The sequence below is a fragment of the Calypte anna genome, chromosome Z (genome assembly GCF_003957555.1).
Source record: "Calypte anna isolate BGI_N300 chromosome Z, bCalAnn1_v1.p, whole genome shotgun sequence".
Taxonomy (NCBI): domain Eukaryota; kingdom Metazoa; phylum Chordata; class Aves; order Apodiformes; family Trochilidae; genus Calypte; species Calypte anna.
In genome coordinates, this window is record NC_044274.1 from 58,417,113 (window position 1) to 58,489,201 (window position 72,089).

A 72,089-nucleotide genomic window follows, 5' to 3' on the forward strand; every position below is an offset into this window, starting at 1 on the left:
TTTTAAGTTCTGCTTTTTATTTGAGATGAGTGGAATATAGCTCCATGGTAGCAAAATTACATGGGCATCATACAGCACCAAACTGTGAATTTTCTCTTTGATGCAAACATAAGATAATAAGAGGAGAAAGGTGGCCACTGTTAATGATTGAATAAATGAAACAAGGTATTTGGAATGAAAAGTAAAGGCAAATAACAGCTGCAAATAAAGAACTGGACACACAGTAAACCAGTTATTTTCTATTTAGACTAAAATGGGGTGCACACAGGAGGCAGTATATTTGGCTTGACTTTAATCTGCACTTTTTCTTCCTAAAAAGAGCCCCTAGAGCAAGTGTAAAAATAATGTTTATTATAGTTCCATTGAGAACCACCTTACAGTACTCATGCCAAGTGCAGGAGCCTACATGTAAATCAGGATTAATGGGAATTGTTTTGAATGTTTGCGACAAGTCTTCAAATAGACTTGCATGTCTTTGACTGCACAGTTTCTCTTCTGATGTTTGTAGGATATCACCACATCCTTGTCTCCAAAAAAATGCAGTAGTGATGTTAATGGGTTAAACTGGGAGGTTTGATATTCTGCTGTGAATGTCAGCACTAGTGCAGAGCATGGCATGAAGTAAATGATGCCCTGGAGGATGCAGAAATGCACAGGGTCTTCTGGCAGTTCTATGACAGCTGCCATCTTGGGTGCCACAAGGGCACAGGCCCCCAGCAATGTGCCAGCAGAATGTGAAAAACATATCAGTAGCACCTTTTCCAGTATAGATGTAAATTAATTAGTGTTTGTGCTGTTCAAGGATTATGCTGATTTAAACCAAGGGACAGCGTATCACTGTGCTGCTATAACAGTGCAGAGTTTGGCTGAGTCACTGTATCCAAGCTCATCTGAGCAGGAAATCAACCATGAAACAAGTTTCTTGTTGCATCATTGTAGCTTGTCAGGTGTGCTAGTGAATGCAGAAAAGCCTGTTTTTCTGTCTCTGCAAGAATTGGAGGTTTATATCCATTTGACATAAAAGACAGTTCTAAATTCAGAAGTTTTTCAGAAACAGAAACAGATGACAGAGAAAGGACTTGGTTTTTAGGGTTCCAGCCAAGGCTTTAGCACATCATCTTACAGATATAGTCACAAAGCAAATCTGCCCCACTCATGTTATACTACACAGAAGGAAACAATTTAGAACTAACTACTACAGATGCTATCAGAGGAGATATTTTTCCTAGTGATATCTAATATCCCAGCAAACTTGCTAATCATGCGGGCAGTGAGAGCTATTTCAGAAGTGAAAAGGAATACAGGGTAACTGTTATTACCACAGATTTGTTTTTACCAGCTGCATGTGTTATTTAAAGTTAGATGGTGTGTGAAGAACTGGGTGTGAAAGGGTATTACAAACAAAACTCGATTATATGTCAGACCTTTAAATAAAATAAGTTCCACTCAGCTGAAATGTGTGCATGTGAATTAGTCATTTGGTATTTAAGTTTAATAACGTAGTAATCAATTTAAAGGCTCCAGACATTTGAGAATTTATTTATCCATTTATTTCCTACTGCCCATCTGGTGTGCATGCCAGAAATGGTAATGTTCTACAAGCCAAATGAGAAAAGTAAAAAAACCCCTGCCAGTCTCTATAAGGTTTGCTCTGTAAGATCTCCCCTCAAGTACTCCTTAGATGGAATTTGAGCCCATGGATTCTTTTTTTAAGTATGATGGGCATAAAAAATTTAGTATATAAGATTATTTAAGAAACATTGGAAGATTATGGAGATTATTCCCTTTAAGTGCTTGTAGAGTTCTTGTTTGCTTACCATAACATTTCAGCTTCATGTATTAATTTTATATAAATAACTACAGAAACATAGAATATGCTTAGTTGGAAGGGACCTATCATGGTCATCAAGTCCAACTCCTGTTCCTGTGTAGGACACTCTCAGAATCACACCATGTACCTGAGACCATCATCTGAACACTTCTTGAACTTAGGCAAGCTCAGTGCTGTGGCCACTGCCCTGGGGAGTTTGCTCCATTACTTCCTGCCCTCTGAATGAAAAAACTTTTCCTGATATCCAACCTAAACCTCCCCTTGATTTCACTCCCTATCATTTCCCTGAGTCCTGTCTTCAGTTACAGGAGTGAAGAAATCAGTGACAGTCCCAGGAATTCCCCTCGTGAGGAATCCATAGACTGCAATGAGGTCACCCCTCAGCCTGCTTTTCTCCAAACTCAGCAATCCAAGTGACCTCAGCCACTCCTCATAAGTCATCCATTCCAGACCGTTTGCCATCCTGGTAGATCTCCTTTGGATGCTCTCCAATAGGTTGATGTCTTCTCTATACTGTGATGCCCAAAACTTCACACAGTACTCAAGGTGAGGCTGTACACTTGTGGAGTAGAATGGGACAGTCACCTCCCTTGACTGGCTGGTGATGCTGTGCTTGAGATACCCCAGGACATGGTTGGCGCTCCTGGCTGCCAGGGCATACTACTGGCTCATGTTTTCCATCAACTAGGACCCCCAGATCACTTTCTGACATGATGTTTTCCAGACACTTGTTCCCCAGTCTGTAGTTGTCACCAAGAATTTCTCTGTCCCAGGTGCAGAATTTGTCACTTGTCCTTGTTAAACTTCATGTGGCTGGTAATTACGCATGTACATAACATGTTGAGGTCTTTCTGCAGGGCCTGCCTGCCCTTGGGGAAGTTGACCACTCCTCCATATTTTACATCATGCAAGTCCTGTGTCATTGATGAAGATGTTGAAGAGGACTGAGCCAAGGATGGGGCCTGCAGGACACCACCAGTGACCGGTCATGAACCTGCTCTTACCCCATTCACTGTTACTCTTAATGCTCAGCCTGTGAGCCAGTTGCTCACCCATTGTAAAGCATTATTGTCCAGCTGTATGCTGGACATTTTGTCCAGAAGACTACTGTGATAGAATATCAAAAGCTTTCCTGAAATCCAGTGCTTTCTCTTGATCAAGTAGGTGGGTTATCTTGTCATAAGAGGAAATCAAGTTGGACAAGCAGATGATCAATGGAGATAAATACAGCTGGTGGCAGGTCACAAGTGGCGTTCCTTGGGGCTCAGTGTTGAGACCATTTCTGCTTAATATCTCTATTGATCTTGATAAGGACATAGCATGTACCATGAGTAAGTTCACAGGCAACACCAAGGTTAGGTGGCAATGCTGATCTGCATGAGGATAGAGTTTTTACAGAGAGACTTAGGCCCACTGCTTGATGGGCCAGCATCAACAGTATGAGCTTCCACAAGGATATCGAGGTCCTGGAGCAGGTCCAGAGGAGGGCAACCAGCCTGGTGAAGGGACTCGAGCACAGGCCCTGTGAGGAGAGGCGGAGGGAGCTGGGGCTGTTCAGCCTGAAGAAGAGGCAGCTCAGGGGAGACCTCATCACTCTCTACAACTCCCTGAAAGGGGGTTGTAGCCAGGGGGGAGGTTGGTCTCTTTTCCCAGATGACTTTCAACAAGACAAGAGGGCATGGTCTTAAATTGTGCCAGGGGAAGTTTAGGTTAGATATTAGAAAGAATTTCTTTAGGGAGAGAGTGATCAGGCATTGGAATGGGCTGCCCAGTGAAGTAGTGGATTCTCCATCCCTGGAGATACTTAAAAAGAGACTGGATGTGGCACTTAGTGCCATAGTCTAGCAACCGCAATGGTGGTTCAAGGGTTGGACTTGATGATCTCTGAGGTCCCTTCCAGCCCAGCCAATTCTATGATTCCATGATTCTAAGGCCAAGTGCCAGGTCCTGCACTTACACAACAACAATCCTAAGCAACACTACAGGCTCATATCTGAATAGGAGCTAGCAGTGTGCCCAGGTGGCTAAGAAAACCAATGGCATCTTGTATTGTAATAGAAACAGTGTGGCCAGCATAAGTAGGGAGGTTATAGGCACCCTGTAGCCAACACTGATGTGGAAACAGATTGAGAATTGTGTCCAGTTTTGGGCACAGTATAAGAGAGATATTGAGGTGCCAAAGCAATTGCGGCAGAGGGCAATGAAGCTGGTGAAGGACCTGGAGAATAAATGTTACAAAAAGTGATTGAAGGAACCTAGACTATTTAGTTTGAGGAAGTGAAGGCTGAGGGGAGACCTTCCTGCTCTCTATAACTACATGAAAGGACACTGTAAAGAGGTTGGTGCTGGTCTTTTCTCACACATGATTAGCAATAGAACAAGAGGGAATGAATTCAAGCTGCAACAGGGTAGGCTTAGACTGGATATTAGGGAAAAATTTTCACAGAGAGAGTGGTCAGACACTGTAATAGGCTGCCCAGGGAGGTGGTTGAGTCACCATCCCTGGATGTGTTTAAGGGTTGTTTGGATGTGGTGCTGGGGGATATGATTTAGGGGAGAACTTTGTAGAGTAGAGATGATGGTTGGACTTGATCCCAAGGGCCTTCTCAACCTGAAAGATTCTATTATCCTATGACTTTCCCCTGATGAATCTGGGGTGGCTGTGGTCAATGATTGCATTGTCCTCTGGGTATTTTTCAATACCTCTCAGAATAATTTTTTCCATAATTTTACCAGGCAGTGAAGTTAGACTGACTGGACTGTAGTTTCCAGGGTCCTCCTTCTTGTCTTTCTTGAACATTGGAACAATATTAGCCAGCTTCTAGTCAGCTGAGATCTCTCCATATTGCCAAGACCCCCAAAAATAATTGAGAGAGGCCTAGTCATGACATCAGTCATCTCTTTGAGGATTCTTGTATAAATACCATTCAGCCCCTTAGATTTGTAGGGACCTAACTGTAGCAGCAGATACCATACAGGTCAGCTAAGGGCTGATGACTATTGCAGTCATGATGCTCCAGTTCTGGGTGTTGAGGTGCCCTTGACGCACCATCAGTGTCGAAGACAGAGACAAAAAATGCATTAGATACCTCTGGTTTGTATATATTTGCCTTCTACTGCATCTGCTTGATTTCTGACATTTTGGGGTTGCCTGTTCCTGTGCCCTCAAGAGGTTACATTTAAAGAGTGACCAATAATCATGAATCCCACCACCTGCAAAAATATTTGCCAGGGGACTTGACTCAGAAGCTCCCTGAATAGCCTGCTCTCTAACTCTGAGACAGATCTGTTCTTAGTGAAAGTCCATGGCTCTTATTCTGGTCAGTAAAATTAAAGAAGGCCAGCATTTTGCATGATTCTCCTCTCTTCTTCTAAAATTGGTTATTGAGACTTGAAAACCACCAAGAAAGATGTGAATCCAGTGACCACTACCTAAAAAATCCCAAAGCAAATGAATAGATAAATATCACAGACAGAGGAGTAAATAGCGTTCCACTTTTACAGCAGCTCAATATCTGAAGCACTTGGCCAACACTCATCTTGGGGGCTGTCTATATTTTGCATTAACCGGTAATGTAAAATCCTGAGTCAACCCTCAGAACCAGGTTTGGAAGATATGTGACACCACTGCCAGCTGAATGCCAAGGGAACCAAATTCTCTTGTTCAATCAGCATATGTTTAACATTGTATTTCTTCCCCCCAAAATAGTACTGCTTTTTTTCTGGAGTGAAAACAGTTGGGAATCATGTCTGAAAGCTGTGCAGTTACAATGAAGGGGGGGGGGAACACTGTGTGAGGAACTGACCCTAAACCCTCACTGCCCATCCCCTGTACCCTGAGGAGGATACAGCAGTGAAGTGACCCGGGCCCTGGAAGAAGGGAGGGAAAGGTATGGAGGAAGATGTTAAGATCTGTCCATGTTTTCTTGTTCTCCTTGTAGATTAAATGAGGGTTTTTTTCCTTCCAAAGTTGAACCTGCCTTTTTTTTGCCTGTTATTGTGATTGGGCAAAGGAAGTCTTCATGTCCTTGTCTCAACTAAGCCTTTGGATGGATTTTCTCCTCTCTGTCCTACAGTGGGGCGAGGGGTGAGCGAGTGGTTGATACCAGCAGTACCTACACTGAGACAACAAATCCTTGTCTCCTTTATGCTTTATATTTTTGCAGTTCCATTCTCCTTTTCTTGAATATGTTACTCTCAGAGGCACATCCATCTTTTCATATATGCTTGGCCTTGGGTAGAGATGGGGCAGGAGCTTTCCAGTAGCTTCTCACAGGAGCCACCCCTGTGTGCTCCCCACTTCTTAATGAATCTGGCTTACGCCTTTTTGAAGCTGTTTTACACATTTAGGCTCTATGCAGTTATTTTGGTTTTGTATGAAGAAGTCCATCACTGAGGGACTAGGGGAAGTAAATTGTTTGCTATAATGAAGTCATTAGGCCATGAATATCATTAAAAGTTTAGTTCCATGTCTGTATCTCAGCCATTGGTCCTAGATCTGAATGCAACAACAAAAAAATATGTAGCCCTACACTTAAAATACTTCTGTCTTCTAAGTATTAGGAACATTTTAAATTCCATCAAACCTGAAAATATCAAAGGTAATTTAAACATTCTGAAGTAAATTGCCAGTACCAAATTAATCCCTGGTGTTACTCCGTTGAAATTAGTGGAGTGACATGAGGGATGAATTTGAGCCAAGAATTTTTAAAATACTATGCAACACAAATTAGTTGTACACCAAAGACTTTTAAACCATGTTAGATAAGCTACACAGCCAAAACTAATCTTATAATAGTGACATGGCAACATTAGAACTACTTTACAGAGAATTTAGCTCTGCTCCTATGTGCCTCATTTAGGTGCCCATTATCTTCATTTTCTGCCCAATAGGAATGCAGTTGAAGCTAGAAACACACCCACTTACATCTGCCACTTCAATTTTATCTTGATTTTGAGTACAATTTTATCGTAGTCAAAAAAGAAACACAAACCATAAAAACCAGGTGAGTTGTATCCTCAATGCACCTCTGCCTTTTCAGCCATCCCCATCTTCCCACCCCCCAAATTGTGAAGTGAAGAAGATATGGAGAGAACAGTTAATTGAAAGAAGAGTTAAAAAATCTCAAATTTGGAGACAATTTAAAAATAATCAAGGAAAAAGTTACAGCTTAATAATTTTATAGATTTGAAAATTAAAAGAAAACAGTAGGGAAAGAAAAGAGAATATTTTTTTTGAGATAAAATGATGATGGGATCAGTAATGAAGGAGGAAAGTGTAACTTGGTAATAGAAGTGCCCATAGCAACACCATCAATTCCATATTGTTAGGGCAGCAATAAGGTAGAAAGGTATGTAGTCAAAGTAAAGGACATATATTATATTTGCTTTTGATATTAAATTCACTTACTGTTCTGTTGTTTGTCTCTAGCATTGTTAGACCATGCTGAATTGCTTCTTCAAAGGTCATCCTCTACTCAAGGTATTTGAAAAAAATGCAAAGAAACGAGACAGAAGAACAAGGATGTAGTAAATTGGAAGAAAATTAAAGGTAGATGTGGTTAAAAAATTGATATTTTTTGGTGATGCATTTACAGGAAGTGTGTCAAAATACTGATCATTAAAGGAGTTGCTGTATTGTTTTAATAATGCTAAAATTGTATCCTCTTCACAGTTAGAAGGAATTCCACTATTTACCTCATTGTTCTGGGTGCAGAGGAACCTCGTGTCAGGATCTCATCCTAAATTGCTCTTCATATACATCCTATTTTCTGCATGACTAATGAAGGATTGTCTGATATTTAGGTATTTATTTTTTGGGGACTTTTTTTGTTTTGCTGGTATAGTTTGTTTAATTGGTATGTGGTTTTTTTGTTTTAAAAGTGAAATTATTGAAAGGGAATAGGAAAGACTAATAGATAAAGAAGGTTCCTTTGAATCAATACATAGAAAATGCTGCTGCCGATGATCTGGAAGTCAAGTACCAGTTTTTCTTCTGGAAAGGTAGAAGGCAATCACCAAGCTATATTTTTATCTAGTCTATCTATCTCTGACAAATCAGGTATGTATTTTTTTGTTCTAAAGAGCACATAAAATGAAAAGGTGATGAAAAAGTGTATATGGACAGGATTAACAAGATTCACTGTAGAGATCACTCACTGTCTATTGTCCTACAGATACTGTAAAAGAAAAACAGTTGAGAGAATAACTTCTATGCAGATCTGTATCTAACTGTGGCACCTGGCATAATGATAATTTTTATGCTGACCTCCAGGTATTACCATTCACTTTTTTTATAAGTGATGTATGAAATTCTACAAATGTAGAATGAGAGATAAAAACATCCTTTTTATCAGAAAAAAGATTATTCTTATAAAGTAATTATGCTTATTAGCATTTGTTCTGCCCTTCTTTTATGGGTTTTTTTGTTTGTTGGTTTATGGGTTGGTCCTCTTTTAAAAATTATTATTTATGCAATGTGATACTTTTAAAGATATAGCTGATTACAAAGATATAGTTGAGTTATGGGAGACAAGTCATCTGGTTTCAAGAAATGCATCACACAATAAGTATGATGATGGCTTGTGGGATCTGAAATGTGTATTGTTTCCACAGAGAAGAACTCAGCCGCAAGATTAAAGTGAATGGCACACTTTTCACATCTTTTCTAACATTCCTGTTAGGGTTACAATACTGGGCCTTTCATGTACAAAAATAAAATCTTGCAGTAGCAGATCATAGGGTCAGGGGTTATTCAAGAGCAAAGGGAGTTCAGGACATGCCTGGTCAGAGGAGTTGCACCCAGCAGGGTAAGATGGGGAATCAGATCAGGCTGCTTGGTGCTTTTACCTGTAGGAGTCTAAGGCCCTTTTGGGAACGGAGTGAATCTGCATATCCCCTGGGACCCTGTGTCTCCACTTGCTTATCCTCACCAATTCATGATCATAGCTCAAGAATTACTGCATGGAACAATAGAAGGAGTTGTAAGTGTTAGTTTTTTCTTTGTATTACTTGGGTCTGTTGGCTGCAAATAATTAAATTTCAAACATAACTGAAAGTATAAAATCCATTTATACCTTTATTCTGATTCTTCACTAACACTTCCATAGATGATGCTCTTCAGCTTGTTTATACTGGGTGCTTGATGGCACAATGTTCTGGCTGGATATACTTTATCCTAGCCCCAGGGAGGCTGCAGAATTCCCTATTAAATTGGTTCAATCTGCACATTGGGTCCCCTGTACCCTTCAAGAGGGAGGCACCCACAATAATGACCCTTCATTTTTTCTTTCCGTAATATATTATCATCATTGATTTAGGCTGAGATGGCCATTTTCTCTTGCAAGGCCCCATAATGATTGTGGTGTGGTTACCGTGTTCCATGTCCATCCCCAAAAGAATAAATGCAGGTTTCACAGTGTGTATAGTATACTGTTTACACAGCAAATTTACAAGTCAACTATAGAAATTTGCAGTCCTGCCTTCATTAAACAGCAAAAATAACTTCATGATGCTGCAGTCTTGACTCAAAACATATAGCCAAATAATAAAACAACAAAACACTACTTTAAAAAAGCTTAATATACTATCTGTGCTGTGTAGAATACCTTATAAAGTTTTAAGTGAACAATAACAATTTTGTAGTTATTCTGGTCTTCAAGAGAATTTCTGACTCAAGGCTAGCTGTAACTGTGTTACAGCAGGCATCCTACAATAGAGGTCTGTTTTGAAACTGAAATCTAGCTTGTGGTTTTGACTACAATATTAAAAAGGGTTTTATTAAAAAAAAATCCCATAATCTAAAGTGGTAACATGGAAATATATTCTGTAAATGTAATATTCCAAGAATGTACTAAACAAGTGAAATATGTAGAGGTAACTGTTTTTGTAGATGCAGATCTCCCAAATAACTGCTGTGACATTTTAAGCCAGATACTTGTAATGAGTGCTATAAAAAAGCAAAGCTAGACCAGTCTTGTTTTGTGTATATTGGCAAACCAAGCCTATGGTAAATATCTGTGGGCTTTAACTGCAATTTCACTTTGCAGTTCTGACAATACCTTGTGGAAAAAAAAAAAAAAAAAAAAAGGGTTTGTAGCAAAATGACATTCAAAGGTTATTTAATCTACTTCCCTGGGCATTATAGCAAATATTGTGCATGCAGAGGTATCTGGAGATTGTTGAAAACTAGGAGACGTGGATTCAGTGATGCCCAGACTGAAACCTGAATGACATTCTGGATCCGTTCTGAACTATCAATTATGCAAATCCCACAAGAGAGTCCAGAAGAGATCTAGTACAAAATATAAAATACATCAACATTGCTACTTATGTGTCTACAGTTGATCTGACATTCTCAGAGAAAATAGAGTTGTTGTCCTAGTTTGAAGGGACCACGACAGAAACCCCCCTGCCTGACACATCACCAGCAGCTGCAAGGCTGTTGATGTCACAGTTCCAATGGGGAGCAGCTGAGCCTATGGGGATGAGAGGATGGGTCAGGTGACCCAAATGGACCAATCACAGTATTCCTTCCCATGGTGCTCAGTATAAAATGGCTCCCAAAAAAACCTTCTGGTGGCTTCTTTGGCTGGTGTGCTAGCTGGCTTGCCCCTCCCTTGCCCCTCCCTTGCCCCTCCCTTGCCCCTCCCTTGCCCCTCCCTTGCCCCTCCCTTGCCCCTCCCTTGCCCCTCCCTTGCCCCTCCCTTGCCCCTCCCTTGCCCCTCCCTGTTATTTCCTCACTGGAGGAGAACCTAATTCAACAAGGCAAGTCGCCTTCTGCCTTCCCAAAAGGGACCAGCTGGATTGCTTAAAGACTCTCTATCTCTGGGACCAAAGACTTGGGCACACCCATCTACTGCCCAGTCCAGTGTGGGACTTTTCCAGCTGGGAAGTAATACCGACTGAGGAGGGTTGTGTTCCATATCTACATGTTTTATATACTTTTGCAGCTCACTGTTGCTCTTATTACTTCATTAAAACTGTCCTAGTTTTTTCTTCCAGCCTTAAAGTCTCTCTCCCTTTCTTATCTTCATCCTTCACTGGGCGGGTAGTGAGGGAATAACAGAGAGCATCTGTCCCTAGTTACTGTCTAAAACCATGACAAGCATATTTTCCGTTTCCTCAGACTGACCACTGGGTTTTTTTTACACACTATGTATCCACCATGCTTCTAGTCTTATCTTTCCTTCCTCCCCTTTATTTTGCTTTTTTTCCTGCTCAGATACCTTTCCCCCTCATTACACTCCTGCTCCACTTGAGTTTATAGGTTTCTGAGCACCGTGTACACCTAAGGAAGTTTATATGATAGTTTGATTTCTTTGGCAAACTGGTACAATTTATACTAGATCTGGCACACTTCTATTTCTACAGGTGTTAATTCCAGGCTAGTCTGTGAGATCTTGTAAATTTCAGCACCATTTATCATGGTCATTCTGACTCTCTGTGGCACCAGGTTAATTTTTGTTGTGCATTAGCTCCAGAAACACTTGAAAAAGCTGCACTTTTGAAGTGGAAGGTTTTCACCGAGATGTATTTATGAGAAAGTTTTAAACTAGGAATTCTTTCGAGAATTCTTCATATTCTGCCAGCTGCCCTCCCCACATCACTAGAAAGAACTGAAGAAGTAATCGTGCCACTGCATATTATTTACTGACACAATCCAAAAAACAGGTTAATTTTCAGACAAGGCTTTTACTGAGTTTGCAGGAAAAAGAGTAGATAAGCCTTGATAAGATATCTGATGATACAGTGGTATAAGTGGACTCTGCACAGTACCACTGAACCACTCATATACCAGGTGGCACTGGCACCCTTGTCCATATGGCACTCAGTAGTTGTACCACTCTTAAATGTCAGTACATGACAGCAATCTCAAATGCATTAGTCAATGCTGGCCACCCACCTTGTACTAAAAGGGATTATTTTCCCTTGCCATCTACAGCAATACAACTAATTAGAGACTTTGAGTCTTATAGGAGACCTTAAATCTTGTTTTTTTCATTCAAGTATACGAAATAAATAGGAGATTAGCACAGTCTGCCTGTGAGGCATCAGCGTTTCCATTCTGAACTTGGAATAACTGTTAACATGGATCAACTATTTCTACCTCAGTATCAATAGCCACATCTTAATAATAACATCATGGAATAACAAGGCACTGTGATGGGATAGTCAGTTCACTTCCCAGATCCTCACTATGGTCTTCCTTTAAATAACCTACTTTCATGCATTTCTTTCCCTTTAGGAAGTAACTTTGTTGATGCACCTCAAAAAATGAGATTCATGAGCTTTTAAGGTAGTTTTTTGGAAATGAGCCTCAGGCTCAATGTTCACCTTGAACATAGTTCTGGGTAAAAGCTTTTGCTGATGTTCTTGAAGCCACTCTTCTAATGGTCTCATGCAGAAGGCTCTAGAATCTCTGCCTGAAAAAAAAACCAACCCAACTTCCAATGTTAATGGGCTTTATTTTCAAGAATTTATGGGATGTATAAGAAAATATTAAACATAGGAAGATTGAAAATCTCTTTTGAAAATGTGCTTTTTATGCATATGTTAGCTAATTGTACACCTCATAGCAAATCTATGGAATCCACTTACTTAATGCCATGAGGATTTGAGAGGAAAAATGCAAAGGTGATCTGTTTGGCTGTAAAAATCAGCAATTATATACAAAAATAAGTTAGAGAGGTAAAATTTAAACTTGTTTTCATGAAAAACTTGAATACCATCAAAGCAGTTTTGTTAGAAACAATAAAGATTACTTGCAGAGAAAGAAAATCATATTCTGCCAGGGGTAAAACAGAATATCCGTAAAGGTACAGAGGCTCAGCCATCAATAAAAGAACACTTCTGAGAACATGAAGCCTTTCAGATGGAAAGTTAAAAGCAAATGAAAGCAGAAAGAGGCCAAAGATATTAGAAAGATGAATTTCAAAAGAAGACAAGCAAGTGTCAGTTCATCAGCAAGAAAGGTCAGGAAGATAGAATGGGACAAGAACATCTAAGCACTAGGAATAACAACATGGAAATTGCAGTTTTGCTTTTCCTTAACAGAAAAATTACTTTTTAATTGTGGTTAAAAAAAAAGCCTCCTTCCAAATTCCCTATTTTCCTCCTTCTAAATTCCAAAGAAAGCCCCCTAGTTACTATTGAACTTATTTTGTCAAAAAAATATCTCTAATTAGAAATAGTGGCTATCTGATACTATGGGTATAGCTGCAAGCCCCAGTGATGTAACATTTTCACTGTAAAAGGAGCCTACCTTCTGTAACAGCTATGTTCTCGTGCTAAAATGAAAAAACAAACAAACAAAAAACCCAGAACCTCACAACCCAACCCAAAAAGATTAAGAAGTAACTTATGTCTTAGATTTAATGATCTGAAAATGAGGAAAGACAAACATTTCTAAATGAAAGAAACATTTCCTGAAGTTTTAACTCTGCCTGTTGTACATAAACTTTCCTCAGCCACATGATTAGTGAGAAAGTGATGGCTCTTATTATCAGTTATAACCTTCCGTCTCTTTCTGATAGTGAAGAACAAAGTTTTTGGACTTGGTTAGAGCTTCAGTGTCCTTACGAAGAACCACACACGTTAGGACTGTGAAATATTTCCAAGTATTTATCTCAAAGGCTTATATGAATTTGAAAAAACAAACAAACAAACAAACAAACAAACAGGTAATTTAGGGCTTGACGTAGAAGCTTTTTGAAATATGTGGGAATATGATAGTAGATGTATAGCTAGTTTTGGATCATGTATCCTACAGTTACTTTATAAGCAAGACGCTTTTTTGCCTCTGACAATGTTTAAAAGATTCAACTGCACTGTTTAAAAGATTTTAGCTTCTCACTATAGCCATCTCCTTTCCTTTTACAGCATTGAATATTTGTATATTTTTACCAGGACAATAGTCAAGGACATGAAGACTCCTGTGCAGTGTTCCTATTGTATAGTGAATCATTAACATACTTTCATTGTTTTTGTTACAATTTATCTCCTTGTTTCAGCATTTCTTAGTTGAAAAATGAGATACAGTGTTGCTATTATTGCTGCTATGTAGCTCTGCTTATGTGTTGACTGTTGTTTTTCGTAGTCTGCTTTCCTTATCTTGTGTCCCACTGCCGAAGCTATCAATCTCGATCATATTCCAAGGTGTTGTGGAGAAAACTTTTAATTTCTACATTTCCTGCCAAGCAAAAAAAGAAATGTAGCCGAAAGGAAAGTCTTGCACTCAATCAGAAAGGAATTTTCATTCCAGTACTAAAATACTCCATGTATGTACCTCAGCAACCGCTTTTGTTTATAGGAGAGAAACATATGAGTATGTGCATGTGTGTATGCAAGCTACTAAATAAAAAAAGGTAAATAACATTAGTATAAAGTTTCAACTTTGAAAATGCTATTTTACTCACTTTCAGAGTTATCTTGTTACTACTTTTTCTACATTAATTTCAAATCAAAGGCTGATTTATGAATCTTTCAGAATACAAATTATTTTAGGCAATGATAAAATAATTTATAGAAACTTTGTACTTAATTCTTTAGCTTGAGAACGGTTCTAACTATACTTCTGGAATGAGCTGCTGTAGTTTTAAATACAGAAATCTACCCTAAGGTAATCTGGGGCTGGAGTTACTATTTTATGCAACTGAAATACTCCTCCTGAGGGATTTTAAGTGGATGAAGAGCAGGTGTTTGGATTTGATGGTAAACTGGTAAATTGATTACCTTGGAAATTAACCGAAGCTATAAAAAGTAATAATTCCATGAAGAACATGGGAGGAAAGTTTGAAACCATGACAAAGCATTCTTAATGTTAAAGTGTCATTCATTCAACTAATATGAAAAGTTAGGTAATCCAGGATCTTATATGGAGGTTGTGTGTATTGATTTTCTTATTCCTTAACACAGCATTTATGAATTCTATCTTCTTAGTGAGTTGCTATTGTAGAGAGTAATTTAGAGTAAAAATAATGTTAGTATCATGGTGCTTTTGTGTCTCTGTTTGGGTTTTTTGTTTGCTTGTTTTTTGTGCTGTTTTTTTTTTAGTGAGATACATTGTAATCTAAGGATCTGAGAATTCTGACAGAAGTTTGGTAAGAAAATCGATTAAGAATTTAAAATTATGATTCAACATTTAACTCTCTTTTTCAGTTCTATAATTGCTACTTCTCTGACTATTGGCATATATTTTGCCTCTTAACACATCATATAAAGTGTATTCCTCTTCCAAAATCCCACTCTTATCCAGAGAATTGTGAGACAGCAAGTCATATAAAAAGGCATATGCCTTGTAGCAAAATTATCATTTTAGAATACCGATTCTATTAGCTGTTAATGTGGGAAAGTTAATGGATTTTATATGAATAAAATAGAAAATTTAAGTTTGGTCTTGAAAAACACCCCACTATATACAGTTACTTTCAATTCTATTAGAATTTCAAAGTAAAAAAAAAACTAAAAAATGCTATCGGTCTACTGTTTAGGAACAATCAATGGAAAGAGAATGGAAAGAACACCCCTGTAAGTGTACAATGAGTCTTCTCTTTATTTTGTACAAAGAGGAAATTGACATGTTCAGTTAAGTAACTGTTCTTACTTATTGTATCTTGAAACCCTTCAATGCTTTCGTGCCGGTGACTTCAGTGTTCAGTTTCCGGTGTTGCTTCTCTTGGAACTGTTCTTTTTTTCTTCATGTTTAACTTAAAATGAAATAATTTATGATATATTGTTCCATGCTATAAGCTTTTAGAAAGTTTTCTTTCACAATTCTGAGGTTAGCTGGTAGATTTAATAAAATAGAGTTAAGATAGTATGAATGGTCTTAAATCTATCATGGATTATCTGTTCTTGCTGTGTCAAATTGGGAGACAATCTTTGACCACTATATCTGATATCAGAGGGTGTGTATTTCAGAGCAAGCCAGGACATGTTTTTAGCATACACCTTTCATAAAAGGGAAAAATCTTCATTTATTTCGTGAATAAGTTTAGCCGTAATAAAAGACAGGCTAACGTCACTGTCCTAAAAATATCCGCTTTTTGAAAAAGTTGTAAAGTACAAACTTTTTGCCAAGACTCCATTCAACATACAAGTCCTTTGCCTGGTTTAGACTTCTCTCATATAGGTAAATATTAATATTTTGGTGTGAATGATGAGTTTATTGGAGAAAAAACATATTTTCGTTGCCATGACCAAGGAGGTTGTGGTGATAATATTTATCTCAGGTGTTCAGAAACAGATTTACATTAGAAGTCAAGTAGTCCCATATTTCATTGCTTTTTGTTTTTCTTTTCCCTTCTTATCTCTATCTTCCCCTTTTCTCGACTCCGAAACTCATGACTGATTTTTCCCTTGTAGCTTCTTAAGGAGAAAGAACTTTTTAATATTAGTGATGTAGGAGCTACAGAAATATTCTGAAGATCTATCACAATTAAAATGTAATTATTTACAAAGCTCTGGCTTTCTTTGCATTCAGCTTGCATTCTGTCTTCCTGTTCTACTAAGCAACATGTCGGCTATGACACTGATGACATGCTTTTAATTATATTTTTGCTCTAGAACACCAACTATTACTGAAAATGCAGAAACAAAAAAACAAATGGAGAAAAATAATTAGCCCATATACATCTGACAGACAAATCAGCTTTGAAGCTGCTTAATGTTTGGACATCACTAGATTCATTATGTTCTCATAAATTATGCTGTAATCATTCCATATGAAAGCATAAGCATTGTACCTCAATACCACCACAGGAAAGCACCCTGGAAGAGAAGAATTAAATGTTTCAGACCCATAGCCTCAGAGTCAGCTGTTGCAGGTCATATAGCTCCACTGGCTTCTGACAGTGAGTAGTGTCTCTAGCTAATAAGAAAGATCATGTGCTGAAAACTCTGTAAACTAAAACTTTTGAAATCTGGGGACAGTTATATTCCAGCTTTGACATCCAGCTCTCCAAAGCAGCAGCTCTGCTCCTCTCTGATCTTATGAAGACCATGGGAATATCTACCTTTCTGAAATGCTCAGTGGCACTACAGCAGAAAGAATGGAAAACACAGCTTTAATCAACATAAAGAAAGGGAAAGCTTGTGCTTTTGTACTGATCTCATGAAGTCCACTAAGTTCATGTGTTTTCATGCCTTTACCTTCTAATACATTCTCTCTTAGTAGAATGTGCTCAGACTGATGGCTGCTGTAGATCAGATGTAAACATCATTTTACTAAATTGGAAAGCACTTCACGTTGCTACTCCCAACTACAGGGAATATTTTCTGTCCTTGACATTCATTCTGTTTCTCTGCATCTTTATCAGTAAAATCTTTTCATCACGCTTCTCTATGTTCTTTCTTTCCCAAGAAAGAGCCTCCATCTTTTTCAGAATAAAAGTGTGGATCTGGGGAAAAAAATATGAACTGCAACTCCGCTTTTTATGGTAACCATAGTACAGCTGATCATCACTTGCATGGCTTGTTATACGGTGTTCACTTAGCAATTCAGAGAGTAATTTTTAAAAATCTGGTAGACAGCTGTGACCTCTTTTTTTGCTTTCTGCTCTTCATGATCACACTTTCCTTGACAGTCAGTTGTTTCAGGACTCTAGGCATTTTTGTTTTCTTTCTTAAAGCTTCAATGTCATTTGCAAGCTAAAGTAAATAAAGCTGATCATCTACCTCAGTAATGTTGTACATGGTTATCTATGCGAGATATATGTGAGAAAGATTTGTCTGTGAGACAAAGATGTACAGAAGGATTGTTTTGTGTATCATAAGGTACACAAAAAGCATTGGAATTATCTATCAATGATTGTTAATATTTTTTTAATCTGTTCCTAAAGTATATGAATCATGGTATAATCTAAATTGCCTTCTGAGATAACACAACAGTAAAGTCACACACTGTCTTTTGAATAACAGTTTCATTTTCCTTTCTGACTGATAAAAAAAAAACCAATCTGCAGGAAGCTCAGACTCTGCAGACAAGATCACAGAACTCACTTCTCAGTCATTAATAAAATTAAAATTCATATGTGCCCTGCATATCACCAAGCCTTTTGTTGCATGTAAGAAAGATAGTTGAAAATTAATAAGATCTTTTCTGCAGGATCCATCTCAATGGAGATAACAGCAAGAACAGAAGAGTAAAGACTGGTCTTTCTGAGGAAAAACAGACAAAAATCCTGACAGAAGCATACCAGTCCCAGTTATTTTATTGTTTCCATGTTACTTGAAAGCAAAGTTTTGCTTGCAGAAGTGCTTCAATTTATATTTTTAACTTTTCAAAATGCCCAGGATGTAGTAGTTTGTCTGTGCCTAAAGCTTACAAAATAAGAGAGGTTGAGTTCCCAGTAAATAACTGGACGTGTGGTTGTTTTAAAAAACAAGTGTGCTTTCTGGGTATATGCAGTGTCTTTTATATCGTTCACAGATGTGAATTTTGCCAAAATAGTCCAAGTGTTCTTCCTGTCTGGGATTTTCACCTTCATCTACCTTTCTGTTGGATTTGTTTAATTAATTTTTGCTTATGTTAGAAATTAGTGATAATGTACCACCACACTTCATTCAGCAAAGTACAATAAAGCTTTAAACTTGCACACATGGATTAATGGCAATTTCCACGCTGGCTTTGCTAACTCTGGTATTTGATGCTGCAGCAATTAGAATAACTTCAGAACTGAAGAAATTAGAATAACCAGTGTTTCTTCAGATAAGCAGATGACTCGTATTTATACCTTTATTATGATATTAACTTAAGCTGAGAACTTCTTTTCAGGAGATTGCAGAATGGAATTCAGTGCTGTGCCCCTTAGATTCAGAGAGGAAACAGCTAGAAACAGCAATGTGTTACAGCACACAGACAGACCTTAAACATTTAAGCTTTCAAACAGTTAGTTAACAGTTAGTTTGTCTGTGGAGTGGAATAATACTGAGCTATACCCTAAAAATATACTGAGTGCAAAGAAAGTGAAAGGCATTAAACATGGGATTTCTCAAATATGATAGTAGAGAAAAATGTACCAATAAGAATACATACCCCCATTCATCTTCATGTTTATTTCCACATATGTCACATGCCTAGATCAAAAAGCAGAGTCTGAACTTAAATAATATTTACACCACATTAACCTTACAGTTTTTATTTTTTAAAAGTTAATTTTGTAGCTGTAGTTTTACATCTTTCCTGCTTTCGAGTATGTGCATTTTACTGTGCTTTAGAAGGTGTTGTCTGATTCCTCTTCTAAACTGCACACAAATTTTTCTTTTATACATGTTTAAATACATCTATTGTTAAAAACAGGTTTTGTCCTGTCAAGCCTTATCAAGATCTAAACAGAAGATGTTGATTTTCTGATATTTGGAAGCAAAAATCTTTTGGAATAAACCACTTATTAATTAGTATGAAATCTCACCTTATTGCTGAAGGGAAAGATGATTCATAAAAGATATAGCAGTATTGTTTTGATGCATGTTAGCTTATTTAACTTTTTATTATGATCTAAACATATTTAATAAGAATATTTTTTTCTTCCATTCTGAAGGAAAAATTGAGAAAAGTTTCTTCTTATTTTTCTTTCCATAACACATAGATTAAAAAGAGAATTTTGCCTTGTACTATATTTCACTGAATTGAGTTTATATGACCAAGCTATAGATCTCTGAAAACAGGGTTGATGGTAGAATTCTCAGCAGTCTTAAAAAAATGCATTGTTGGAAATTCTGTTTTCCACAATGGCAAATAAAATTTCCTGTAGACTATCCATATTAATCCTTTCCATGCCTAAATCACATTTTAATTAAGTTCTTGTTTCTCCCCTAGGCCATTTCTAACCCTCGACACTATGGTCAATTTAATTTTCATAACCAACATATATCAAAAAGTAAGCCAAAACTTTATTAGGTACTTTATTGAGAGACAATTGAAATTTCTATTTATCAGAAATGCCGCATCAAATGTTAGTAATATGACATTTTTTAATTCATTTTCTTTAGGAGACATTTGGGAGAACCAAACCAGCTTTGACTAAGTTGAGATTTTCTTTCTACTTCTTTTAGTACTAAGAAGGTTGTACCAGTACAACATTAAAAGTAATCCAAGTCCGTCATTTTTGCTATTATGTTTTCAGAACCTTACCTAAGCCATTTTTGTTTTGTCTGTTAACTTCTGCTGATGAATTGACATGGATTATAAATATTAAAAGTGCCATTCTTTTTAGAAACATATCTCCCACCAAGATGAAATTTCTATGTTATGAAATATTGTAGTCTGAAGTTGACTCATTGAACCTGTAATTGCCAGTAATTATTGATGAAATCAAGGAGCTGTATAGCCTCCAGGAAGGAAGATTTTGAACTGACATAAAGCAAAGATGAATCATACACCAAAGAAAGGAATAATAAAAGCACAATGCAGGTGTAATAAGTGTAAATAACCAGAAAACTCAGCTTCATTTGCTGCTGATTTATACTTTATAGCCTATATTTCAGGCTACATATGAAATGTAATTAATTCAAAAGAGTTGTGTTTTATGCTTTCTGTATTGACTGGAGTATCAGGCTGTCAAAGTTTTATCCAAAGTCCAATGATATCATGTAGGAGCTCACCCTCCATCACGGGAACATGTCTGCCCAGAGAAGCTCTATAATCATTTGTAAGATCAAAGAAGCTGAAGAAATCACCATGCAATCTTCCCTATCGAGGGATATGGAGCTACATTTCATCTTTTTGAGTACACTATAGGTTCCTATTCAAGAGGTAGAGACCCAGTTGGTCCTTGCTTAAGGTAGGTTTGATTTATTATTGAATTATGCTTGCTTTGTCTAATTCAGTTTTCATTAATACAATACATATCATCATATATTTTAATTACTTTATAGAATAAAACATGTACAGTTTCTCAGGAGAGAATGGTGCATTACCAGGTTTAAAGATATTTAAATTTTGCTTTGTAGACGAGAGAAAAAAAAAGAAAACAAATATTGTTATTATTTTCTGATGTTGGATAAGATTGACTGCAATTTTATATATATGGTTTCAGATATTTTAAACACTATCTTTATAATAGGTATATTGTTTATATGTTATGTATAATTCATGTATTATGATATGTTTCATCATTTAGTATAAAAAATCAGAGCTGGATGCTCACTTTATTTACAACTCTATTGAAAAAAATTATTTCATTGATTTTTATTGAATTTATTACAATATAAATAAACAGAAAGTTAGATTCAAAGATTAAAAAAAAAGGAAAATTAGATTCTTCCTATAGAAATATTTGCATACAGTGCAAAAATATTTCACTAATATGTAATTTATTTGCTGTTAGATAAATCTAAAGGACACAACCACTATTAGGCCATGACAAAGTGCTTTTGCAAATGATACAGCTTCATTCCACGTTTCACCCTAAACGAACGATGTCATTGTGCCCTGACAAATGACATTCATGAAAAAAAAAAGAGTAACAGGGTGGCTAGGAGATTGCACTGATGTATGGTGCTCTTCAACCGTAGATGGGCTTTTGTGTCAGATTTATGTTCACAGTGAGCTCAAATCAATAGAAGTAATGTCTGGTGGCTGTGAAAACTCTTAGCCCATTCTCTAGTTCTAAATTGACAATTTGCTTATCAAAATCACAGTGAAAATCCTGGTACTAAACAGAATCAGGACTAGCTGCCTCAGGTGGCAAGGAAAAATGCACATTGATTTTGCAATTCATTTATACTCATGGGCATAATAGAAAGATCTATATACAAATGCATAATGAAATAATTTAAAAAAAAAATTTAAAAATAATATTTAAATATTCACCAAACTATTCAATCTGATCTTACAGGAGAGATTAATAATTGTTCTTAACATAGTCTTCAGTGAAGCACAGGCATATTTTTGCTTTGTGTGTTTGTATGCATGTATAGAAAATTGTCTTGACAGTGTTCTTGCTGAGACATAATATCTACCCATAATCCTTTTACCCACTGTGACTACTAATGAAAAAGCAGATCACTGCCATGTGTTCATTCCAAAGCTTTATTTATCCTGTTATCCATATGCAAACAAGGTAAAAAAGAGAGGGGGAAATTTATTAGTCCCAGTTTGATCTCATACTAGTTGTGAGAAATACATCTATGTGAATTTTAGAGTAATTGCTTCTGAGAAAGAACTGACATAAAAAAAATCAAGTCTTCTTGAGAAAAGGAAAACACAGAATTTACTGAAGTGTAGATTTGTTGTATGTAAACAAAGATATATCTAAAATAATTCTATATCTCAACATAATTTGGCTTTAAATACATATGATTATTGTCAGCAAATAATGATAAATGTAACTACGTGAATCTATTAATGTCTGCTATTTTCATGAAATGGTTCTTTGATAACAATATTTGACTGCAGTTGAGGATCTGGAGGTAAAGTTAGATGTATTTCTGTAGCTAGTGAATTTTATGCTTCATGAACACACATAGCAGGCTTTCATTGACAGGTTTGTTTCACATTTAGTTTGATTTTGATGCTTTAATTAGCCAAATTCAAATAAATTAGGAATGCTAAATTGATTTGATTGCAGCTATTATGAATCCGGGTCTAAAAAAGGTGTAAGAGAATAGAAATTCCTTATCTGACTCAACATGGGGTAAAATTGATATTTTGTGGTCTACAGTGTAAAACCAGTATGCGTATTATTTACTGTATTATTTAAATTGTGTTTGAAAACAGAAACACCTCTTGTGCAGTTATAAAGTACTTAGTAGAAGTAACTTTCTTCAAAAAATTATTTATAAGAATGAGAGTGTTAAAGGTAGTGGGTTTTATTTTGTGAATCTCAAGACAGCTTGACTTGTTGAAGTCTGGATTACTTTTTGAAGGTCGGGCTGAATATAATTGGTTCATGGTTAGCGTTAAACATGGATTTACATTTTTGCATAATCTTCATGCAGTTAGGTTTTCAAACGGAGGAAAATAATTTTAAAAAGAGGCTGTTCTCCTCTCTCCCTGCTCTCTTCCCCTTGCGATTACACACCCCAAATATCTGCTTAAAGGTGATGGTAATGAAGGACAGGGACTTTGTGGTTTGATGCAGACTCCCCATGGTATTCCTTTGAACTGCTGAGATGCGTCAGCTTACTCTTTCTTGTTTATTGCAATTTAGCACAAACCTTGATGCTCAGTGTAACCACATGTTCAAAGGAAAACATGAAATGATGTAATTTTAAAGGACTCATTAATTTTCTTTGTGCTCAAAAGCAGCAACATTAAAAAATGTAATAGGCAAATTCTGAACTCAAACTCATTCCAATTTTTCTGCTGTTTACTTCAAAGGGTCCTGAATAGAGTATGTTGGAGAATTTATATATGTGTGTTGAAAAATTAATATATCACTGACACTGACCCATTTTCTGATTCTCTCTGATTTATGAATTTTTAATATTTTTATATTTGTAAGAAATGTTCATAGTTAAATGGCTTTTAGGATACTACCCCTTGAAAGATTAAAAAGCAAACCATGTAATACTTCAGATTGTTTATGTATTAAAACCTGAAGATAGCCTAGACACTCTTTTCTGTTTGGGCCAAAGTCACTACACAAGTTATGGTATACATGCAAAGCTGCTTACATTTTTTTAACTGTTCCTGGGAATCCTGGCTTCCATAGTTGAAGTAACTAAGATATTAAGTCAAATACTCTTGTTGTAATAAATAAAAAAGGTATATAAATTATTTTAGATGTTATTTTGGAAAGTGGTAACTTCCTCTATTTCTGGGAAGGTTATAAAGCTGTGTAGGCTCCATTTAACACCGCAGGAGATAGTGCTTCTCTGTAGTATTTACTTCACCTCACTGAACCAAAATCATTACGATATGTATTCATCCTTTGAAATAAGACAGAAGCAGCTACAAGGTTATTGTATAGGTTGTAGCATAGGTAATTCTACACCTGTGTCCTGTCAAACCTCCAATATCTGCCTTCACCTGGACAATTATTTCTAAAGAAATGAGTAATGTGAAAAAAAATATTGACACGTTTGATGTTCCACTGAGTAAGGTAAACTGCAAAGCAAATTCTATTAAAAATTTATTTTTGTGTTGATTTCCTATGGAGCTGCTGAACCTCACAAAGCACATTCTGCCCTTTCATATCCTGAAAACTTTCTGGTCTTTAAAGTCATCCACACCAGAAATTAGTAGGAGTCAGTATTAGTATCTATCTCTTTTTATTTATGCCAACAAATGTCTGAATGTTTAAATGTAGTGGAAAACAATGTAATTTTCATGTATTAGATTACTCTATCATTATTATATAATTAGATTTAAGTGGAGTGTGGTTTCTAATTTCTGATTATAATATTCTGTTATTTAATTTACATATCTGTCATCATGCATGGCAAACTTTATTTATTTTGTTTTTTGTAATAATTTAAAAGATGGATTTTTAACTATCTGTCTTTAATATTCTATCAAATTCAGTTCCTAAGAAGTATTTTTTATTTTTATAGCTGATTTGATTATTTTGACCATTATTTTGGATTTTCTTAGATTTTCAGTTCTGCATCAGTCTCATTGATGAACAGAGGAGGAAAATTACACTATTCCAATAAGAGTCTGAACAATAGTAAAACATGATGTGTTAGCATTCTAGGCTAAAACAGACTACAATACACAAGAAATATGTGTAATATATCTCTGTATAATATTTCTGTATGATTCAGGAAGTAACACAGACTAAGCTGGACATGATCTTAAGAAGGACACGGTATACTTTTGTAGTTCACTTGAAATATCTGGACTCATGCAGGAAATATATTCATAAACTTGAAGATTACAAGAAAGCTACAATATGTGCAGTATTTTATATAATATATTTTAATAAACACATATAAAGGAACAATTACATATATGTTTAGCTGCTTGACCATAAAGTAAGACCTGGCATGAGATGCTTCTGTACAAATAGTCATATAATATCCCAACGTTTTGTTCTTTTTAACAAGACTATAAGTTGCGTGTCTTCTTAATAAAAGAAATAAAATTCTTATAAAGCCATATTCTTTGCAAAGTCTTGCAATGAGAGAAAATGTATCTTATGAACATCTTATTTATCCATTTGGATTTCAAATAGAAAATGTACTTAACCAGAGCTAAAGATTCCTTAACATATTTAATTATACAATAAATATGTAGAAACTGAGCTTTAGCAGGTTTAATAAAAATAAATATCCCTCTGGAGATTACCCAGTTTGCTGTCAGATAAGAAGCAGTTACTGAAAGATCTTTCTAGTCATCTGAATATTAAACCGTAGATAAGAGTTATGGATCCCAGGTTTCACAGATCTCTTTTTATGGAATGCAACCAGCTTTCCTATATATGCAGTTAAGGCTGAGGTTCTTTTCACACGAGGGTGACATTGCACGGTATTATCCTATTACGTAATGAATAAAAAAAAATTAAAAAATTGTGCAATAAAGTACAGTACTTTGAATGAAGCACGTTCTGTCTGTTTTGCCCTCTGTAGCATCCTACTTAGCAGCAAGGGTTAACTGTGAAATCTGGTAAGTAACTCAGTTGCTATTCAGTGACAATATTAGTAAGAATGGGTACAATGATTACTTTTTTATTTGTTTGTGTGTTTTTAATGATTTCCAAAATGTCAGCCTCTGCACCTACTCTTTTTGTTTTGGTTTTCTTTTGGTGTTTGTGTACTTCAAGATTTTTTTTTCTTGCTCTGTTTATTTTGTTTTATGGTATGAATTTTTTTCAGAGCTCCTTGTCTATCCTCGGAATTTAAGGTTATTTTATGTGCTATATGTATGTGCAAGAACAGATCTAGGAAAACTGGGTACTCTCTTCCTGACCAATTGCCTGGCTAGCAAGGGCATGAAGTCTGCATTTCTTTCTGAGTGCACGCCCCAGTAATTTCACCACTGGCTGCTCATACTTCAGCTTTAAGTCATTTATCAATATCTAATGCTCAGTCTGCTTACACCAACATTTATAAGTGGCTACTTCACCAGTTTCCCGTAAAATGGTTTCTTACATCTCCTGCTCTTTGAATGGAAGGCTCAATTTTTGTGAATGGAAAAGCTAAAAGAGATCTTGTTTGAGCTTAAAGGTACTACAAAATTTGAGTCATATGAGTGACAATTTATACTTCCATACCTCATCTGAGCTAAGCACAGTATTTTTTTGTGTGTAATCAATTCAAACTTTAGTATCTTGCTTTCTAAACAGAAGAAAAAAATGAATGCCTCAGTTTTACAGGGACTTTACATATCTGGATAAAAAGTCATACATATGTATATTTTTCTTCATTTTCCTCAGCAAAGTTCTTATTATGTATGAGAGGTTAGTTCTGCTGGTGGCATGGAAAAGAAATTCTCTTGCCCAAAGAATATGCTACCTGCAAAATCATGTGAACCTTGCCCTTGAACAGAAAAATGTCTTTTAAGATTATAGATGTGTCTACACTCCATTTTTCTTTATTTAGAGGCAGGCAAGAAAGATGATCTGAAATACAGGGCAGTTTCTATATGACAAAAAGATGGACAGGAATTGACTGTTCCCTGCCTTTCAGCATAGAAACTCAGGCCCTCAAATGAAGACAGGAAGAGTTAGTGGTAAGGAAGTTGTGTGTGAAACAAATGCAGAGATGTGCAAGAAGAGATTGAAAAAGCACTCACTATTTTGTCAGTTCAGGGTTACTGCAGAGACAACTTCTGTTATGCTCAGGAGATCTGGGGGATGGAAAACTGTTGGAAGATATACACCACTTATGTTTGTCTATTCCATATTTTTCTACCTAAAGACACTGCCAAAGAAAAAAGCTTGGACTGGAAACTGATCAAAAGGATCCTTGGACTCAACTAGACTCTAGCTGAGAGTCTGGTCTAGTCTCTAGTTGAGGCTCTAGTCAAATAGACTCACTCTCTTTAGTGTGAAGTTAAAAATTTACTAAATTTTTTGCACTGTTTTAAAAAATTCTAGGGGAAAGAAAGAAAAAGTCTTTCTAGTTGTACTGTCAAAGAATCTATTTTGCTGGTGATCCAGTCCTTTAATGGTGTACCTACTTTTTGTTTGCTGAAATCCTGAATATCTTGAAGTTTGCAGATGGATTTATCTTTATCATCTTTATCTTTATCTATCTTTATCTTTATCTTTATCTTTATCTTTATCTTTATCTTTATCTTTATCTTTATCTTTATCTTTATCTTTATCTTTATCTATCTTTATCTTTCTCTTATCTTTATCTTTATCTTATCTTATCTTTACCTTTACCTTTACCTTTACCTTTACCTTTACCTTTACCTTTACCTTTACCTTTACCTTTACCTTTACCTTATCTTTATCTTTATCTTTATCTTTATCTTTATCTTTATCTTTATCTTTATCTTTATCTTTATCTTTATCTTTATCTTTATCTTTATCTATCTTTATCTTTATCATCTTTATCTTTATCTTATCTTCATCTTTATCTTTGCTCATGGGTGAAAACTCAAGTCTGGAGGCTGACTCAGCTTGCAGTCATGGTTTGTTTGTTACATTTTAATTTTGTTTCTCTCTCTTCATGAAAGTTTAACAGATAGTTTCAGTTTCTACAGATGCACAGATTCTTTTATGCTTAGTTTCAGCCATGATTTTAAAAACATGAACTGTAAAACTGGAGGGCGATCCTTCAATAATGTGAATGAAGCACTAAAAAAAATTTTTTCTAATTTTCTAAAATGTCTAATAGAGGGTTTCGTTTGTCACAAGCTTCTCAGACAGATTATAAATTTGAATATTTTTTTAGGAGAAAGTAATGTGTTAGGAAAAAACAGTGAATTATCTTTTTACCTGTAGGCTTCTCTGTAAGAAAAGACATGCAAGAAATATTTCATTTCTTTTGGAAATCAGATTACATTACCTTCAAAACTTGTGCTGCACAACAATACAATTTTTGTGGAACAAATATCATTTCTCTTTCCTCCTGAGGCAGCAACTATTTTGTTTTAGGAGAGAATGCCTAAAACAGACTGATATGGATACTATATAAATTCTAAGGAGGAATCAGATGGTAAGTGTTTATATGGATAATGAAATTGTTGAAACTGTGTTTTGTAATGATTCTTTCCCTCCCTCCCTCTCTTTCTTTCTAGAATGTGTAGTTAATGTATTCTCTGGCAATGAATGAGGAGCCAGGAATGAAACCATACCTATGGTGTACAAAGAGGTTTTCACGTTTGCTTAACTGCACTAGATTAGTATTGAACAGTACAGATACTTCCTTGTACCCACGAGCACTATATAGACCTGCAAATTTAATTTGAACTGTTTAATCTAAAAAAGTTAATTGAAAGAACAGAAGAAGAAAAAAATTGTCTATCTCAATCCTTTTTGGATTGGTCTTGTGTACCTTGAAAACCCACCAGGGAGCAATTTATTTTCATGCAGATCATGGAGATCAAACTTGTTTTGAGTTTTGCTCATTGCATTTGCTTATTTCTTTTTATGATACATTTGAGTGAAACCTTTTTTCAGTTCAATTTCTAGTCATCTCCTGGGGAAACAAAACCTTGACATAGGTTGTTTTTGGGAAGTGTGGCTGCTTTAATTGGCTGCATCATCTTACCATGGGCTATTAAAATTGCTTGAAGTGATTTTAGCTCAGATGTCAATATAGTCATGTTGCAGTCTTCCTGGTTGAGGACAGGAGAGACTTAATATTCAGTTTTGTAATTTTGCTTTTAGCTAAGTCTCTTGTAAATAGTTGTACTTGATGAAATTAATAGCAAGTTTCTCTGTCAGTGTCTATTTCTAAGACTGATAACACTTGCTGTTTAAAGTTATGGATACAGATCGGTACATAGAACCAAGGTCCCTCCTTATGCTTCAGAAAGAGAAAGGAAGTAAAGAGGTCACACCTGCAATGCTCCTTTAGGGAGGAGCAGACAAGACAGATGATCAAAATTGCCCAGATGAACTATTACATTCCATACATGTCATCCTTAGTATAAATTTGAACTATCATGAGGGTCAAGTCCCTTTGCTCTTCTCTCTGGCCCTTCTTTGCCAGTCTCTGTTTAATTCAGCATCCTGGGAGGATTCCATCCATTCATCTGCCTGTGGTCCTGATCCATGCCAGCCTGAATTTGTGTGTTCCTGCCTCCAGGTCCCGACTGCCGCTGACTCCAGGAGTCCAGCCTGGACTTTCCCAGGGCTGTCCTGCAGCCTCGGTGGTGATGTGAGAGTTATTGGGGGAAAGGGGGGAGGAATGTGGTACTGTTTTTCTGTTTATTTGTGTATAGTTAATTATTTTCCCTTTTTTGTTGTTACTGTTTCATTAAAGCTGTGTAGTTTAGTTTTCAACCCATAATTCTCCTTCCCTTATTCTCTCTTCTTTCTTTATCGGGGGGAGAGGGGTACTGATAGAGAGAAGCTGTTATTTGATTAATTGCTGGCCCATCGTTAAACTGTGACACAGCTTTATTCATATTCTGTGTAACACTTGCAGGGATGATGTGTATTCTTTGCAATTGTATTGCACCTTGTGAAACAGGCTCTCCATAGAATGTGCTGAGGGGTTTGTTTGGACTGTAGAGCAAAAGATACAAATATATGATCTTGCACACCTCTTTAGGGTGTGTTTCCTAACTTTCCAATGACAGATGTGTGGTTTTGGAGCCTTACAGCTGCCCCCTCTCCAACTCCCTTTCTGATCAGATGGGGAACCCCAACAGTCCTTGTGGCACTCCAGCAGTAACAGACCTGCCTACAGTGATGCCTACCCTACTCTCCATAGCCTTGGTGCACTTATGATATATTCCAGTAAGATGAATTTCATTCTGCACCTTTGTTAGTAAGGGAAGAAAAAGTCAATAATGTAAATGACATAGCAAACACTAATAAACCCAGTAAAAACAAATAAAGGAGAAGAATGCAGAGGGAAACTAGTGCATAATAAATGTAACTAGGGCATAACAAGTAAATAATTAATGAACTGCACTGGATATATATTTCTTGTCTAACAAATTCTCTGTATTACACAAACAACAATATGGGAATGTTTTATAATTTTTTTAAAAAGTACTTTTTTCTAGTGAAACCATTGTATTAATATTGCATTCCATTATTCATATTCTTAATCTGATAATATTTTCTCCTCTTGCTCAGGCTTGGAGTCTCAGAAGGGAGAGTTATTCTGTTAAATATGCCATGCAACTAACCCAGATCTGAGTTGCTAATTATGTTATCTGTGGTATTATTAAATAATTATAGTCCTTGAAATAGGGTCTGAAGGAAAAAGGCATCCCCATAGTGCAGAATTCACAGGTCATGTGGAGAGATATCTAAAAAAAAAATAAAAAAGAAAAGGGAGAGGAATCAAATTCATGCAGACTTCGATCCATTTACTGCTGCTGTCCATGTCTATGTCCATACTGCTCCATGTCCATGTCCATGTCCATTCACATCTACAGCCTTCACATTTTTAGCATGATTATGTATTGACAGCAATTTAGTATGTCCAATGTAGTGTGGATCACATATACAGTACATAGAAGGTGAAATAAACTCCCAGTCTGCATGAAATACTTTAAAATACTTGTAAATAATTGCATGCAGGCTGTTATTAGGGTAGTAGAGGACATGGCAGGATGGTCATGGAACATGAAAATTTAATTGTGTTTCATCTAAGTTAAACTGCATAACAAGAATACTTGTTATCACACTTTGGGCCACGAAGATAATCAGGGAGCTGGAGCACCTCTATGAAGACAGGCTGAGTGAGCTGGTGTTGTTCAGCCTGGAGAAAAGAAGGCTTTGTGTAGACCTCTGTTATCTGATGGGGCCTACAGAAAAGCTGGGGAGGGACTTTTTTTAAGGAATGTAGTGATGAATCATGAGATAATTGTTTTGCCCTGGAAGAGGGCAGAATAGGGTTAAACACCAGGAAGAAATTCTTTCCTGTGAGGGTAGTGGGACAGTGGAACAGGCTGCCCAGAGAAGTTGTGGCTGCCCCATCCCCCTAAGTGTTCAAGGTAAGGTTGGATGGGGTTTTGAACTACCTGATCTAGTGGAAGCTATAATTCCTTCCTACCCAACCATTGTATGAGAAAAGACATGGTGCAATTCCAAATAGTAATAAGGTTTTGGTTAACAGTTAGCTAATTTTTTTTAATAGTATTTTCATTCAGTATTAAAAAGTTCCTAGGGATAGGAAAAAATATCCAGTGGAAAAGAAAGTATCTGCATCAATAGTAGACACTGGTTTGAAATAAAAATCTGCACAATAACAGACCTCTCAATGGGCATTTGTACTTTAAACATTGACAGGTCAAATGAGACACTCAGCATGTATACCTGATATGATACTTTTGGGACTACAGCTACTGAAAATTAAGTTAATTAAACTTAAAAGCACAAACAATCAATTTTGAAGATTGAAGCTAGCTATAAATCAGTTGTAGTTGCAATGGAGTAATAACAATACAGTGGAAAAAAAAAGTTTACTAATTCCTTATTCTTACACACCCATAAAAACACTTCAAAGTACATTTTTTGCTAGCATTTCCCTATGGTAAAGATAGCTAATACTCTTTTTTCCTTTTCATTTTAAATTTATATCTGAGTAGGAGGTTAGAATTCTATTTCTAGAGCTATTATTTCTGTTGACTGATTTTATACCCTTTTATGTATATTGACTGTTCAGCTATTGTCATTCCTCTCTCAAAGAAGAGCAATAGAACACAAGTCATATTACAGAATACTGAAAAGGTCACAGCACAATTGCACTATTAATTTTTAAAATGTATGTTGCACTATAATTTTTGATTTCTCATTTTAATACCCAGCACAACAATCTAATTTCAATGGTTAACCATTTTAATCAAATGAAAAATAATAATAATTTTAAAATAGTGTACTTAGAACAGCTTTTAGCTGGTAGCTTTATTATGTTTGTCTTCAATTAAATCTCCTCAAAAATTTGGAATAATAACTGAAAAATCAGTGGAACATCCAGTTTGCCCACTGTATAAACAAGTTTCCTATCTGAAGTTTGCAAATGTTTCTTTATGTTGTAATATTCTTAAATAGTTAAGAATAAAGGAAAACCTCTGAGAAACCTGAAACTGAATGACAGTAAATTGCTTACGTTGTGATTGCCTCTGTGTGTGAATCTTTTAACTCAGTTGCAACTGCTGTCTAAAAAAATTCACTTTTACTCTTGAATTTTCAGAACTAAGGCCCTTCTTTATCACTATAAACTTTAAAAATGCATCGATGCATCTCTTTAATGTCTCTCTTGATCTTGACAATTCATGTTCAAAAAGGACAGAACCTTTTTAAATGTTTTGTATTCCTTGAGCTATTTTTTTCTCTTTTCCCAGATATCCCATAGTGGTTGCTATATCTCATCAAATTCTGTTTTCTGATGAAACTCAGCCAAAGGTCAGTCTGTGAGGAAGTGATACAGGATTAATATATCAGTAATTGCTCATCACCAGCTGACATGAGAAATAGCTGAACTGACAGAGCACTGGCAGTTCAGCTTCCAGCTAAAGGAGCTTTCAGCTAAAAGGGATTAAGGCTCAAGTTAAGCCTCTGACTGACTGACTGACTGAGAATAAACTAAGCAATTGCACTTTCTTTGTGTGAATTTGCATACTATTTTCTCCCAAGTCAAAATTTATTTTGATTAATTCAATTCTTCTATGATACTTCTTGTGAAAAATAGGTTTACCTTATATAATTTTTCTGTGGTAGCACATCTGAAGACAATAGTCTCTTACCTGTCATGGTAAAATTAAATTATTGATCTTCAGCTCAAACTGCCAATTAGCCTGTCATCATTGCTATCCTAGTGCCCTGAGAGCAAAGGTGAGGGTGAAACTGGTAAAAAGTCTTTTATAATCTTTCAAGAAGACAATTTGTTCTATTGTATGAGAATGCACAGTGGCTTCAGTGCTCAAGTTCTATGAGGGCAGAAGAGCTGTTCAGTTACCTGCTTTTTTTTGATACCAAGCATATAGTAATATGACTGAGACAGCACAAGCTACACAACAGATTTGAGACCTAAACTGCTGCATGCTCCAACCATCCTTTTCTGTAGGTGACAGATAAAACTATCAGGTAGTCATAAGAGTGATCACAGTATAAGGCAATAGAGAACCATGCATGGAAACATTGCTAATGTCAAAAACCCATGAAAGTACAATGTACACTTCTTATGCCATTTATATTTAAATATATTTTCAGTATGGTAGTAAGGAATCTTCATGTTCAGAGCTATTTGCAGAAATGGAATAATTAGTCCTTGCAACAGCAGTGTGTTAGGACTGATGAGTTATTTCAAGCTGGTCATGAAAGATAAGAGAGAAGAATTCCATATATTGAAAGGTAAACCAGGGGTCCAAAGCCTTGCGTATAGCATTATAGAACTCAGTAAAAGAGGGCTCCACACATGCTCTGAACCAAACAATTCTGAATCTTTCACTGAGATTACATCTAAGAGCCTTCCATACTAAGGTATAGATGGGAAGGGAAGGACTTATTTCTATCAGACACAAATTCCTAAAAATTCTAACATTGCAATAAAGTATATTGACTTCAGATGTTTCCAGGGAGCAAGAATGAAATATTTAATGCTGGGTATGGGAGCAGAAATAATCTGATGGAGATTAAATATATCACAGCTGTGACTGTGTGAAATTGTTTTTTAATAAATGTGTTTATCATATTATTTGAGATTAAAAACTTGTCAAAATTACTTGCAAATGTACAAAATAATTTGAAATGATCCAAAGCAGCATCATTCCAAACAACATTAGGTTTACTGCATAGATATATTGCTGATGAAAGAAATTGTGCAAGTGAGCTGAAGGCCCAGATAATTACAGAGAGGAAATAGCTTTTATTATAGAACATAAAAACTTTAAAAAAAAAAAAATCACTTTTTAAGTGATTTTTTTAGGCTCAGAGTATCTTTGTATATGAAGAGTGTAATTTTGCTCACAACATGGATCCTCCATTATTCATTCTCTAGAAAATGAAAGACTTTTTAGAGTAATTTTTAAAATTCTGCATATGCTGCAGGTAGTTGTGAAGGAGAAATATAATCAGTCTTCTTTAAAACTATTGAATTGTTTTGCTTTTAAATAAAGGAGTTATTGAGCCCCATACAAAGAAAGCTACACATATCAGTCTAATATGATGATTACAGTATGACTGCTAGTATTGTTCAGTGCTCATTAATGGTTACACTAGTTTTTCCTTTCTTAAAAAGCAGAAACAGTTTCACGAAGGGAAGGGAGTGAGTCTTTATACTGAAAGAGCATGGGGTTTCAAACTTGATAATGCACGTGGGAAGGAGTGAATGGAGGCATTCAGAGACACATGAAAAATTCCCAAAGAGGGAAAGACCCAAAGAGAAGAAACGTACTAAGAAAATTTTCTCTAGACTGAGGAGGTAGAAGCTGAAAGAAAAAGGGTAGTTTTGAAGACAATTTAAATATTTAATTTATTACCCATAGATTTACCTTCCATGCAGAATCAGAATATATAGGTGTCCAGTGATAGGGTGTCCAGGAGTGTTTTTAGAGTGATGAAATGTAGCAGAAAGGTATCACTATGCAACTGAGTGTGTGGCATGTTTGTGAGATACTGCGCAGAAAAGCGATAGCTAAAAGATTTGTGCATTCACTCTTTCCCCTTTGTACACTATTCAAAGAATGGTGCCAAATTGTTTAACCTTCTAAGAGACAGTTTCAAACTTCTGTGATGAAATAAAAAAACATAATTTCAGGACCAATTTTGAAAGGTATATTTAAGAAGAGTTGGAAACTGAAAAACCTGATCAAAGCAAAATAACATCAACTGGTCTCAAAACATAAGCAGATACTTCTAAAACAAATTATGAAAGTAAACTGGCTAATTTTTTTTACTTTAAAAATGTGATAGAGATGTCTTACTGCCAGAGAAACTGAGTTTCTGTCATAAGAAGGCAGAAAACTACTTATTTCCGATACACTTTCCAAGAGTTAAAAAACTGAAAAGAATAATGAAGATGCAAGAGTGTATGAGATTCCATGGTTATACATGATGGACTCACCAGAAGTTAGCAAAGAATCCTGGGTGACATGTACAATGACAATAACTAGTTTTCTATTACTGTATGATCTGATTCATCATTTATATGTCTCTGAGCATCTTATTCAAACACACTTCGGTCAAAGGGTAGACTATGAAGTTTGCCCTTAGACATTATATTTCTTAATGGCAATAATGAAGAATATTAATTCTCTGTGTTTCTCTGTGTATGACTAAAAGAGATGAATGTAATGAGTAATAAATGGTGAGTGTAAACATACTTTCTAGTTTTTTCTGGTATAATTTAAATATATGGGTTTTAAAATATTAATTTAAAGCAAGTACTCTATTTAGGAATAGAGAATTTTGAGGTTTGAATATGTGAATAGTGTAAATATGGACTCATTTATCACTACAGAACTAACTCTCAGAAATCTTGGTCCTGAGGTATGTCAAATGGATAAGCAGATCAAAACGTCTCCATCTTCATGAGATGGGTGCATTTCACGGCTTTGGAACATACAATTCATTTGTCAATTTAGGCTCTCAGTATCTGAGTTTCTAACAGCATAACTTTAGGTTCCTGGGAAAAGTATTGTACACTTCTTTTTCTAAAATTCTTTCAATGTCATAATGTCAATATGCATGCTGATTGTATTGGTATTTTTTTCTAGGGAAATGAGGGGCAGAGTAAATGTCTGAATCTCTTTACCTAAGAATTTTATTCAGGTATGTCATACATCAATCACAAGAAGTATCACATAAAGATTTGAACAGCTGAATAGCTGATATATAGACAAAGCTGACCAATTTGAAGCTTGAAAGCAGTAGGGGAAAAATAGAGAGAGAAGGGAACTTCATCAATATGAGCAGAAACTGACAGATTTTTGAGACAGCTATTTCAGAGGCAAAAATGAGGATTTAGATGAAAATGCATAGATGAAACAAAAAGTTAAAGGAAATTTTCTATTTATAAAGAGGAAGAAGCAATAGTAGGGGAAAAGTAGAAGGAACAGAGTTCCACCCTTGGGACAAATGAGTATAGAAGGAAGTGTAGGGTGTACAAGACAAATGAGAAAATACATAAGACACAAGCAGACAGTGGAGAGAAATGTGATAATAAGCTCGAAGGATCAATAGGCCAGCATCCATTGTGGCAAACTAAAGGACACTTGAATAATGGAAAGTGATAGAGCAAAAAGATGGGAAGGAAGTGGGAGGACAAAGGGATAGGGTCATAGAATCAGATAGGTAACTAATGATCAGTAGGAGGAATAGCAAACCAAACAAATAAATCTGAAGAAAGACAGCAATAAACAATACTGTAGGCAATATTTTGACATGTTATTATGAAGTAAAAAGGCAGCAATGTAGGGCTTCAAAGACAAATTTGCAGAGAGCGAAAAATGCTTCAGTCAGTATGGGGGGGTACAAGAAGTTAATACAAAGACTAATAAGACAGAAATCAGTAAGACAAAATGGTATTTAATTTGACAGTTAATAAGACACTAGGCAATATGGCAAATGAAAACCACTGAAATCTGTTCTTTTTGAGATAAATGGGATTTTCTCTTGCTTCTTTTGCACCTGGCAAAACCTAATCCTGAACACAGCTCTCTACCTTCATTGTAACTAGTGAAAAAAATTAGACACATAGCTATTTTGTGAATTAATAAGGCAGGAGTTATAACAGACAAATCACTTGAAGAACAGTTATCTTTAAAGGCTATCCTCTAACAGCTTATCTAAACTGCTATTTTTACTGAGATATATGATTAACTACAATGGTGGTCAATTAAAGTAGTAAAAGGAGTAAAAAAAGGCCCAAACTATTGGATGTGACCAGGTGAAGGTAGGGACACTTTTCAAGGATAGTAGATAATATTCATATTAAAATGCCTGATATCTTGTTTCAGGATTTTTCTTGTAACTTGGTTGCTGCCCCTGATGATCAGAATTTCAATGCCACAGAAAAATTTTCTCTTTTCTTGAAAGGAGAATGGTCCTAAATGTTTGTATTCTCTGATGTACTCTCTGTTGATCTCTGCCATATATGTACATCTTTTTTTTTTTTTTTCTTTTTTTTTTTTTTTTGTTAAACTTTGGGTCAATAGGAAGCTACTGATATCTAGGTTTTAGTTGGTTTTGGGTTTTTTGGGTTGTTTTTAAGCAAGGTTTAACATTGTGGGATTGTTTACTTTTTGGTTTTTGTGAGTTTTGTTTGCTGGGGGTTTTTTGTGGGGGTTTTGTTTGTGTTGTTTTTTGTTTGATTGTTTGCTTGCCTTTTTTTCCCCCAGTTGTTGTGACCCATTTTAATATTGAGATTCAGATATTTGCTAGTTCAAACCCCTCTTCAGGGACACTTTCCCCTAGACCAGGATGCACAAAGTTCCATCTAGTATGACCTTGAACACTACCATGGATGAGGCATCGACAACCCCGCTGGGCAAAATATTCCTTTTGAGTTAATCATGGGTTACCCAGACTATTGCAAACTACCATGCTGTGAGTTTTTACAGCAAGAATAAGAAAACTCTGTAAACTTCATGCACTGCACATTACAAGCTGTTGCCTTCACCTGAACTCAAATAGACACCGTCACGTAGCCCATCCAAAGGCAGGGAGTTCCCACGTCCAGCTACATGTTGCAGAAAAAGTCAGAGTCTATAATTTGTTCTGAAACTGATACTTGTCTGTTCCATTGGATTCTCATTAGCTTTTCAATATGAGTTCTTATATGAGTGGTTTCCTTAAATGGAAAGGGATGATCAAGAAATTAGGTACAAGCAATGCCATTTAAAGTTCAAATAAGTGTGGGTTGACTTTAAGACAAAACAAATGAGTGTAAATTACTTATTTCATCTTAGTGTTGAGCAGCTGTGTAGCTGATAATTTTTATTTAGAAATAACTGTATAATACTTTACCTTGTAATATGTGTTTGGACATCTAAATAAAAGTATACATTACTCTAAATTTATGTTGATTATCTGTGGAGACATTTATGTTTTAAGATTTGATAGTGCTAATTAATTTCTAGGACAATGAAGTTATGACTTAGCTGGTATAATGTTAACTCAAAGAGATAAAGAATTAAAAAATACTTAATCTCCTTTTCATTCCCCCGTTGTACTTATTTATGTGAAGTCTGAAACTGCGAATTTCAATGGTTGTTTACAGTAACACATTATTTCTATTACATGCATTATTATCAGAGTACATGTCTGGTGTCAGTTTTCTTCCAAAATTGATGTTTTCTGGCTTCTGATTTATCCTACTACAGGAAATGCTTAGTAGAACACCAAAAATTCAAGTGTGTATTTGCTGGTAAATACAAGATACTGAATGTATTTTCAATTATGTTTCATTGCTAGTTCTAATGATGCCATTAATATTTTTTTCTTCTTTATCCATCCTTTGAGAAACTAAAAAAAATATATATTTTTGTTATTGTGCTGAAATTTTTGTCTCCATGCTTAATGTGGCAGTATGGCAGTATGACAAGAAGATGCTATAAAAGGTAAACTGAGTAGCCTTATTTTCTTAGTACTTTTTTTTTTTAAGGGAGGATTTATATTACTTGCTTATTTTTTTTTTATTCTTATTTTCTTATATTTTCTTATTTATTATGAAATTATAATGCTGATCATTTGGGAGAAGTAGTCTGCAAATTACAAATATTTCCAAAAGTCTGGTGAAAATAATTTACTTCCTATAATTAATTAAATCAGAAAGATAAATCTGTGTACTCTGATACTGCTAAAATCCCACCAGATTTTAAAATCTGCAGAATTTGAGTCCTCGGATTTTTTTCTAGGGCAGAAAACTACTCTAGAATAGAAAAACAATCAGCTCCAGTGTTTTGTTTTCTGACAAAGCATAAATATTGATAATCAAACAAGCTTTCTCAAAGGACAGGAAAAAGTATAAATACTGGAAACAAGACTGTGAATTCAGCCTTCCAGGTTACTAAATGTTCCTTTATGTTACTTTATGGAGTCATAACTAAACAATTTAAAGTAAAAGAGAAGGAACATCCAGACAGGAATAGAAGAAGTCCTTGTCAAAGTGATAAGAATGTGTGATAAGAATGCATTGTTTCAGCAAACAAGTATGCACACCACAAACTCAGAATTGATGCTCCCTCCCTGCTAAGGGGTCAACAGAATATAAAAAAGATTATATGACATTTGTGAATGAACTCTCTCTGTGACTTTGAGGTATATTTTGGGTGTAGTAACTGAATTTCTCTACACCCTTTACCTTCATCATGATCAAAGGGTACTAGAACAGATCCTGACATTGGATGAAAAGGATGTGGCAGTACCACAATATCAGCATTCCCAGAACAGAAAGTCACTGATGTTATGCAAAATGCTCCTAAGTTTGAGGGAACTGGCAGCATTTTTAAGTCCAGAATGGAGTCACAGAAACAGCAGATAGGTGCTCACAGATCTTGAAGAAGCAGCATAGAACTGCAATTTTTTTTTTTTTCTTTTTCCTTTTACAGAGCAGTAAGACCATTGTCTTCTATGTCAGTAGGATTGATGAAGCTTGATCTGAGCAAGTGACATAGGCTGCATGTTAAGTGCATGAGAGGTGAGTGGAAACAGTGATAGATTCTTAAGGAATGTAGCCTGTATTTGAATACCTTCCTTTTAAATGGCTAAGACACTGGGTAAATGATTTAGGATGAATTGTACTTAAGCTGGGATTTCTGATTGTTGGAAACATGCTTATTGTTTGGTTTGGTTGGTCAGAAATTTGAAATTCACAGATCAAATGTTGTGAAGAAACTTTAAAGGAAAGCTTTCACAGGTACAAGAAGCCCAGCAAAAGATTTGACATTTTCAAACTGAAATGTTTCATTGAGGTTTAGTAGACAAACTATAAGTACTTATGCACATATTTTGTTCATTGTCTTGCATCCCTGAGATTCTGCAATGCCTCACAGGATTCGTAATGTCAACTGGGAAGCTCTCTTCTAAAGGAGAATGATACTATGGGCATCCATGTTATACCTACCATAACACTACAGTGTTATGTATTCAGGAGTATTCTTGTTCAATCATCTTTCCTTGAAATTAAATAATAAATTCTGTTTGTCCAATTATTTTTAGTCTGAAGATCCTACAGAGGAGAATACATAGCCTGTGAAAGTCACATCACCAAGTTATATTCTGCACAAAGTAAATACCTTGTTTTGGGTCATCTCACTGTTCTGTAATGTTAAAAGGATTTCAGCACTCAGTTATAAGGGCAGCTACAAAAATAAACCTGAAAATGTGAATGAATCTTGGCATAGAGATTATAGAAAATAATTTCTGCTTCTATTTATTTTTATGTCACAAATTTTACTATAAATATATTATATGCAGGGTTTTTTTCATGTAGCAAGTAAATTTGATCAATTTGGGAGCCAAAAGTACTGATGCTTTTGCAGTCATGAAGGGGAGAGACATGCCTATGAAACTTCGTGAAACTACACACCTGTCTTTATGACAGTACAGACTTTAGGTAGTATCAGTCACTTGATGTTTTCCAGTAGTGTACTGATCTCTTCCGTAATCTCAGAAGAGCCATATAGAGGGTGAAATCTGTTGGGAATTGGGGGTAGAAGGGGAAGGAGAATTGGTTATATCTGCAGACAGAATTGGTAAAATCAATGCTAGCGAATGATGGTCCTGATGCAGGAAGCAGGGAGGCTTTCATCATTGCATCTCATGATATGCACCTCTAGATTTCAATTTGAAATAGTGGCATTTCACTTCCTGTTGTTTTAAGTGGGAAAGTGATCGTGCAGTTATGGAAAATTACTTTCAGAGCTATTCTCAGAGTTCAGACACAATAGATTACTTGAAAAAGAAAAACACATGTAAGCAATGCCTTAATAAGTACTTCTGAAGAGGAAAAAAAACCAAACAAAAAACCTAAGCTCATAGACTGAGCTCAAGATCACAAAGAAAGGATTTAAAATTATCTTAATGTGCTGTTAAATCATCTAAATGCAAAACTAGATCTGGATTTATAAATAGGATGAAGATGGATGCTGGCTCAGCATTTTTTAAGATTTTACCTGTAAATAAGATTCAAACATCAGGTATTGCTGAAAACCCAGTTAAGTACAAATTTTTAGGCATTAGAATTATTTTAAAAGCTAGATATATGTGCCTGTTCTTCTAGAATCACTAAAAATTAATCATGCGAGCCCAGACTTCTTCCTGAACCAAGATTTCAGTTCTATTATTTTCAGATCCGAAGGCCTTTTCTTTGTGAATATGTGCTCTTTCTTTGTGCTCTTGTCAGCAGCCTTAGCCCTTTAGGTCTTATTTTGACATATACTGAACATGGAGGACAGTTGTCGAAGGCTTATTTTTTGGTATTTAGAATCTCTAAGAATTCTGGCAGTCATTTGCATTATTATGTTTGAGCTGGTGCTGGAAGAATCACATTTCCCTTCAGAAGCCATTTCTCATTCTGGGACTTGGAGGGATGTCTTTACTGTCCTATGTACTTAGTGTACCTAGACAACCCCACAAGCATAAGCTCTAAGAGCTCTGAAGCTTGTATATTATTAATTCAATGTCATCACCTTTACTCATGTGAGTAGCTGCCCTAAGTGCAGTAGAATAGCGTACTGTACACAGCAAGAGTCGCGCACACAGAAGGATGGACAGTTTACCAGAATGGAAAAGTGGCCGGGTCCCTACAGTATATGGAAATATTGTAAAATAATACCATATTTTTACAGAGCTCATAAAGTGGAAAGGGAAAATGTGACATCAGAGGATTTCTGCCATCCTAGAGCCAACTTATTGCTGTGTTGATAGCTCACCATGATGTTTCATTTGTTAGTGCAAATGGAATAACATGAGGAAGCTGCTGTCTCCCTGTTATTGTTAGCACAGCTCAGAAAAGGTTAAATGGGAAACTGGTATTCTGTAAGTCTCTGGATCCCTAGAGAAAACTTAGGACACAGTAGCATGGAAAGTGCTTAATCTCCCTTTCTCCTGTTCTCTTTCTTTTCGTACAAGAGACTTCATATCTTTTCCAAAACATGCATGACAGCTGTGTAGATATACTGTTCCCTAGCAATAATCTTCTAATTTTTCAGGACGAGTTCCAATATTTCATGTCACTCTGTAAAGAGTGTTAAAAATTATATGAAAGAAATTCTTGTTCCACTAGCCTTTTCATCCACTTGCAAACATCTGTTTTTGTTTTCTTTTGTTTTCTTCTCCCCCTGCATTTTAACCTAAAGAATGTTTTACACAGCAAAAATCAAGTTTTCAGAAAAGTATTAGAGAAAACCTGAGCTAGTTTATTTTTGTATATTTGAAAAGAAATGTGGGCAGCTGCAGTTGTGTTTTGTTTTGGTTTTTTTCTAATAGTTTTATAGAAAATTAAAATGAAAAAAGGAAAAAAAGTGCAGCTAAAAGGCATCTTTAAGAGTTAGCATTAAGCATATGGTAGAACTGATGACTTAAAGGTTGATTAATATTTCACTATATACATAATATATATTCATATATATTTAAATTAATAACAAATTTATATTAATGAATACCATACTCAAATTAATATTTAGGCATATATTCATTATATACATAAAATACATAATAGTAGTAGTCCTGTATCCTTTACAGTACTACATAATAGTCAAGTTCACATGGATTACTTCTTTCACTAAAAGGCAATAAAAGAACTCCCATACATCCATATGCTGTACAAAGGGGGCACCAGTGAGCTTAGTTTCTTTCAAAACTTTTTTCTTGGTTACCCTTCAAAAAGGTCTAATCTCATGAGCTAATTTAAATTAGGCTAAGAAAGTTAAGATAGCAAGTTCTTAAAAATCTCATTAAACGCAGAGAAAAAAGTTGGAGTGTTTCTTTGCAGCCACAAGTGCCCAAGTACATGATATGTGTTCAGACAAAGCACAGCAGGCAGTTGTGTAGGTATGTATCTACCCATAAAAAATATATAGTCATAAACCCAAGGCAGTACTCTCTGACTCAACAAATGAGAAGAGCTGTGGAATCTAAAGAACATACCACACCTGCACAAAATGCTATATTCAAAGATGAAACACAGCACTTTCCAGGATATGGGTGCCCCCCTGTGTCGCCTGTGCTGAAGAATTTGTTTCTAGAAAAAAAGATTATTTTTTGGGGCGGGGGAGGGTTGCATTTTTTTTGTTTTGCTTTGGGTTGATTAGCTGGTTTTTTTTTGCCATTTTGCTCCCCCAGACTTCCTTCCCCCCCACCTCTCCAACATTGCTAGAGATACAAACCATCACATGTTTCAGTAGAAAATCTGCAGCTCTTTATCCTTTGTGGGGATGAATGTTATAGGCTTTGGCACCAAAGGCAATATAGCATCACCTGTAATGGCATTATTTTTTTCATCCTAGCTTTAAAACCAAATCTTTAATAAGTTACAGGTTTTACATTGAGAGTAAAAGCTGTTTCATTTTCTTTTTCTAATACTAAAGAAAGATGAATAAAATATAATATAAATTATCAGTGATTTTTGGTTGATGCAGGTGTGTCAGACATAAGAAAATCTTCGGCCTTCTCAGTATTTTGTGATGAGGAAATTCTGAACCATGAACTAAAGAAGCCACAGCATTTAGAGTTTCATCAAGCAAATCAATCACTGATAGTAGCTGAAAGGGTTAATAAAATAAATAATAAATAATAATTTAAAAAATTCCACATTCTCTCATATTGACAAAACAGGTTTTAGCAGGTAGGAGCAGCCCACTAGAAAGAGGTCTGATTGTGAGAAGCTGGAAACCAAATATCATATCTTGGTGGAATGAGACATCTTAAGAGAGATACAGCTTTTGTCCACAGTACTGAGACTCTTTTCTGCTTGAAGATTACTCTGTTGTTTCCCTGTTATGGTATGTAACGTATAGATTGCTAAATCCTTAATTGGACAGTAGTTGTAGCTAAAACTCTAACTTATTCATTAGAGAAAACAAAATTCTCTCTTTAAAGGAAAAAAAAACCAACCCGAAAAAAGCATTTTGACCAGACAGCCTGAATTTTCTTTTTAGGGAACTCCTATGCTAGTTTTCACTGTGTTGTGGTGCTAAAGGGAGTCTCTTCAGCAACCTGTTTTCTGACATCATAATGTAACTCAAAAACATTTAAAACATTTTTTTTCTATGCCTTAGTATATTTTTCAATCAATATATAAAATATTTTTTAAAGTATTCTTTGAATTGTTTTAGAAAATCTGGTCCTCACTTTAATTTTTTCATCTTTTATCACAGAATTTCTCTACACTAGAAAAATTCTAGAAGTAAAGGAAAATATAACAAAAGTAGAAGAAAAATTCTTTTGCATGATTTTAATGAATTTTTATAACAGAAAAAAAAAGGTATGAAAAAGAAAAAAAATCAAATTATAGCATTTTTATGTTTTTAAAGTAGGAAAATACAAACTTTCCTTGGAAAACGTTGTTACCTAATGGAGAAGGAAAGAGAAATAAAACCAGGAAATGATAATTAAAATCTCTAAAAGAAACTAGCATCGTCATCAGTATAAGAATGGGCATTTTTCTTCAAAAGAAATTCTTTCTACAAAAGAAGCTGTAGAAAACCAAAGATTTTGCACTCAGGGATCTGAGGCGTTTTTCATGGAGAGCAAAGAAGTTGTACACTAATGAGTGATATGGGGGGGGTTGTAATATTTTTTTTAATGTTTTTTTTAAGTTTCAGTTTAGATTTGTCAATGTATTTTTGCATGATTCATGCTTTGAATCTGCATTCTATGTGTGATAGACTGAAGCTGCCTACTTCAAGTTAAGGGAAAATTTTTTGGGTTAGGTCAACTACAGTTTGGCCTAAATTTGATCTAATAAACATATTTACATCCAGCTCTCTTTTTGAGAGCAAGGGATTACAAATGGCTTGTCCACAAAAGCTTCTCCAATTTGGATCATTACATTCAGGCAAATGTCAATTCAGAACTGATCTCCTTCTAGTCTTTTTAATGAACTATGTAATATAATACTTTATTTGCTCTTAGAATATTAAGCATAAAACAGAATTTTAAAAGATAACGTTAACAGAGCAGATACTGTTTTATGTTAAAAGTAATCTAGCAAAGAGACTTTTTCTTTAAAGTTCACGTTTATTATTGTTAGTAAGTAGTTTCATATGCCTGTATATGCTCCACTGATATTCCTTTCCCATGTGAAACCAAAAAGATGAGGTCACAGTACTGCTACTCTTTCCCTACACCTACATGGAAATTCCTTTGATTTTTATTTTTTTATTTTAAATTAAAATATTACATTACTCTCCACAGCTGAAAACTTTGTGCTCCTTACTGAAATTTATTTAATTACTGATGTTTTTCTCTTGTTACTTACTTGTTGTCCTTTCACAATGATAAAAAAATCAGTACCTTAATTTAAGAAAGATTGTCTTAATTTTTTCTGTTTTATCTATATATTTATCAGAATGACCTGGAGTGTGTTTCTGAGGAAAAAAAAATAATAAATAACACAAATAATGTCAAGAAAGGTTGATATGATTTCAGTATAACTTTTAGAGAGCTATGGGGTATTTCAGATGTTTCCACGAAATAAAGTGCTCAGGAAAATAAATGAGAATTTTTATAGTCATCTGGGTCTCCATAAGCAAATCATAAGGAGCAGCTGACTATCATACTCTGAGAAAGGAGACAAACACCTGTTGATAATGTTGACATTTAAACTGTGTGCACCATCTAAAAAGAAAATTAACTCATTTGTGCACTTAAAATGAGAAATTAATATTATTTAAAAGCTAAGGGTACAGTTTTGATCTCCCTGGGGACAAAAGATTCTACTGTTTCTATGCAACCCTTTTAACATGCAGAAACACAAAAGGGCCTGTATGTGTGAAAGAATCAGAAATTAAATCAAAGAAATGCATCTTCAGGTATTAGAAAACTAATAGTAATAAAATGTTTATAAGTTGTACAAGCTGTTGTAGTTTGTGAAAGATTATCTACTCTGCAGAGTTTTTTGGGTGGAATTGTCTTCTTGCTGCAAATACCCTGAAAGATGCAGATACTGAAGATAGATTTAACAAGAAATCGGTATTGTTTTAAGACTGGAAATTCCATTCCTGGTAGGGGAACAGTGTGGGAGAAAGTCAGGAAATACATTTGTGGGAGGGCAACACAAAGAAAGCAGGAGAGCAAGCAGAGGTGACTTTTTTTTTCCGTTTGGTTTGCCTGGGAGAAGCATCTGGATGAAGCCCCCCATGTAACTCTGGTTTTGTGTGGGTGACAGTAGGTTTGTGTACTTCCTGCAGTCACAGCCCACTCAGGGTGTGCAGCATCATCCTGCTCCAGGGCAGCAGCTGGGAAGCAACAGGGACTGGGGTACACAGAATAACATGCAGCTGGTCAGGAAATCTGGTTATAAAAACCCCTCCATATTCCCAGATGAAATTTTTCTGCTCTGAGGGGTGAATTCCCAGTGTCTCTGTGGCTACTCAGGGGCAAGTTCATCTCCTTCTGTATTCCTGCCAGCCTATGTGGCTTGGTTTTTAATAACTCCTAGTGCAATAATATCCTGTATGTGGTTTTATTCACTGGGTGCTCCAACTTACTAACAATGTAAAATAAACATTAGTGTGATCTATACTACAGCATTTACAAAATGATATGATAATCCCTATCTGAAGTAGTGCATAAATCTGATTAAATAGAAGTATGCTATATATTGACAATTGAAATAGATTAGTAGAAATGGATAAATTCTAATTTTTATAACATCAGCTGTCTCCCCACAGTGCCTAAGCTCTCAAAGTAGGTCATTTGGTGTTTAATTTAGTATTACTCCTATGAATTTATATTCTTATTAATTTCATAGTTGAGAAGAAGTTTATTCTATTTTTTCTTGCACTGCAAAGTCATCTGTTGTTGCAAAAACATTTTAATTATGTGCACAGGCAGATATACTTCAAAGGGTGGTTTTAAGACAAATGAATTACATTTACAGGTTTAAAAATTACAGTTTTTCTTGATCCAATAATGCTGAAATATATCACCCATGGCCTGGTATGAATAATGCCATCAATACCAGTCCGCTTGCCCCACTGTTGTGCAAGGTCATTATGGGTTGTGGGATCTCCTGGCATTTCCAGAGAGCACAGAGGAAAGAAAACACCTTGTTCATGAGATGAAAGTTGGGAGATGACATTAGTGAATACCATGAAGCATTAATTTCCTTCAAACAGATGGCAAGTGAAAGAACTAGATACAAAAATAAGGGCTGCAATAAGGTAAAGAGGGTTAGGGTGAAGAAAAGCAATTTGGGAGAAGAGAAGAAACAGAACCATGCATGATTCTAGTTATGCACAGTGAGGGTGGTCGTGGGGAAAGGCGAAACATGTTGCTAGTTCTTGTATCCCAGCACCTTGTTCATAAACCATAATTTAGAACAACTGCTGTCAAAGCTGTAGGAGCCTGTAGATGACAGGGACTGCAGTGGTATGGACCCTTACCAGGTCACTTTTTTTTCAGTATGGTTCCAGCTGAGATGTTCCTCTATAATATGTGCTTATACATTTCTCTAATAACTCAAGGACAATACATCAGTGCTTTTCATGGTGCAATTAATGAGTGAATAGTTCAGTTCTCAGCATGGACACTGTGCGCTGCCGAACTACTGAAGAAGGAAAACAATTGCTGCAGGGATGGACTTCAGTGTGATGAAGTTATTGAGAAAAAAAATCAAAAAAGCTTCAAAAAGTACTGTCATGAAACCATCAATGATGGTGGTGGAATGAAGCACTTTTATGAGAGTAGCTTTAAAACACAATCAGGGACATGAGGGTGAGTTTTTATAAATATGGGTGAGGCCTAAAGAAATTGGGCTATGGAGTCCGTTGGCTTCCTGGTAATTAACTTGGCATGGTAATGTTACCTATTAAGAAAACTTCATGACTCTAAGCAGTGTCTTCTGTTCCAGTTAACTCAAATATTGAGAAATAAAGAAAAAACTTAATATGGATACTTTCCATCAGGTAGGCTTGCCTTGGCTGAGTGTTCTCAAACACACCTGAAAAGCAGCTATTTTTAGTCTGTGCTTTTGACAAGTGTCTTGCTATCAATTAAAGATTGATTTTTTTCAAATATGTAAGCATAAAACTGTTAACTGTGTTGGCATGAAAATATCTGGTTGAAGCAGTGAATTGGGAGACTAACTGAAAATGAAGAAAAAATTAAAGAAAAAAATTCCAGAGCAAATTCCATGGGAATTTAAAGGAGGTTTTTTTGCTACTTATGTGCAAATGAAGGCATTTCATTCTAAGGTGTTCTCAGTGATAAATGGGAGCAAAAATATGCTTGAATAAATTCCCCATTATAAAATGAAAAATTATGTAATGGCTTTGCCCTTTTCATTACTCCTTGAGAAAGGTGAACCTCTCTAAAAAATTTATACTAGCATTCATACCTTCAGGTCTTTTGCACTGCTAATGAACTGAGTAACTGAGAAAACAACAACTCTGTAACTGATGTAACTGCAAAAGCTTAGCTTCCCAGCAAAAAAGAGAAAACAATGATGGAAACTTTTAAATTATTAATGTAATGCCTAAATAAACTTCCTAAAAAAATCTATTCTCTAAGTATTTCAGACCTACATAAAAGCAATTATCACTACTAAAAAACAGATAAAAAAAAATTACTGTAACCTTTTTATTTTTTTTTCTCAGTGGATAGAACATATAAAGGATGTAGTTTAAGTGTTTCTTAGCATACTTCTGTGAGTACAGTCGTTGGATGTCCTTCTTTAGTCCAGAAAAAAAAAGTGTAAATACCCAGTCCCAGCTATGAATTACAGCTTATGGAAAACTTCATGATTTGTTAGTTCTAAATGCCAAGAGGCACCACAAGCCATGAAGTGTTACTGAGAATGAACAAAGCAAGATATGGCCAGTGTCTGTATGTTTTTAAACAGCAGGAACTTTCCCAGAAATGCCCACGTTCTTCTGCGAAAGTTATGCTTTCAACTGTGAAGGTCTCTGGACACAAGAACAGGTAGAACTATGGAGCAAAGTGGTATGTATTATTAGACTAGGCAAAACAGTTGAAGGAGTCCTGTCTAGGTTCAAAACATTTTTCATGCTTTTGTAAAGATAGATAATCCTAGAAACAGAAACATGTTCTAACCAGGAGGAAAAAAAAGAGCAAAAAAGCACAGCAGCCTCTTGCAGTCTGTCTAGGGAGTGTCTGGGAATGTAAGATGTATCTCTGTGTCCATAAAGCCCCTCTAGATATTTCCATCTTTAGCTCTGTAGGAAGGTAAAATAAACACATCACTAGGCAACTTGTTGAAAAACACAATATAACGAGCAAATCCTTTGTACCTTTGTCAGTAATGCAATTCATTCTTCTGGCAACTAGCAGTCATCCTAGATAAAAGAACATTTATCTGGATGTGTCATTGTTCCAATGACTGCTTGAATGGAAAAGTAAAGTAAACTACAGGCAATATTACAGTGTCCAGAAAAGTTGCTATGACTGTCTATCTATTGTAGTACTGGGGAATGGAAAACAGTGTACTGTGAATACTGGTGGTTTATCCTAATTTACACATTCTATTTTGTACTAGCATGCTTAGAAGAAAAGGTCACTGGTTTTATGATTAAAAACTGAGTGAAAATTAATGCATTTCCAGGAAAAAAAAAAGCTTATTGTATTCAGTACAATTTCCTGCAGTGCTGTATGTGGAATAGAGTCCCGCACCTCAGTGTAAAGCTTATCAGTGATATAATTGCAAATTTTTGCCTCCTTCAGCATATAAAATGCTGTAATGGTCTCTTTAATCTGAGGATATTAAACTGTAAGATACATTTACAAGAATAGTTTACAGAAGTCTTTCTGTGACTCCAACAGGTTTATTCCAAGAGTATATACTGCAGATAATCTTTAAATTTGCTGAAACTCCTCAAATATGGGATGCAATAAAAATCAATTTTAGAAGAGGAAATCAACTGAAGCATTGCATAGCAGGACTCTTGCTTTGGAAAGCCAAGATTTTATTGTCTTGCTGTAGGCAAGACATAACTTCAACAATGGTATATTCTGTGTACAGTAAGTTGTACTGTTCTGTGAAACAGATCCAGATAGTGAGGTCTCGGACTAGACGATATTAGTTTAGGTAAATCTCAAAAAAAAACCTTGTAAAAAAAGGCTTGAATAGGCCATGAAAAATTAATATTAAATTTCTTGTCGTCTACTTCATTACCCTGTTAGATGACTAGAATTAAAATCAGTGAAGCAAAGAATGAGTAACCTGGGCCTTTGCCATTTCTACAGTGCTGCAGATGATACACATATCACAGAGTTTATACAGAAATTATGTTTAGAATATTTTCCTGGAATATAAGTGCATCAGACTAGAAATTATTACTTTATTATGATACTTAAAGGTTCTGCTTTTGAAATTAGCCCTGAAAACCACTATTATTAAGATGCAGGACTGATGAGTATCACAAGAATTATTCTTGTTTGTACATTACCCTTAGGTAAGGCTGAATGTCTATATTTATACTGTATATCCACATAAACCAGAGAATACATAAACTGCTATTCAGAAAGGTGTGGAAACTGCATGTGACTGTATCAGAATAAATGAAAGTAATTACTGCTTTCTAGCTATGTTTTTTGGGGGCATTTTTTCTTCTTTTTTATGAAAAAAATACTGAAAACCAGTCTTCTAGAGGATCTCTAGTTAAAGATAAATGGTTATAAGGTGAAGTATTTCAAGTGCTGATCTTGTTAAAAATGATACTGCTGGAACACAAACATAATTCAAATCCAAATTTTGCAACTCACAGTCTTGTTGAGCAAACCCATTGAATTAACAGGGTAATTGGGGAAAAAATGGCTCCTAAGCCAGAAGAAGTAAACACATCATGATTCAGTTTTTCACTGGCAAAGCTGCGTTAATAATCCCTGTAACTCCTGAAGCCATTCGTCAGCAACCAGCCCCACACAGCTACCAACTCAAGTACATGTGGGGCTACATCATAAGACAGGTAAAAGAAGGTCTTCCAATAAAATGTTGGACTCTTTGACTTGGTTTGGTTGAGCTGTTTCAGTCCCTCTGGGAGATACACTGCTACAGCCAAGAATGGCATAAGGTGGAGATGTGGAAGACCAGGAACTTCTTTAACCACCTCTGCCAATAACTCCAGAGTCTTGCAGATCAATACTTTGAGAGAATATAGCCCCATAATAAAACTGATTTTGTCTAGTATTTTATTGTTATTCTTTTCCCTCAGTTTCTTAAACTGAAGAGAATTTGGTTAGTGACTTAAAAATGCAAAACATAATTGCAATGATATTACAGTTTGGGAAATGAAAGAAAAAAATTGCTCTACTCTTCAGAAGCAGAAGAATGCTTCCAAATTACCCTATGTTGTTCTAAGAACAAAAAGACAATCTGCTCTGCAAGACCAGCAGATACAAGTACAAATCCTTCTTAATGTGGTTAAGAGTTAACAAAGAGTTAAGTTTTACATGAATTAAAAGACAGAGATTTCATTATCTTTGTGTAAAGAGGACATGGAGAGAAGTTTCTATTTTTTTCTGCAAAATTATGATAATAGGGTATATTCTTATTACAATTACCAAATATGCCGTACAAAAAACACGTGCACATTAACTTAATTGACAAGATCTGCTGAGCCTTTCTGCTTTACTGATATGCATATGTTGCAGAATCTGTTTTTACAGTACTGCATAAATGTGTGGATTAGCTGATGGATGGAAATTACTCAGAAGTGATACTATTGGCTATCACTTAGTTGTTCCAGTTATCTTTTTCCTACTAATAATACCAGAAATCACATCAGCCTTGCTAAAAAGTATAACATGACATTTGCAAGAACAGTTACAAATCTTTTGAGGTATTACAATTAAGGTTCACCCACTTGTGAATGTGGTAACATTGTATACTTCATCATTTTAATACCTTAACATGTGCCAAAAGTAAAAACTGGTCTTAGCATACATTGACAGCCTAATTGGTCTTTTAATCCCTCAGCTATTCATATGTAATATTTTTATGAATTTTTTTTCCTTTTCATATCCACATCTTCACTTTTTCCTTCATTTTTCTCCCCCTATTCTTCCTATTTCATCTCTTTTCCTCTTAGGCCAATCTCTCCGTTTGCAGAAATCTGAACTACTAGACTTAGGTTAAATGGAAAATAAAGGGGGTATTACCCTACTCATGTTGAAGATAGACTGACAATGTGTCCTTGCAGTGAAGAGGAGATAACATCATCCTGGTCTGCATTTGGAAAGCATTGCTAGAAGGTCAAGGGAGGTGACCTTTTATCTCTGCTCAGAAATTGCTTTCCGGCTATATGTTTCTACAATATTTATATGAGAGAAAGAGTTTAAAATGACATGCCATTTTATGTCAAGCACTATGTCTTTCTTCTTCTCTGAAACTGTGGCTAAATTAAGATATCATACTGAAACACCCTATAAAAAAAAAAAAAAAAAAAGCCACTCTACTTTGCTTATTGAAACTTTCGCTATAAAAAGCCTAAAACTTTAGACTTCTTGTCTTTCCTCCATGAGGTCTGAGAAGATATTTTCGAATAGTACTCTTCTGGATGTGCAGGTAATATTTCTAGAGTGTTTCCAAAAGAATATAATAGAAGGAAATTTATAAGAAAAAGTTGTGTCTCATCTAAGTCTATAAAATTTGTAAAAGGTTCCCCACTTCTTAAAATGTACAAACACTGGAATGGCATAAACCAGTTCTAACCATAAAAACACTCCATGTGATAAAAAACATCTGTTCTGTGAAAGACAATAAATATATAAAGAAGGCTGTGAAGTGAAATTTATTACAGAGATCATCTACTGTCACTGGGAGGCTAATCTTGGAGTGCATCTCACCCCCTGCAAACGGCTCTCTGTTATTTACTGCTTAGAGGATTAAATGTTTGGAAAATAATGCAAATAACCATGTTTTTTTTCTTAGAAGGATGCACTGAGATGTTCTTAATGATTCTTATCTATGTTACAACAGCTTAGTAGCTGCTGTTTTAGAAAAATAATAAAGAAATAGAACTACTGAAATCGATGATAATTAAATTGGCAACCAAAAGAAAATCAGCATGGTATTATCACTCTAATCAGTGGATACTAAGTTCATTATGAAAAGTCTTTGGGAAATTTTTATTAGATGTAGTAAACTGTATATTAAAACTCTGCAAAACTGAGGACAAATATCTAGCATTGACTAGGGAAATAAAATAAATGACCTGTGATGTATCTCCTCCTCCAGAGGAGAAAAGGTGCTTCTTTTTTCAATAGTTGCTCAGCATTTACAGATACAGATATCCAGGGTGTGAGAAGTGATCAGGACTGTCAAGATTCCCAATATTGACAGATAAAGGCAGCATAATCTGAAAGCTGCAATGAGAAACTTATTTTACTCTTGCAGTGAATTCCCATTTGCTATATCAAAAATGTTTCTTATTTTTATTGACAAGTTACATAAAAAACTTATATGAATGTAATCTCTCTAGTTCATAGTTTTGTTTTTTTCCCAAAAGAACAAAAACTGTATATGCTGTACTAAAAATGAAAATAATATATTTAAATATATATTCCTACACTAATACCTGATAGATCTGTTGACTCATCCACTAGACAGTTTCAGATTTGTTATTGCACTTTATTTCTATTGTTATATTGTTATATCAAGGAAGAAGCCATGTTCTCCCCACCTCAAAATGAAAACTCTGCCTCTCCTCATTCCAAATCTACCCTTGCTTGCATCATATCTTCTTTCTTTTGTGTTAAGTTTCTGTTTCCAAAAACAGGTCCAAAGAAAAGATTGTCATAAGTTTAATTTAGCAGCAAATATTAAAGATAGAGGGTTTCCCAAGAAAGTTAGAAATCTTCAATAAATCTATAAATTAATGGTTAGATATAACTTTTCTATGTTGACTTTGCTTCAGATGCCAATGGTCCATCACAAAATCCAAATACATGAAGAAAAACCAGGCATGGACACATTTCAAACTGAATCTGCTGCTATGAATTCCCCAAAAGAATGAAGCCTGTTATCATTTTCTGCCTAGTATCAAAAGAAAGTATCAAAAATTGTTTTTTTCTCTTTACTTTGATGAGAACAGTAGACCTCTACATCCTTCTTAAATTGAGGGGCCCAGAACTGGACACAGTAAAACAAATAATAATAATATGAAATTACTTACATTCATCAAATCAATATTATGTAGTTTTTAAAGACCTAGAAACAAGTACAGGAAAGAAGAAACTCTCTGATTCTTTTATTTACTAAATCAGCAGCTGTTTCCAAAATTTATTGCACTCACCTTTTCCAAAGAAGCAGCATCCTGTTTGTTTTCTGATGAGCAGTGATAGTGAAAAAGCAAAGAAGACTATGTCTGTTACCTACATACATATATTTGTAGATTTATAAAAATATTCCAATATCGGTGGTGCAGCAGGTTCCCCGAGTACATTAATGATATCTTCCTCCTCCAAATGACAGAGAAGACAACAAGGACAGTTGTTCTGCTAGATTACACACCAACACTTACACTAGCAAGGAGTATGTAAAGATTAAAGGCATAGTGGAGGATGACAAGAAAACTCTCAAGCCTGGATTTCAAGAAAGTAGACTTGAAAGAGTCCTGTGCCATAATGCTCTGCAGGGAATGGGTGTTAAAGAAAGTTGATGTGAGGTTACAGTCAGGCTTTGCCTCAAATGACAATTGGCAACTGGAAGCACTATCACCCTCCCCCCCAACAAAAGACATACAGTAGGGGAGATGAGGGGGAGGGGGAAAGAAATGTTGCCTGGAGTTCTACTTAGGACCAGTCTACCACACCAGGCCACACAATCCTGCAGGTGGTGATACACTTATCTTTCTCTCTCTCTCCGTAACAAACAGGATGAATGATGAATTAGTCTCCAGCAGTCTGAAGACCTTGAGGAGTGATGTGAGGGGAGGCTGTAAAGCTTGTGAAGAGACTTCTTGAGAAGAGATAAGAAGGAAATCATAAAGTCTGAGGAAAGCCAGCTCCTTGACAGGCCAAGGTTGGATACTAGGAGAGGCAATTAGGGAAAAACACCTAGCTCTAACACCTAGCTGTTTACAAGACTCATCAGGAAGAACACTGAAGAATGATACAGTCCACAGATGCAATGGACATGTGCTGTCACTCCTAAAACTTAAAAAACTTGACCAGAAAATTGGACTGGAATAAAACTAATTCATGGATATCTGAAGACAATAGTGACAACTACCCATTTTTGCCAGTAGCTTGCATGTCTGTAGCTTTGATGTTGAGTTTAGCCTGCATATCTTACCAGTATTAAAAATTACTAAATTGGCCAGTTTTAACAGCTCCAATACTTGCAGAGAAACAGAACAAAAAACAGGGCCAATTAAAAAAAAAAAAAAGTGCATTACCATACTGTTGTAAAGCTGCAAAGCAATATCTATGCTAAGAGAAACTTAGACGGAAATCACTGATGAATAACTTGATTAAATGCTAAACTATGGAAGATCAAGGCTGAAAGCTCTGAAAAACTAATTTCTACAGTTTTTCTGCTTATTCAGAAACACAAACACTATTGTTTGTAAATTCTTTCCTAACATATACATATATACTATTTATAACATATTCTAATATATTATGTACTATAATAAATAAATATATATACTATGTAAATATATATAAATAAATATACTATAATATATACTATACTATATGATAATATAGTATAATATATATAAAAATTTATATATATATATAATTTTTCCATCTGCTCTAAGATATACATGCCAGACACAAATACAGTTGTTGTGACCTGTCTGTAGATCAAAAATTTGGTGCAAGCCTGGAAACATATTTGCATTCACGGACATGTTCTTATTCCACTGTTATATTTTCTTGATCAAATGCCACTCTAATTTATGTGTAATCTTGATGTGGAGGAAGCACTATATATAAACAACTGTTTACCTCTGAAGACAATTAAACCCTCTTCTTAATGCTAAGGTAGGCGTCATATAAGCATGTATTTTACATTAAGTGCACATAAGATTTTGTTATATAAGAAGAACTATGTAGCAATCTGTAGCTGATAAAAGCTGGGCATTAGTATAAAATACAAAACTGAGGAAAAAGTTTTGAATAAAAAATTCTGTGTCTTTGTGGTAAAATTTTGTTATTTTGGAGAGGCACAGAAATGCATCATGCATCCTGCCATCTACATTTATTTGCATATTGGATTGTTCAAGAATAAAATGTTTATTTATTAAAAATAGTAAAAAAATATTTTAGTTCCCATGGCTTTTTTTTTCTGTTTTCAAAATTCTCATGTTTTCCACATTACTATAGAACCTCAGTACCCTGGAATCAACCTAAATAACGTATTTGTTTCTACATTGAGAAGCTACTAAATGTCTGCATGTACTGCAGAAAACATGATCAGAGAAATGTGTTTCATCCAGACAATATATGTGATTTTGACAGTGAACAAATGATGTACTTTTTCCATAATTTGGTCCTATCTGCCTGAGAAAGCTCTGACTACTACATGTACTTCCTATAGTTTTCACTTACCTTATTTGGTAGTAATTGTATCTTTCCTAAACTGGGTAGGAAATTTACAGCCCTCTTTTACTCTTCTCTAATCATGTGTTCATTTACTAGAAAATAAGATCTTACCTATAGCAAAGCAGCTGGTTTTGTCCTGAGAATATAATTTTCAGTGGCCACAGGTGCTCAGGTTCATTTTTTCAGTCTTTAGCTATACCTAAGCCAAGGATGCTAACAGTTATACCAGTCATGCTGGCCATCAGTGTCAGAAGAGACTATTTTTCTTCCCTTTGGAACTGATGCAGCCTATTTTTTTATGGAGGGAGAGTGACAAAGCAGCTAGCTCCTGTTGAGCTTAGTTTTATTCTGCCAGATTTAGAGAATTAGTTTTAAAAAGAATTATACATCCCAAATGCTTATTAGTTTGCAGACGGTCAATTACCGAGAAACTGGAGAAACTCTAAGTATACAGCTGCCCAGAAATCTTTTTAAAGTGCTTATATTACCAATTTAATAGCCAATACAGTTCTATACCAATTCCAATCTATTTGCTAAAGAGCAATATTCAAGATTTTTCAGTTTTAAGCATAGTTTTATCAACAGTTTAAAGGGCTTTTTTCTTATGATGTACTTAAATGCATTTAGGCTGAATGCTTTACAAAGTAGAAAAAAATTCTTTTGAGTCTTTAGAATGAAATTATCAGATACAAAATAGGAGATTGATCAGATTTACAGTCAGCTGAAAATTATATTGGAATAGAAAGGGAAGCTATTATAAATATTTGTTGCTTATGGTTTCTGCATATGTCTAATGTCAGCAGGGTTTTGTCTGAAGATGGAAAGTGCTGAATGCTGCTTCACTTGTAGGTGAGAGTGTAATTTCTGATTACATTCTATTCTGTTGTGCTGCACTTCCAAAATATCAGTCCTCATTGAAGAAGGACTCCATAACTTTATGGGTAACATGACAAGACTGGGAAGCACAGTTATCAATCCTTATACAGTGTTCCAAGAAAGGACACAAAACCTGTAGGTATTGAGAAGAGTAATACACTTTGCTTCTCTGCACTGTCTATTCATTGGAAATCTGTTGTGTTGTGTCCAGGTAGCTAAGGAAGAGATTTACCAAGCTTGCTGGTCTTCTAACTCTGTGAATAGATTTCATTATATGACTTGTCAGGGCTCTTACTGCTTTCTCAGCAGCATTTAATTGTATCTACCTATCAAATACAAGCACCTCTCTTGGTACTTTTCATTTAATCATAGAGGATCACAGACATCAGTGAATCATTCTTTCACTTATGTCTGAAGAATCTTTTCAGAATGCAACTTACCATACAAGATTTCAGATCACCTACAGCACTCGGTTGCAGTTTGCTTACTTTCTCCAGAGGTATCAAGCAGGGTTTGATAGTGCCAGGGATCACAGGCACCACTCCTCTTAACATTTTTATTCACTTTTCAGCAGTTAAGACTGTCAAAACATATTGTGCCTAATTCATAAATATATATGTAAGATAAAATGCACCTTCCTGAAGATATGACTAGGTTTAAACCATCTTATCAAACCATTGAACCTTTGGCAGATTTTCCACTGATTTTTATACTGTTGTTTCAGAGTGGAGAGTACTGAAAGAAGCAAAACCAAACCCAAACTGAACAAACAAAAAACCCAACACCAAGACAAAACAAACAAAAACCAACCAACCAAAAAAACCAATAAAAAAAAGAAAATAAACCAAAACAAAATATGAACAACAACAGCAAAAGAAAAGTCTAGGAAATTCAGCACATTGTTATGAAATTCTTTTTACAGCCAAAGGTGAAGAATTAGTATTGCAACAGATCTGCATAGAATCACCATAAGCTGGTGTCCTGGGCCTTCATGTATTGCAGGGAAACATCCTACCCCTAAATCAATTCTGTTCAAAGTACAGTTGGAAATTTTTTTGAATTTACTGAGTTTTGAACGTGCTGTAGCAGGCCAGGCAGTGAGATGGTGCAGGATAGTGTTAGCTACATTTACATTAGACAAAGAGGGATTAAAAATTCAAAATTTCTAGTATCTAGTGGTGAGAAGTGGCAAAATATGCCTGTAGCAAGACACAGAAACTTGTGATTAAGGAAGACTTGTTCTCCCCCTGCTTTCTTATCCTCATACACCTTACAGATTTTAATCTTTTTAGTTTTGGCACAATATAATATAAAAGTTTTTTTCCTTCTTCTTTTTTTTTTCCTTTAATCTCTTCAGAGCAGGAACTTTGTTTTCACTTTTTTTCAAGGAAATTATGCATATTTTTACTGTCATATGAATAATAATAATATTTAAAGGGAGGCATGTATATTATGCACTTATATTCTTGTGATAATAGGAACCTACTATGATCACTTGCTTACAAGAATAGTTTATAAATTGTAATTACCTCTCCCTCATTATCAAGCCTAAATCTCAAGCCCGAGACAAAATATCCTTCTAATATGTGAAACCAATTAGAGCTTCATTATATACCAGGCCTTCCTGAACAGCAGATACTGCTGCTGAGGGCATTAATACACAACACTGCATAATACCGCCTTTGTAAAAAAATCTTTGTTATTTATCTGTTTCAGAAATAGCTCCCAATATTTCAAAAATTTAAGCAATCCTGTTTTGATCAAGTTTTGTGTTCACATCAAGCAGTTCTGTGAGGCTGCTTGAGGCTGACAGAGATTATGAAGACATGAAGAAAGGGGGAAATAAGAAAGAATTCATATCTCTACCATTTAAGTTCTCTTTGTTTTTCACAAGCAGACCTGATGTCATAAATCACTGATAAATAATTTCTGTGTGTAGCAATTTGTCTGAGAAACCTGTATGAGAACTGGCATTTGAACCAACCATATAAGAATGTACTTCTGTCACCAGGCTTGACATTGCCACTGCTGCATGTGAAGTTACATGGAGCCAAGTAGCACCTCTGGTTTCTGGGAAAGGTTTTTGCAGCCTTTACTGCTCTTTCTATGTATATGTCTGTACTCAGGTTACTGAGGTTAAATTTAACTCAGAGTCTACACACACGTGGTTGTGAATATCTATATGTATTTCCACATATAAAAATCAAATATTTGTATGCTGCGAAGAGATTTAGCAAATAAATGTCTGTAATGCACATATCAATTTCAGTACGCATTTAGCATGTGTATTTCAGAATAATACATATGAAATTGTTCTAGTGTTGAAATGCTTTTATGGATAGAAATCAGAAGTGATAAATAATATCTGACAGAAGAATTATAAATTTACTTTCATGCTTTATGGTATCGTTTATTCTACAATAGGGTTTTAATTATATAGAGAGTGCCAAGAATATAGATTTAAATATTTTTTTGATCATGAAACTGAAAATCTACCAGTTAAAGTCGAAAAAATGTCTTTTACTGCATAGTCTAACTTAGATATTCTGCTTTGATATGATACTAAAAACATATAAATATTCAAGTAGAGACTAAGCATCTATTAGCTGCAGAAACTTCTTTAACTCTGTTTCATCCAATAACAGAACTAGATGACTAATGAAACTATACTTAATTGCTTTAATAATCATAATTGTAAAAAAATGTATGTTCCATGTATGATTTGCAAAGCATGGGGTGTACAGCAAGGCATAGATGTACACAAGAAGTGAGCTTGACTTTGGGAAACTGTTTACTTTTTAACAGGATAAATGCATGTTGCCTTTTTTTTTGGTTGGTTGTTTTTTTACCCAGCAGTAACTATCAGGGAGGTTTGATTAATGTTTGTAAATATGAAAGAAGTATAAATATAATCATGTTGTGTCTTTTGAATTTTTGAACAGCTATTTTTTAATGCATAGGACTGAACAATCCTTTGCCCATTTCCTGCTACATTTTCTCTTTCTGTGCATGATTTGTGTGAAGTAGGTGGTGTCAGTCAAAATTTCACCAGAGTGTGCTGTTTTATCCCTGTGTTCTAGGCTAGGCCTTTGATTACTTCATCCTGTGATTTGTGAATTGATGAGAAGTATTATGAATATTGCGTAACGTGGTCTATAGAAAGTGTGGTTTGCTTTTGTTCTGAACACAAAGAGGTCAAATTCTGTTAATATTACATGAGAGGTAAATCAACTTGTTACTGCAGTGTCTGTATTAAAATAGACTTCACAACTTAACCTTCCATTGACCTCTCTTTAGACAGGAAGAAAATTTTTCTTCCAGGCTGAAATACAAAACAAAAAAAATCAAGCAATTAATGTAGTGCAGCGTCAAGAGCCTCTGCTATTTCCTTGTAGTTAACCTGGAAATTGTGTGTTACTATAATTACATACAGTTTAGATTTTAGCCATAGTGGATGCATTATACATAAGAACAACTTAAGTATTTCTTTTCATTGAGTTATCTTTATACTAAAGATTCTTCCTTTCAGGATAGTGCCTACATTTTACTCCGTGTAAACACAAATGAAGTGCACATACTGATTTGCACTTATCTTGCTGGCATGTGATAGTCATGATCTACTTGAATGTAAGCTGCACTGAAAACCATATAAAACTATTTAAATTCACTAACATGACAGAAAAATGCATGAAGGAAAACTGCTGTGTTTACTTATATCTTGACTGTTAGTAGTGTTATTCGAACACTTTTGATTTAAGCAAAAGGAAGTTTTCATTGGGAACTGGGGCTTGTCCTCCTCCCATTAAGGTCAAAGCTGTAGCTTTCATTATAAGACTGAAGATGGGCAACCTCAGTAATAGAGAAAGATCTCCACAGATAAATATTTGTATCTTCCTTGGCTATTTTTGGTTTAATTAGTTTATTTGTTTGAGATTTTATAAGGTTTTTTGGGTTTTGTTGGTTTTGCTGTTTTGTTTTTTGGTCACTGGTTCTTTCTGGAGTGTTGTTTTTGGGGGGCCACCTCGATAGTTTGAGAGACCTGAGAGCTAACGAAAAGGCAAGGTCCCAAACTGCAAAGCAAGACCAACCAAAGATAGCAATGACACAAGGCCTGCTGCCAGAAAAATAAAGATGAGGCAAGGCTCACAGCCAGATAAGATAGTAAGGAATTTGGAGGACACCTGCTCTGAACAAAGGGATTATGTATTCAGTCAACTTTTGGCTTTACCCAGGATGTTCCACTGTGGGAAAGTGTAGTGCCTGGTAAGAAATATCTGTAGCTAGCAAAACCATGGTCTTTGTTTACTGTATCTTGTTTTTAAAACAATCCACTTGATCATGTTTCCATGTTTACCACCTTCAAAATAATCTTACATCAATTAACTTCTGAATATATCATATTCTTGGGGAGATATAATTCATGCAGCATTTGTAATCTGTAGTGAATGTAGCTTACATGGTATACAAAACATTGTCTTTTTAAGAGGATGAACTGACCATACTTACTTCAACTCATTTATATATTATATTGTGCCTGAATATTAATTGAATCAGTAGTTTGTGGCTCAATTTGTACTGTTGTTGCTGTATACTGAATATTACAGGAAGAAGACACAAGAGATTTCTATTTAAACCTCCCTTGCCTTCTACCAAACTGCCACCTAGATAAAGTGTTTGTCAGAGCTTTTTGAGTCTTGCCAGGTGCATGCTACTGAAGCTTTTGTGTTCCATCTCATTTTGCATGAATAATTTCTCTATCATACGGGGTTATTACTTAGGTTATTTGTGTTATATGTTTCAACAGCAAGGGCAACAAACTGCAAAATTGAAAATGTTGGTTTAAAAAGCAGGAAGAAAGTAATAATTTGAATTGCAAATTATAAGGTCATTAAACTATCTCCTTCCTTTGCAGCCTGCAGGGTAAAGTGAGATTGCTTAAATGACATGGAATAAAGTAACAATTTTGTTGGCAGAATTTTTTATTTTATTACTGTGTATTTTCTCTAATTTTTCAAGATCCTATCAAAAAAAGCAAAACCACTTTGAATTTTTTGTTGAGTGAAGAAATGGTGAACGACATTTAAGTTACTGTGTAGTTAAACTGTTACATTTTCATTTCCTTTTGAGATACAATGTATTATTTCACAAATCTTAATTCAAAAAGAACAGTTCATACTGAAAAATAAAATCTAGCAGAGAAATAGTGATTAATGATGAACCATGTATTGCATTGCTATGAGGAATTTGATTTTACTTAATTATTTACAGATTCACTTAAAATCTGCATTTTAATAGGTTACATGAGAACTGTAGTTCTGAATTTTTAGGAGGGGAATAACCGCATGATGGAATAAAAAAGGAGGGATTAAACTTGAAATACTTCGAAGTGAGTACATGGAAAAAAACATAGAACAAATTGTAGAATTAATTAGTATGGCTAATATGCTATAAAATAATGAAGTATTGTGCAGCCATTAGTTTGCTATTAAAATATAAAAGGAGGTTATATTTGTTTTTCTCTCTGGATTGTGAAATAACATGTTGCCTGACATTTTCAATCTTCTTGGACTACTAAGGCTCATTGTGAGAGGACTTGCCACACAGAGAGGGATTCATTAACTTGCTGTAGCTGAAATGGTGGCTGTCATTCTTCTGAAGAGAAGGACTGATGGGAGACATAGTGGTCAGATGTTGTCTTGGGCTTAGCAGTCATGAAATGGTGAAGTTCTCAATCCTTGGTAAAGTACAGAGGTATACTAGCAAAACCTTCACCACAGACTTCTGGAGGGCAAACTTTGTCTTGTTCAGAACATATGTTGAGAGAGAACCTGGGGAGGCAGACCTAAAGGACAAATGGGTCCAGGAGGTCTGGATGCTCTTTGAGAAGGAAATCTTAAAAATGCAGAAGGGGACTGTCTCCATACACCTTGAGATGAAGTAAAAGGGAAGACAATTAACCTGGCTAAATAAGGAGCTTTTGCTTTTATAAGAAAAAAAAAAGGATAATTCACCTCCTTTGGAGGAAGGGATGGCATCTCAGGTTGAGTAAAAGGACCTTTATAGGTCATGCAGAGAAAAAATTAGGAAAGCAAAAGCTCAGATGGAGTTCAATCTGGCCACAGTCATAAGGGACAAAGAAAGAAGTTTTTACAAATACATTAGAAATAAAAAGAGAGTCATGGAGAATCTCCATGCTTTACTGGATGCAGGGAGAAACATTACAGCCAAGGATGAGAAAAAAGCTGAGATGCTTAATGCCTTCTTTTCCTCCATCTTTAATAGTAAGACCTGTTATCCCTAGGGTATTCATCCCCCTGAGCTGGGTGATAGCATAATAACACCTTACCCTCTCTACCCCACCATCTCCACCACTCAAACTCCCCACTCTTCAACCTGCCCATAATCCAAAAGGAAGACCCTAATGTCCTGCTATAGTACCTGGACACTCACAAGTCTATGGGGCTGGATGGGATCCACCCAAGAGTATTGAGGGAGTTGGAAGAGGAGCCCACCAAACCTCTCTCCATCATTTATTACTGATCTTCGTTAATAAGGGAGGTCCTAGATGACTGGAGGCATGCCACTGTGACACTCATTGGATAGGCTGGACCAGTGGGGCAAGGCCAATAATATTAGGTTTAACAAGGTCTAGTGCCAGGTCCTACACTTTAATTATAAACCATGCATTACTAAAGGCCTGGGGAGCAGTGGTTGGAAAGCTGCCAGAGAGAAAAGAAACTGGGTGTGGTGGTCAACAGCCAGCTGAATATGGGTCAACATAGTGCCCAGGTGGCCAAGAAGGCCAACAGCATCCTGGATGGTATCAGGAATAGTGTGGCCAGCAGGAGAAGGGAAGTGATTGTGCCCCTGTACTTGGCTTTGCTGAGGCCACACCATGAGTCCTGTGTTCAGTTCTGGGCCCCTCACTACAAGAAGGACATTGAGGTGCTGGAGCAAGTTCAGAGAAGGGCAACCACTCTGGTGAAGGGTCTGGAGAACAAGTCCTGTGAGGAGAGGCTGAGGGAATTGGTAATGTTTAGTTTGGAAAAGAGGAGGCTGAGGAGACATTATTGCTCTCTATAATTACTTAAAGAGTTTGTAGGGATATGTGTGGTGGCCTCTTCTGCTAAGTAAATGATAGGACTAGAGGAAATGGCCTCAAGTTACACCAGGAGAGATTTAGATTGGATATTAGGAAGAATTTCTTGGCTGATAGAGTTGTTAGATGTCAGATGTTGGAACATACTTTCTAGGGAAGTGGTGGAATCACTATCCATGGAGATATTTAAAAAGCATGTAGGTGAGGCACTTCAGGACATACTCTAGTGGGCATGGTGATGCAGATATAAATAGATATAGTTCATTTATTTTACTAGGGTTGGATGTTGGTGCTTGCACAGAGTGATCTTACAGGTCTTAGCATGATGATTCTGTGATTCTGAATACCTCTTGTTCTCACCATGAGCAGTTAGCAGTCCAGAAAAATGCATCAAGTAATGGCCATTGCTTCTGTTAAGGGCAAGCTCAGAGACTGTGTCCTTCTTCTGCTTGCTTTTCTTCGAATAAAGCACAAAGCATCAAAACAATTTGGTACATACAGACCTACACAGCATTTTGAAAACCCAGTAAAATTATGTGATCATAAAAGCCTGGACTGTGAAAAGCAAATGTTTGTCAATGTTAAGTTTTGTATTGTCCATGACTGTGAGTCTGATAAAAAATATTGTGTGTATCTGTGTAGGAATTGCATTCTATAGTAGCATAAATCTTCAGGTAAGTACCTTTCTCTGAGTTATAAAACTACCCAAGGTCATGCTGTACTCACTTGCTAACAATGACATGAAAATTTTCAAAGAAAGGCATCCTCAGCACAGTGAAAACTGGTTGAAAATCTTTGAAATGCACTGTAAGAACTTGGAGTCCTTGATATAATTTTTTTCTGAATAGTAGGTGGAAAATTAGATTATAAAAAAATATTAAGGACTCAAAAGATACAGATAAAAGTAATCTTGTTCAAAGGCTAGAAATAGGTTTACCTAGAGGGAAAAGTCAATTTGCACAGTTTCCTGATCTTGAAAGTCACATTTGGGTCAAAGAATCATAGAATGTCAGCTTGGAAGGTACCTCAAGGATCATTCGGTCCCACCTTTCTAATATTATTATTTATATGAGGAGTCTCAGCACCCTGTTGAGCTAAGACTTAAAAGTTTCCAAAGTGGGGGAATCCGTCACTTCCCCTGGGAGACTATTTCAATGTCTGACTGTCCTCATAGTGAAAAATTTTCCTCTTGTATTCAACTGGAATCTCCCCAGGAGCAACTTGTGCCCATTACTCCTTGTCTTCTCCACGTGACTCCTTCTATACAGGGAGTCTCCATCTTCTTTGTAGCTGCACTTTTAAGTATTGTAACACAGTAATAAGTCTTCCCTTAAGCCTTCTTTTCTCAAGGCTGAACAAACCCAATCTTCTCATCCTTTCCTCAAATGGTAAGTGCATCCTCATGTCCCTTGACCTTCTCCAGCTTGTCCACATCCTTTTTGTATGGCAAGGACCAAAACTGGACACAATACTTGAGGTGTTGTCTGACAATCATCACATAGAGTGAGATGGTGACTTCTCTGTCTCTGCTGGTGTTGCCCTTGCTGATACAGACCAGCATCCTGTTGGATTTCTTTGCAGTTGTAGCACACTTTTTAGTCATATTGAGCCTGTTACCCACCAAGACCCCAGGTCCTTTCCCACAAGGCTACTCTCTCGCCAAGTGGATCCCAGTGTGAACAGAACTCCAGGGTCCCTTTAAATCTACTTGGTTTGTATCAAAACAGTACAGGTCATTTTTAGCCCACCTGAATTTAAATTTCAGTTCAAGGCATATAGCTATGGAGTATATCTCAACATGCTTTCCTGCCATAGTTTTGTCAAATTATGTTCATTATGCTTTGTGGTTCTGTTTCTTATTAGTCTTTTTCCATTGCATCAAAATTGTCTCTAACTAGCAGATCCACTAGGTAGATTATAAACCTCAACTTGTGAGATGTCTTCTGGTTATAGAATATGATGTACTAAGTATGTAAGAGTTGCAGAGCATAAATATTTCATTCTGGCACAGTCAATACCATGTCACATTCTTCTGCCTTTAAGTGTCTAAAGAAAAATGTATCTCATAAAAACCATACATCCACTTTTTTTTTTTTTTTCCTTTAGCTAAATGAAAAGCTAAGCCTCACTGTGATAATGAAAAATTTACATTCCTGCCCATTTTGCAATTTTTTTCATATTCACTGTAGGTGAAATTCACTTTTTTGCAGAGAAATGGCACAAGATCCAAGTACTATTTAAATGTTGTCTGAATAAAATGAGTGTTCTTGCTGGGTTATTGCCTATTGCTATCTAACATGCCTTCAGCTCATTTCAGAAAATATTAGTGGCCCTACTGCAGTCTTTTTTTCAGGATCCATGTTGCATCAGTACTGGAGATACAAGGTCCCATGCAGCTGCTGTTGTAGGGTAATGCTTTGGTCAAAATCAGTGCTCAGCTGCTTCAGGCGCCATGCAGCTTTTATCAGCTGTGGCAAAGGGATTAGCACCCATCCAGGGCTCTTCAGACCCACTGTTCTGAAATATTGCAAGAACATACCATCTTCTGGTATGTTGAATAAAAGATAAAGGGGAAAAGCAAGTGGGAAGGCTTTTCAAAAAGAAGTAGGGGTTTGAGGGATGCAAGACAGCATGAGACAGATGGGCTAGTAGTAACAAATGGTGACACTGTATAAAACAGAGGCACACCACATTTGATTTGCCCTTTACAATAATACCTTTGAAAACAGTGAATCCACCTGCTCGAAGCACTGACATAACAAAAATACTCTTAAGCTAATATGTACTCCCTGGTTCACAGTGAAAACACAAATTACTGTTGAATATCCCAGGACACTATTGGATCATAGAGAAAGTTATTTGAATATATCTATTCTTGATATCCTACAATCTTCTTGATATCTAACAATCTTCATTTCAGTCTCAGATGTACCAAGATTTTGCAATTATTTTCTGAGGTTTTACTTATGCAACAAAAGGGAATATGTTAAACTATTTTTATATAAGCAGACTAATTACTTCATAAGAAGTTTTATTCTAAATGATAAAATGTGATATATGAGCATTAATGAAATCAGAAAATGGCCCAAACTAAATATGTTCCTCCCTGAAATTCAATGGGCACATAGTTATAGCATCACTCTTGCAGAGGGTGAGTGATATATAGTGGATCTTTCCTTAGAGGTATTCCAGGGATCAGGAAAATGTAACATTCGTGGTAATAAAGAGGTTTATCTCCTTCAAATGAAGAGAAACAAAATTGCTAAAGACAGTAGGATCCAAAATGTAAGTATTCTTACTTTTCTCCTCCTGTTTTTTACTTTCCAAGCTATTTGGTTTCTCAGTGGCTTATCTGCTTTTCCTGAGGTTCAGCTAATACTGGTGAATTCCTTCATAACCTTATGGCTTATCGTTCTTCTGGATGCTCAAGAGAGCTTTAGTGACTAGCTTTCTCTTTTCTCCAACAATTTTCAAACAAACTGGAAAGAATAGTGGATATATAATTGCTGGAAATGCTCACCTTAAAGGGGCAAATGTGCTCTATAAATCATAGATGAACAGTTTATTTGCATACAGTAGAGATTCACTGACTGAAACTTGGAATGAATAACTTTTCAGGAGATTCGTATGTGAAGTACATGATATCCCAAAGTTTGGTGCTGTAGTCTGAGTAGTGAATTTATAATGTTTGCTCTTCTGAATGTATATAATCTTCCAGATGCTATATTAAAATAAGGAATCTCTACCTTATTTTTCTGGAAGAACTTCAGAGTTGGAAAAGAGGGAGCTCTGTCTGTACCAATTTTTCAGCACCATGTGAAATGTGCTCTGTGTAGTACTGTTCTAGCTGCCTGACTCAGAAACTGTTAGCCACTTCATATACCCTTCGTTCTGTACAACACATTCTGCAACAATGTCTTGCTTGCAAAGTATACTTAGAATAAATATAGGTTCTTTCAAAGATAAAGCTATTTTTTGCTGTTGGCAAAGAAATTATGAATTTAATCTTAGTTCAGTTTGTAGGCTTAATTATTTTCTCCCTTATCCAGTCTGATGTCATTTTTTCCCACTATGAAAAATCTTCTTTAAACTTGGTTACCAGGGCCAATGAGTTTAAGGCTGGTATGACATTACTTGTTCAAGTACTTAAATGTTATTTCTGCTTTCGTTTCCCTGACTTGTCCTTGACCTTGTTGTACCTAAGAGTTTTACTGAAGTGGTGGCCCCAGGAAGCTACATCTCTGGAATTTCCTTTTGCCAGTCTGAGCAACACAGCTTGAGTTAATGTATAAAAACTGTTGCACAGCAGCGCTTTAATCCCATGGTTTATTCAGCTGTATATCCCCTCTGTCACCTGTAGACTTGTTTCTGTTGCTGTCAGAATTATCTTGATACCTCTTTCAGTTTGTGAAGACCAAAAAAAGGTACACCATGAATTATACTTACCTCATAAGAGATTTCCACATTGGCAAATTTTTAGATTGAATTTTGCCATTTCCTCACAAATAGATTTTATTTGCAGGTAGGTATTTTCTTATGTTAGCTTCATAATTGTCTTCTATTTCTCCTTAACTGTAACCATTACACTTTTGATTGGAAACCAGGGTTGTTCTTATTCGATTTATCTGAGCAAGGTATATTAATCAAAAGATGAACTAGAAGTCCATTTGTTTCCCTTTTATCTCCTCTGACTTCTTTTACTATTTGTTTTTCCTGTATAAATATCTCTTCCAACAGCCAAAGAAATGTAGGATGGTAAACCAACCCTCTGACCTGACTGAGCCTCTCTGCACCCTTTGTTCTTCCTGTTTTGCAGTGTCCCACTTTTGAAGGAAAATTGCTGGAGCACTAAACAAAAGCTGCCAAACTGATTGTTATCTTTTTTGTCTGGCTGTTATGGGTGGCACTCAACATCTTTATGCATCTTTCATGGTCACTGGAGAACACTGAAGTAGAGCAGTCTTGATTTTCTGGCAGACTGTTACATTTCCTTACAGCAGTTAAAAAATTAGAAGATCACTCTTGTGACCACAGTTTTAAAGCCAAGTATGAAATTGTTAGAAATATTTTTTTCTGTTGGACTTATTTATATTGTATGAAACCTTGAAAACTAGCTGAGATTTGTAAGACTAACTCCCTGAAGCACAATCCGGCTTAAATACAGAAATTATTACACAAATTTTTCTGCCCTTGTTCAGTACTGTCCTGCCCTAACTTGTGTCTCTTTCCATTAAGAATTGCTGACAAGAAGAAATAGGGCCCAATGGAAATTAGAACTGACTAGTGTTTTTTTATAGTATTAGGTTGCTATAAATGTCCTTTCTGCTCTATTGTTTGAAAATATTCTGCCTGTATAGTAAATTACCTTATTTGTGGACAAAGAGAAATATAATTGTGCTCAAATCATGTGATATTAGTGCTTAATGATCATATGTATATCTGCAATACAAATAGCCATACCTTACAGTAAAAGCTTTTAATTAATCTAAGAAACACATTTTTTTCTGCTTGCAAAGCCATATTAAATAAAGACCTAATCCAAACAATAGGTTGTATTGAAATAGAAAAATACATGAGACAAGACTGCCAAATTATTTATCTCTCATACAAGGGAGAAAATCACACATAATTATCCATGCTTTATGAGCATATTTGCTGTATCTTGGCATGGAACTGAGCAGTAATAATCATAAAAAATGCAACCCACAACTAAACTAGATCTAACTAGCTGTTATTAAGTAAATACTAGAGTAGGGAATACAGAACAAGCAGAATATTCACTAAAGAATACTACATTCTCCACAACCAGAAATGGCTGCTCATCATTTTGAAGTAAAAAAGCAAAATTATAAGCTTCGTACTTAATCAGTGAACAGTTACAATACATATCTTTGTAGCTTTCCCATAAACAAATAATAGAGCTGCTATATAAATTAAAGGAATTTTCTGCTTTGAAATCAAGGTAGGCTGTGGTGTTTTGGGGTTTTATTCAGACATTTTGGAAAGATTAAACAGTGAATATGGAAGGAAAATACAATGTATGAATTTGCATTTCAAAACATCCCTTTTTTTTTGTTCCTGGTTAAAATCCTTTCAGTAGCTGATACATCTGAGCAGGGTAAGGCAACAGCCAGCCTCATTCCTTAGCTTCTAAAATTATAATCAGGAATTAGAATACAATCACCTTAAGAAGTGTCTATTACCTGTGATTACTATATGAGGTTTTAATTTTTTTCATCATTACAAGTTCAATGGCAGCTATAAATATATACAGAGTTAGATGTGTTTTGAATGATTTCAGTAAAAGCAATTGCTCAGTTTTATAGGATTTCAGCTTTCTAGTATATGCTGCAGGACATAATAAGATAAAATACTCAGTTTGGTAAATTTACAGACCAGAATACTTGCTCCATTTGACTATTAACTTAATATGCCTCTGTGTTTCAAAATAAGTTTTAAAAAAATTGTTTAAATGTTTTGATACATCAAGGAATAATATGCAAACCACTCCTGATTATCCTGACAGAAATTATAATAAGTCCTTCAGGGACTTTTTGTTATATAAATAATGAAAATTTAGAACCAGTTAGTCAAATGTTTCAGTTAGTTCAAAACAAAAGAAAGTTCAAGATTTTAAAAGATTGAAAGGGCTAACAAATGTGCTTGTGGAATAAATTTCTCTGTAAAATTTAATGCTCCTTCTTCTATATAATCAGTAACTTAGATTTTTTAAATGTGTTTATCTGAGTGGGAATTCTATGAATTTTTTTTTCAATCAATATTCTGGTCTTATTTTTTTTGTTGGGCAGATAGTTATTTAAATACTGTATTTTACTTGTAGATTCTTTGGTGATGACTGAACACCTAAAATAAGATAGGAAGCAAGAAATGTCTTTATTTTATTTGCTTGGTTTTCTTGTTATTTATTAAGAATGCATTTAGTCTTATATTATATTGCATTTTGAATGTATAAAAATCAGATTGTTGAAACCAAATAATTTCTTCAACCACCACTCAGCAAAAATGTTTAATTATATTTTACTGAACTTCATAATATTTTGCTTACATAATAAATTTAAATGATAAACCCACTTCATATTTTGGTCAGTTTTATGTCATGGAAAGAGCCCCAAGCACTTTAAAAGTATGCCACATAGCACAGTCCAAGCCATTATTTAGTTCTGAAAAACAGTCCTTTTCTGTGATCAAAACTACACGGATGAAGATTGTGCTACTTTATATGTATTTTTGTGTCAGCAATCTTTTTAGAATTGATCATATGCTATAGTTACTCTATATAAATATTTAAACCTTGATCAGGCTGAAATAATTAAGATTTTTTTTTTAATTATCAAAATATATGAGTCATATCACACACCTGGAAACTTTCTAGAACATGAGCCATTCCTAATCATTTTTACACAGCTGCAAGTCAACACTCCTGCAGGAAGTAGGGATTCAAGAAGATTGTTTGTAGGGGATGCGACACACCCTGGGAAAGACCAAAAAAAAGGTGATTTTACATTGCTTTGCTACTTTGCTATGACTTAGATGATTATATGATTCACTGTTATATTCCCTTGACAAC